The sequence below is a fragment of the Peromyscus leucopus genome, chromosome 9 (assembly GCF_004664715.2).
Source record: "Peromyscus leucopus breed LL Stock chromosome 9, UCI_PerLeu_2.1, whole genome shotgun sequence".
Taxonomy (NCBI): Eukaryota; Metazoa; Chordata; class Mammalia; order Rodentia; family Cricetidae; genus Peromyscus; species Peromyscus leucopus.
In genome coordinates this window covers 71,110,398-71,182,486 of record NC_051070.1, presented here as the reverse complement: position 1 = coordinate 71,182,486, position 72,089 = coordinate 71,110,398, and the positions used below count along the sequence as shown (strand labels likewise).

The 72,089-nt window shown below is 40.5% G+C and overlaps 3 pseudogenes and 4 gene segments (V, D, J or C); all 7 read left to right on the top strand.

The window, feature by feature from the left end:
* Positions 1-4,080: 4,080 nt before the first annotated feature.
* LOC114687473 lies at positions 4,081-4,747 on the top strand (annotated as a pseudogene).
* A 7,390-nt stretch (positions 4,748-12,137) lies between these two features.
* Positions 12,138-12,989, top strand: LOC114687472. The segment is given in 2 exon segments: positions 12,138-12,330; positions 12,507-12,989. Coding segments are annotated over 2 exon segments (405 nt in total).
* Positions 12,990-34,289: 21,300 nt separating this feature from the next.
* Positions 34,290-34,871, top strand: LOC114687470. The segment is given in 2 exon segments: positions 34,290-34,341; positions 34,501-34,871. Coding segments are annotated over 2 exon segments (423 nt in total).
* Positions 34,872-41,883: 7,012 nt separating this feature from the next.
* LOC114687469 lies at positions 41,884-45,248 on the top strand (annotated as a pseudogene).
* Positions 45,249-49,010: 3,762 nt separating this feature from the next.
* On the top strand, positions 49,011-49,715 carry LOC114687468. The segment is given in 2 exon segments: positions 49,011-49,166; positions 49,330-49,715. Coding segments are annotated over 2 exon segments (438 nt in total).
* Positions 49,716-50,787: 1,072 nt separating this feature from the next.
* Positions 50,788-51,547, top strand: LOC114687467 (annotated as a pseudogene).
* A 7,848-nt stretch (positions 51,548-59,395) lies between these two features.
* LOC119088474 lies at positions 59,396-60,150 on the top strand. The segment is given in 2 exon segments: positions 59,396-59,584; positions 59,759-60,150. Coding segments are annotated over 2 exon segments (444 nt in total).
* The last annotated feature ends 11,939 nt before the right edge of the window (positions 60,151-72,089 follow it).

The following is a 72,089-nucleotide window of genomic DNA, read 5'->3' as shown; positions in this document are numbered from 1 at the left end:
AGTCTTGTGTTCTTCTAATTGCAGGAAGTGCTGATTTGTTAGGTGTTATAATGAGTAGGATCTTGAAATGCTATGGTTCAAAAGTAGGCATTTCTATGATTAAATACAGTCTAGTATCTACCCTTGCTTTTATTACATGTCCACACTATAGTTTTCAAACCTTGCTGCTTTCCTTGACAGGTATTTACTCTTCCTGGAATCGCAAATATCCAGTGTTCACCAATGTAAATTAGGCTCTGCCTTTCCCTCTTCACTCTCGGGCCTCTCAAGAGTCTCATGGAATCTGACTCTGCTGTACAGTGCAGGGTATCCCTAGCTGTTCTCTAAACCTCAGTGCAAGCCTTGATGACCCTGGGCTGTTAAGTTCCCCATGTCTTCAAAAGGAGCACTCTGCAGATGATACTGAGTTCTGCTGCCAGCTGCCCATGTAGCCTGGCCCCTTTTATCTCTGCTACAGTGAGTGGCTTCTGAATAACTAAGTGACTAAATTGAGGAAAACACTTCACAGCATGACTCCTTTCCAGAAAATATCAAAAGAGACTATTTTCACATGAAATTTTTTTTCTCTAAGTGAGTCTTCTATATTCATACCATGGGGTATCTTACCTTCCAGGGGCCATTTCTTTCATTTCAGTGAAAAGTGATAGGTCTCTCTATAATAGCACTAATCTCTTTAATAATTACAGTTGAATTTTGCCTTGACCTGTTGTGTGTGACACATTTACATTTTTTAAAAAATAGTTCTTTCTCTTCATTCTCACTAATATGATCAGCTCTGCCTACATCCCTTTGTTTCCCTTGCTGACACAGTCTGAATGCTTTATTCTATCTTATTCCTTCCCTAGAAAGTATCTTAATAATTTGCTCATAAAGTGTCCCTGGTCAAGGATGGAGAGATGGTTCACTGGTTAAGAGCATGTGCTGTTCTTGGAGAAAACAATTAGTCCCCAGCACCCCTGTGTCAGCTCACAACATACAGTATGTTCTGTTCCAGGAGATCCAATGACCTCTTCTGGCATTTGTGAGCACTGCATGCACATGATACACAGCCATGGTCTCAGGAAAAACACCCAAAACGTATAAAATAAAAAGAAATCAATATTTTGTTAAATAATCCCTGATCCTTCTAATTAATAGATATCTTTCCCTTCCTTTGGGAAGCACTGCAACTTAATCACTCTGAGAAATTACTTAATGAGTAAAAAGAACTTTCAATTGTACCACTAAATTGACAATGTACTTTCATGTGTATATCCCACTTATGCCTCATATTGCCTTTGTGAACAAAACAAAGTACTGAGAACTAATCATCTTTAGTAAATAAGAAATGGTTCATTGAATAAGGGAAATTGCTGGAGCAAGTATAAAGCAGCACACACTCTAGTCACATAGGTTCTCTGCAGCCAAATCCCTGTGGATGAGCTGATGCCTGATCATCCCCAAAGGATGCTTGTTTGCAGAAATGAGCTTACCTGCGATGCCTCTCACAATGGCAGTCAAAGCACTTTGGGTGCTCTGAGGACTTGAACTGTATTTTTCAACATTTTCCCTATGCAGTTCAAAGACCAACAAAGCCATGTGCCTGCTCTGGAAACTTGTCAGAAAAGTCAAAGGATTGAAAATAACACTATTTTTATGGAGTAGGAAAAAAAACAGGTCAGAAATGGGTTTTAAGACCAGGGCAGAATTATTTTTCTTCATTACCCTGGATCCTAATAGAAAAAGAAAAAGGGCCTAGAAGCGGGACTGTCAATGGACTTTAAGAATTACATTCCAGCACAATTAAATAAATTTTAAACTGACCAAAGTCAGGAAACCACTTCATAAGCAATTTAACTTGCAAGAAAAAATGGGTGAAAAGTTTGTTTGGAAACTCAGATTAATTAATGCAATTTAACATATATTCATTTGATACATAGGGTTTTTTTTTTTTTGTTCCATTGGTAGACAATACTAAATATTTCTAGGAGACAGATAAATGACACATACCTGAGAGAATGGAGAACACAGAGAGAAATGTCCAAATACTCAGCTTGAAGTGAAGAACTGCCTCCTATCCTAACATCCTTCTCTCCAACTCATTGTGCCTCAAACATGTGAGCCTGTGGATCAAACATCTACAATAACTCCAAGAAAAGGAAACCCATTCCTAGCACTGGGGATTTAATTTGTTATCCTGTGGTGTCTAATAAGAGTCTTGTCATCCTATTATAGGGTAAGTCTATTTTAATATGTGTATGTACTTAAGAAGCTTCTAGAGTAATAGGTAAGTTCCCATAAGACTTTTCATTCTGATTTTCCCTCCTCCACTCTGCTCTGACACAAACATTAAGCCCAGCAAGCAATAAAATGGATCTTATGAAACTCAACACCTTCTGCACAGCTAAGGCCTTTACCATGTGAATGGGAAAAACCTTTTAAGCTATATATATGACAAAAGGTTAGTGTGTAGAATATAAAAACAACTAAAAATCCCTAAATATTAAAAAGCAAATTCAGTTTAAGAATGGAGCACGGAGCTCAACAGAGAGTTATTATTATGTGGTGAGGGGACTTTTTTGGGGGGTCTAGTCTGTTTGGTGTTCTATAGGCTTCTTGTATCTTCATAGGCATTTCCTTCTTTAAGTTGGGAAAGTTTTCTTCTATGATCTTGTTGAATATATTTTCTGTTTTGTTTATTTTCTTCTTTTATTATTCTAGTTTGTCTTCTTCTATGATCTTGTTGAATATATTTTCTGTGCCTTTGAGTTGGTATTCTTCTTCCTCTATCCCTATTATTCATAGGTTTGATCTTTTCATAGTGTCCCAAATTTCTTGGACATTTTGGTTCATGACTTTGTTGGCTCTAGTGTTTTCTTTCACTGATGAATCTAATTCTTCTACTGTATCTTCAATGCCAGAGATCTTCTCTTCCATCTCTTGCATTCTGTTGGTTATACTTGCATCTGAAGTTCCTGTTCGTTTACTCAAATTTTCTATTTCCAGCATTCCCTCTGTTTGTGTCTTCTTCATTTTTTCTATTTCCCTTTTCAGGTCTTGGACTGTTTCCTTCATCTGTTTCATTGTTTTTCCATGATTTTCTTTCAAGAATTTATTGTTTTCTTCTGCTTTATTTGTCCTTTCCTCTACTTTTTTTTATAGCCTTCTTCCCTTTTTTGTTTGAATTTTCTTCAATTTCATTTTTGATTTCTTCTATATAAGCCTCTAGCCTCTTCATGATGTTATTCATAAGGTTGCTTTCTTCTGCTTCTTCCATTTTGTGATGTTCACGTCTAGCTGTTGGAGGAGGGCTAGGTTCTGGTGATGCTGTATTGTTCTTCATTTTGTTGTATGTACTTCTGCCTTGATGTCTGCCCATCTCCTTGTGGATTCTTCTTGGTCTTATCAATGCTCTTGGTCCAGACAGAGCTGACAGATTCAGGAAGCCTCTCTCTGGTCCAGATGGAAGCTCTGGGCCAGATGGGAACTTCGGGGCGGGATGGGAGCTGGGGGCTGGTCTCTAAGTCTCAGGAAGTGGCTGGGGTCTCGGGCAGATGGGCATGGGGCAGGACATGGAGATTGCAGGGGGGTCTGCCTGGGGTCTTGGAGAAGGGGAACCTTCCCGGTGGGGGTGGAGGGAATTGTGCCCGATGGCCAGAACCTGGGACCAAGTTGGGCAGTTCTTCCCCAGAGTGGCTGGTGCCCAGGGATGGGACCTAAGAGCAGGCCTTTCTGAGTATGAGCCCAGGCACTCACCTCTTGTCCAGATGGGAGCTCTGGGGTCTGGTCTGCTGTGTGTATTCTTATATGTTCACTCATCACCCTAAATATCACAGGATACATATATTTCAGTAACGTTGGTAATTTCAGACAGCCAATGTGGACTTGAGACCTGCTTCCTTTGGGTGAGTTCTCAAGTTTATTTACAGTATTTTGTGCAGACACATGTGGTACACATTGAAGGGAAATCAGCAGAGGGCGCTGCCTCTTCACTTGTGGTTAATGTCTGCATCCAGGTGGTGGCTTCACATGACAGACTGTCACTGTGCAGGAGGACCTTGTTTATGAGTGAAGAGTTTGAGTAAGGTCCTGCAGGAGACTTGTCCTGTGAGTTTAGTGCACTCAAGAACCAAGTGTTATTTTCTTCTGTGGACATGCTTCCTGACACCTGCTCAGTTCTGGTGCTCCTCTTCATGCTCAGTAAGTTACATTTCATTAGTGTTCGTGATGTCATTTTCTTACACCTATGAAAGTCTTTACCTTCTTCCTCACATAGCAAAGTAATTTGCCCTTATTTGTTTATACTTTATTGATTTATTTATTTATTTATTTGTTTATTTATTAATTTTTTTTCAGGGAGGAGCAATGGAGACTCGGTGACCCAGACAGAAGTCTTGGTTACTGTCACAGAGGAGTTGCCTGTGATGATAAACTGCACTTATCAGACCACTTACTCAGATACTTTCCTTTTCTGGTATGTGCAATATCTCAACAAAGCCCCTCAGCTGCTCCTGAGGAGTGCCACAGACAACCAGAGGACAGAGCACCAAGGGTTCCAGGCCACTCTCCAGAAGAGCAGCAGCTCCTTCCCCCTGCAGAAGTCCTCAGTGCAGCTGGCAGACTCTGCCCTGTACTACTGTGCTCTGAGTGCCACAGTGAGGGGACTGCAGGGGAAGCTGCACACAAACCCAGGGTGCAGGAGGCTGAGGGAGTGGCCTGGGAGGGAGGGCTAATGCCTTCTCTAAGTGGGGTTTATCCAGCCTCCTGAAAATCAGCAGCACATCTCAGGTCAAAATCCTAGAAACCTAAGAATCTGTGGATACTCTGACAGGATAGATGGAAGTCATTGTTAGAGACAACGAGGCTTTGATCCCTAGAAATACCGTTCTTTCCTTATGTGAAAGACCTCTCACAGAAAACACTTCCAGGAAATCCTGGAAGTGGAATTCATCTTTACTGAGATATCTTACAAAATTTAGTGATTTAAACTCTCCAGAATCTTCTGTTCTTATCCCACAAATTTATGACCAAATGAAGAACATAGATTTCCAGTATTAAAAAATCTGCTTCAGTCTCACTCCACAAGTAATTTAGACTCTTCCTCTCCTTAGTTCATGAGACAAAGAGTTCAGTCGGACTTCTGGCCTCAGTTACTGTTTTATTGCTGTGAAGAGACACCATGACCAAGACAACTTACAGAAGGAAGCAGTTAATTGAGGACTTGATTACAGTTTCAGAGGTTGAGCCATGATGATTGTGGTGGCAAGCGTAGCAGCAGGCAGTAGCCATGTCCCTGGAGCAGTGGCTGAGAGCTTCCATCTGATCACCAACAAGAAGCAGAGAGAGGGAGAGACTTTGAGATCCCAGAGCCCACCCCATTGACACACCTCCTCTGATAAGGCCACGCCTACTGATCCTTCCTAAACAGTCCACCATCTTGGAAACAAACATTCAGATTTTTGAACCTATGGCCATTCTCATTGAAACCTTCACACTCTCCAACAGCATTCAGTTAGTGAAGCTGCTCAGGAAACATAGCTGTTGGAACTCCCAAGATGATGCCTGAGGCGCAGCTCCTTCTCTGTCCTACACACCATGTAGAAGGCAACCTGGTCATTAAGTACCCTTTTGAAAAATTCTTTCCCCTTAACATCCACTCTCATAGGCTATTGCACTTTGCTTAAATCCCGAGGGTGTGGTGTAGTCACTCACCTGGGTTGGAGTTAGGTTTTCAGGTAATTCTTCAGTGTGAGAAGGGAAGTCAAGGTTTTGATCCATCTCAATTCTGGAAACAAAATACTGGTTTGAAGTAAAATGCTCTAGTATTCATATTTCTCTCCCTATAAAGGAAGAAAGATCTGAAATCAAAGGCCATAGTGTCTCTAAAGAAATATTCATGTTTGTGTTCACAAAGAACAACAAAGTAGTATTTGCTGTCTTATCTTTGAGGGAGCAAAATGAGATGTGAAACTCAACTTTTTAAACTTCAAAAATTACTTTGATGGCACACCATAGAATAGAATCTCTCAGAAGATTTCTTGTCAAACCTAGAATGAATGCCAACTCTAATAAAAATAAAATACCAGTGCCAGGCATGGGAAACCTCTCTTCAAGTTGTTAGTTGGGGCTTCCATAGGTTCCTCCAAATGAAACGGGCTATTGCCATTGCCTTTGATTGCCTCATAGAAATTCAAGGTAAGACACTATTTCTAATGGCACCACATACTTTAGACATAGGACTTGGAGGAACTTAGCTAGAAATGACCTGAAGACTCTTCCCTGGGGACAAATTCTCTTAGTAAATGAAGGTGCCAAGTAAGAATCCAAGGGAGAAAAGCAAAAAATAATCCTACCAAGTTGTGTTAAGACTATGAACCAAAACAATAATCATATGGCAAAATGTTCACAAGGGAACAATAATAGCACTATTATCTTTGGGGAAACTAACACTAACATATGCCTTATTGAATTCAAGATTGCTCAGTAGCAATGAATTCAGACCCAATACTGTAAACCTAGTTAACTACCCATGGCTGGAGATGTCATAGACCCTAGAGGAGAACCTTCTACAACCATTTTCTTAAATCAATACAGCTTCTAACTATATTCTAAATACTCATAACTATACACTGCTGGAGTCCAGCTACAGCAGGTCAGGGAAACTGGAGAGGAGATGTGGAGTAGGAGGCTAAACACACACAGAATACTTATCTGCGTCTTTATTTTTCTCTTAACCATTTTATACAACCTAAGACAAAAATCTCTATGCAATAAGGAAATAACCTTACAACTGCATGTTATATATTTTCTAAAACCAGATTAAAATCCTTATACAGGAATAAATCACATTATGATCACAAGTCACATGCTTTATTAGAAGCCCACATGTAATTAAACATTATCCTTTGTATTAATTTACCAACCATAAAATCTTCACCCTAAAGCAATGATTCTTTTATTATTGATTAACTTATATATATATATATTATATATAAATAATATAACTTTTAAGCAAGCCAATATATTTCAGCCAGTTCCTGTGTACTGGCAGGCAGCAGTTTGTGGTTATAGTGTAGCAATTTTTATCCTGATTTTATTTAACACAACCTTAATCAAGTGGTCTAGCTAACCATCAGTTTCTCTTTACACACAGTAAGGTCATTTAACTTCCATTCATAACTTTGTTTTCTCAAAGTGCACACTGAAACTTGAGATTAATTCTGTAAGCTACATGACCAAGGAACTCAGACCTAACTTTGGATGTAGGGACATAATTGCCTTTTTTAATCATCAGCCTGTTTTTCCACAGACAGAATTCATGTGTCTATAATGCATGAAACTTCCTTGTTTTCATCAGCTGGTCTCACATCTCTAAGCTCCATTGCTCCATAGAAACCATCTTTGTTATGATCTACAATTAAATTGTCCAGTGAGGAGTGAGATTTTCCCATAAAACAATCTCACTACAATAGATACAGTGGGATTCTTTCAATCAACAACTATACCATGACAAATCCAGTAAGGACAAGATAGCAGCAAGCAGGACAAGGACCAGCAGAAGTAAGGGGCTTTATGGAGACACCCCCATGGGGCTTTGCCTCTCCAGAGCACACTCATCCTAGCTGTGCTCACTGGTGCGTGTTACTCCATAAGCTTCATTGGTGACTGCAGCTCCTCCTACATAGCCACCACCACTAATACACACAGATAAGTGTAGTTCTAAACCCTAATGAAAGAAGCTTTACTTCGAAGCACAGAGGGGCTACTGTAGTCATAGACAACTGCTCAAAAATCAGAGAATAAATATCGTATGTTCTCTAGTCCCAGTTAATTCATCTACAATGCAATCCCTACACATGAGGCTCAGGGAGCACCACAGAGAAGGAACAGAAGAGATTGTAAGAGCCAGAGGACCAGGACACCAGCTGAGAGGATGATATGAAGGAGAAAACTCATTGTCAATGTGAATATAAATGGTCACAAACAATATGGAAATCAGTATGGAGTTTCCTCCAAATTCTGACCACAGATCTACCACAAGATTTAGCTATGCCAATCTTGGGGATTTAACCATAAGATTCTACATATTTCCGCAGAGATGCTTGCTCCTCCATGTTCACTGTTGCTGTATCCATAATTACTAGGAACTGGAAACACTCTAGATGTCCATCAACTGATGAGTGATTTGTGAAAATGTGGTACATTTACACAGTAGGGTTTTATTCAGCTGATAAGAAAAATGAAATTATGAAATTTTCAGGTAAATGGGTGGAACTGCAAACAGTAATCCAGAGCAAGATAACCCAGACCGAGAAAACAGAGTATTTTCTCAAGTATGTGGATGCTAGCTTTTAATATGTGTGTTTCATTTGAAATATCCATAGATGTTAAGTATCAATAAAAGCCATGAGGGAGGAGGGGATCTTCAGAGGATGGGGAAACAGAAAATGACTTCCATAAAAGGGGAAATGGAACGAGCAGGATTAATAGGAGTGGGAATGAGAGGGCAGGGTAGAGGGAGGAATATGGGAGAGTGATAACTAACACTACAGACATTTTGAACAAAACAGTGTGATAGAAAACTGGTTATAGAAACTCGCTGAAACACATATTCCAACCGAAGTGGAGATTAGCAATAATCCTTGAGTATGAACACACACTTAGAAGGCAGTTTGATGTGACCATTTAGCAAAATAACAATAGTTGTTTCCTCCTAGTATCTAAGTCCTCCTGAACCATGGGATTTTTGACCATGTCACTGTACTAGGCATGAATTCCCTCCTGTTGAATAGGCTTCTAATCCAATCAGAAAGCACTGCTATTCTGTAGCAGTCAGGCCACAATTACATCACTGAGCACATATTACTGGAAGTTCAGTACTGTAGCATGCCGGGTCCAGCTCTGGTTAATACTCTTGGGACCTTTCTTCCCCAGCAGCCTGCATAGGACCTTCCAGCTAAGAAAGCTAAGCAGCAGGGAGGACCTTTTCCCTGTCGGTTCAAGGTTGATTTCTCTACGTCATGCAACTGTAGAATGTGGTGGCTTTAGCCATAGTCTCTCACTATCTAGTTATAGTGGACAGCCAAGAACCATGACAATATTCAGTGTTGTTTTGTATACTTCTGAGGCCTCCCTGGGCAATAACTCCCATGCCTGATACTGAGATTGTTGTTTAATAAGTTCATCTAATTTCTCCAAAGCTAGATTTATGCATGTAAAAGACCATAATATGAGTATTAATGTGATAAATTGTTATATTAAGATTTCTTTGTAGAACACATATGTGATAAATTATCCAGATTGGAAGAATATTTAATGAGGGGATAATGAAGCACGTGCTCCAGAGTCCCTTTCCCAAACTGACTCAAGGTCTAAGGAGAGCCCAGTGATGATCACATGGTCTTCAGTTTTGAGGGGTGTTCAAAAAAGTAAAATATTTTGAAGACTGTTCATCACCAAATACCCCTCAGTTACAATTTTCACTTGCCAGTTGGTGATAAAGTGGCCATAAATATGTCTTGGATCTGTCTAGGATAAATGACTGAGTTGGACTTATTCATGTGACCCACTGTCATTCATTGTACATATAGAAGCTGCCATCAAGATTTCACAGCCTTTAGCTAATGCTGTTTTACATTGTGACTGCTTGATGGTTCCTTAACTCAAAGTCATGTTGGTGTATCACCAGACAGTTTCTGGTGTTGGAATCTGTAGCTCCCCTCCCTATATAGTTGAATATAATACAGCTTCCAATATTCTTTCCTGTTCTCACTGCTTGCTGCTGCCACCTGGGCACACTGATCTGTCTAAAGAGGATTCTGTCCTTTGTGTTTTTCCTTTGTCACAAAATTACCTCATTGAATGTGACCTGTTAAGGATCTCAATGACTTCATTTTGATTGATACCACACACAGAGATTCACAGAGAGAGGGGTGGGGGAGGGACGAAAGAAGAGAGGAGGAGAGGGAGAAGGAGAGGAGGAGGGAGAGGAGGAGAGACAGGGACTTAATCCTACAATTAACACTCAAAATTTGGTAGTCTAATTGGAATGCAATGCTCATAACTCCTGCCCCCTAGTGTCCATGCGTGACATAGTCTTCTCAGTGGGAAAGATGTAGACTGTGCCAGGTGACAATTCTGAATTATGTTGTATTTTATAAGAAAAGTCAAGAGACTACATAGGTTACTAAGTCTCTCATCATGTTGAATTTGAGTTTCAGTTCATCAAAGTGAAGACTGTCTGTAGCAGACTTGCTGTTTTTTTTTAATTGAACTTTTATAAACTATACAAATTTGTACTTCTTAGTTTACTCTTCATGTAATAACAAATCTACAATATTCCTAGCAACATCAATCGCATCTTTTTCTTGGTATTTTGATGGTGTTGTGTAGAAATCTGGTAACTATGCAGTGTTCTGATTTCTATGTCCCTGGTACTTGTTTTGAAATATGTAAAAATGCTGTAATTTTCTCACTCTAAAGTATCTTATTCTCCCATTTCAGTTCACAACTTAGTATTCTTCTTTTCTAAAAACTCATGAGTTTCTACTTAGAAAGCATTGAGCTTCTTTTGTGCATGATGAAAGCCTTGGATTCACACTCAGAAGTCAACAAAGACAGGGGAAGGTCACTGCAGCTGTGAACTTGTTATTTCTCAAATGGGCCTCTAGAGGATGCTCCTTTCTAAAAGGTAAATGATGTTTTCATAGGTTAGAACAAACACACAGAAACCTTCCTTCTCCCCCTACCCTGCCACACCCCTCTCCCCTTAGTGCCTCTCCTGCCCCCTTTGACATTACATTACCTGTGTTCTACTACCTTACCTCTTTCTCCTAAGCTCTTTCTTCTGGCCCTCAGGGTCCTGTTCTGGCTTCCTTGCTTATGCAGGGGAGAGGGATTTAGTGGGTTCTGGGAGGAGTTGTAGGGAGAGCAGGGTGGTAGTGGAGAGTGTGATCTGAATACATTATGTTCACAGATGAAGTTACTGAATAGTTACTTTTTAAAATCTTCTCCACTGCTCTGGTAGGTGTTCTGACAGAACATACTTTATGAAGATGCCAGAGACAGGCCAAGGGAAAGACAGTGTCTCTTCCCCATTGTCTCTCCATTGTCCCAATGAGGAAGGCATCTAAACCTCCTTAAGGTCAGAGCAACCCCTACCTACCTCTCCCAGTCTTCACGCTGTTCATGTTTCATTTTTAGTCTCATTTCTCAAGCAATCGTCTCTATAGTGAAAATTTTGAAATGCATCCTCTACTGTTATGAACTCAAGTGCATTGTTCCCAGCAGTCACATGTGCAGTAGCACACCACCTCTGCTGCCCCTGTCGCTCTGGAACACAGGACTCCTATATTGGTTTTCCCCATTGCACTTCCTTCTTACCATGTCATTGGAGACCATGTCGTAAGTACCCTGTAGATGTAGTCTTGAGCATCTCTAGGAGAGGAGCCGATCCTTGGTGGGCTTCTGAGGGGCAGGATCTGGAATGGGAGGAGTGGAGCCTGAGCAGAGATTCCCAACAGTAATATTTAAAACAATATTTGGAACAAACCTTTACTAGTGCAGGAGTATCCCACTTTTTAAAATGATTCTAAAACTTAAACCATTACATCTATACTTACTCTATCGTCATGATGCTGTTTGTTTTGCTACTGCAGTGATTTTACTTAAATTATTTCATGGGTGTTGATTCTTTTTATTTTTCAATGTGTATGAGAGTGGGTCTGTGTAAAATGTATGGTACCTGTGTACAGGTTCTCAGGAGGACAGAAGTGAGTGTCAGGTCCCAGGAGTTGGAGCTACAGACAGCTGTGAGCCACCTAAAGTAGATGCTGGGGAGCGAACTAAGGCCTCTTGGAAGGACAAGGACCCTTCCTTATCTGCTAAGCCACCTCTCAGGCCTCAGTAAAGGGTCTTTAGTCAGAACATGCATCTGTTTCCTGAGTTAAACCTTTACCTGTTGCTTCTCTGAGTGTGCTTGGCTCTGTGTGTGGCTGAGGCTTTTTCTGCTTGGGAGGGGCTGGTCCTCTCCTTCTTCCTAGATCCCTAACCCCACAGAACCCCAGAGTCATCTCAGAATGCCCTGCCCCCCACTGTGTTCCACCCAGACTCTCAGGCAGGGCTGGTTTGGGAGGAGCTTCAGGCTCAGAAGGCTGAGAGGGAACTCTGCAGTGTCTGGCCTGGCAGGGTTCCTGGGTGGAGCTGACTGGTTGCAGGAGGAGGGACATTCAACAGCCATCCTGACACCACAGTCCAGGGCTTGGTTCCTTGCTTCTGTCTCCAGCAGCCACACAAGCACCATGAAGAGGCTGCTGTGCTCTCTGCTGGGGCTGCTGTGCACCCAGGTTTGCTGTGAGTCTGGCTGTCCACATTCAGGGGACAGAGAGGATTCTGTCAGCACATGGAGGGTGGGGAAGCAGACCAGGAGTCCTGCAGAGCTCCCACCTTCTCAGAGGACATGGGGTGTGTTCAGGGTTCTGTGGATGCTCAATGACCCCATCTGTGTCTCTTTCTCTGTTTCTAACCAGGGGTGAAAGGTCAACAAGTGGAGCAGAGTCCTGTGTCCCTGGTTCTGCAGGAGGGAGAGCGTGCAGAGCTGCAGTGCAACTTTTCCACAGTTTTGACCAGTGTGCAGTGGTTTTACCAAAGTCCTGGGGGACATCTGAAGAGCCTGTTTTACAATCCTTCTGGAACAAAGCAGAGTGGAAGACTGATGTCTACGACAGTCACTCAGGAACGTCGCAGCTCTCTGTACATTTCCTCCTCTCAGACCACAGACTCAGGCACTTATTTCTGTGCTATGAGTGCACAGTGCTCCCCACACACCTGCAGCCAGTACACAAACCTTCAGCTGGGTGGGTGTGGCTCTTCCCTATCATGAGACATCAAATTTTCACCATAGAATATCTGCTTGATTTAATATCCGTTTTCTGTATAGAAAGAGTTTTAACTTCTGGTAAGCTTTTGGCTATGTAGGTTAAAGATTTGGGTCTTTAAATTCTCAATATATTCTCCCTCCTGAATCATAAATATCCATCTTAGAATGAATTGAGGACTTATAAGTAACATTTTACAGATGAGCATACGGTATTTATGTGTTTTGGAATAAATATGATTATACACATATGTGTAACAATGATTAATGAAAGAAAAACCTATAAAGTTGGAAGAGAGCAAGGAGGGAACACAGGAAGTTTTGGAGGGAAGGATTGACATGATTATATTATAATCTCAAAAATAAAAAAATGATAAAAAATGAGTGAAAGAAAACTGATTTAATAATCACCATGTATACAATTAGTCTATATAAGGGGTCAATAAATTTGACATGAAATCCAAACATTTGCTTATTTTATAAGCTTTATTGTAAATAATAATCATTGTCATGTCCTTTTGTCTTATGACTGGCTTCTCTCATTCTCCAGAATGAGGTAGTTTTGGCTCAATAGAAAGATAGGGAACCATGGGGACACATGGAGAAATGTCTGGAAGGGGAAGAGAGAAACTAGGCTATAGCTGACCTCAACAAAGACACATTCACATTCCATGTCAAAAACATTGGCTCCAGAGGAAGATTCAATGCATTTCTTTCTTCAAGGCATGGTCTTCTAAGCTCAGGACACTGTTGAGTGAGGACCTTATTTGTCCACAGAGAGGCAGTGCTGCTTCAGAGCAGGTGAAGGCTGTGGCTCTTCCACACACTGCTCAATAAGCTAGAGATGATTATTTAAAATAACAAAACCATTATCTCCTCCGTCCTTAAGTTTAACTAGAGAAGAAAACATGTATCTGTCTAGCCTTTTATCTATATTATACCTGAATATCCAGGGTCCATAGTGAGGACAAAGAGGAATTTGCAAGTGAACACTATGAAGATATATGCTATCCTTCATGGCTGGGGCCACATCACCTTCTCTAATGTACATTTCTAAGGTTGTCACCCACACTTTGTCTGATCTCCAGTCACCCTGATATGACCTGTGCCTAGAATTATGTTATATATCCTTTCGACTGGGAAATCTACTCATGGTTTGAAGCCAGCTCAATCTTCTCCATCAGGATCTTCTCTGACTGGATCAGGAAGCAGTGTCCACACCCTTCCTTCATCATCTTGTCTAGACTCACAGGTATCTTCGGTAGGCTTCAGTTTTCTGTTCTTGAGTGCTGAGACAGGAATGAAGATAGAACAGTGTGTGTTAGGAAAGACACCTGAGCACTCTTGTACAGTAGGCAGTTAGACACTCAGCAAATACACAGGACTTCTTCCTCATCCTGTTTACCTTTTTCAGTTTCATGTCCCTGTTTTCAATCATTTGATATTTTAATAGCTAGTGAAAACTTCAGAAATAACAAGTCCATTTGTTTTAAATCACCCCTTCTTCCTGGTACTATCAGAAATCCCCCACCACTAATTGTGATCATCTTTGCTCTGCATCTCCCTGCTGTCCATGCCACTGGTCTGTTTTCACTGAGCAGCCATCTGTGTCATCAGAAAGACTGTGCAGGTATCAGGCTGTGTGGTGCTGCCATTTAGATATGCATAAGAAAAGGCACATGTGTTTCATTTCAGTGAAAGAGTTAAAGCTTTTCAGGGATGCATATGTATGTATAGAAGAAAACACAAATTGTGTGTGGCTCGGCAATATTGTGATTTGAGACTTTAGGACATCATGGAATGTGTTCCCCATAGATGATGCAGATAGTGTGTGCTGGATAGATGTCTGGCTGAAAGGAGTAAAGGAAAAAGAAAAGACACAAAAATGATAAAGAAGGAACAAAACACCTCTAGGATGCTGAAGTATAATCTATTTAGATAGAATTTTATTATTTGTCTTTTCTTTCTTCTTTCTTCTTTCTTTCTTTCTTTCTTTCTTCCTTCCTTCCTTCCTTCCTTCCTTCCTTCCTTCCTTCCTTCCTTCCTTTCTTTTTTTCTGTATTTCAGAAAATTCACACTGCTATTCTTGGTGACTATATTAATATACATTTCTGCCAACAGTGTATAATGATAGTATTACAATGACAGGATTTCTGATTCTCAGTGACTGTATTTTCAGCAATAGTAACTTTGAAAAAAATTCGGGAATACTTCCTATGTCAGAAATAGCTTTAGACAAAGTGTTTGTGAGGGGTGGAGCCTGTTGAAAGAACTTAGAGCCTGTGAAGTTAGAGTCTGTGTTCTAGGGGAGATAAAAGGCCTTCTGAGTTCTCCCCAAGCTTCAGTCTAGGAGGAAAGGACAAGATGCTGAAAGCATCATTTTTAGTCCTGGCCCTTCACCTAGCCTGTGAGTCATGAAGGAGAAACTTGAGAATATGGAATTTATGTGGATGCATGAGGGAACTGGGGCACCAGACAAAATCATAAATGTTAAAAGCATCAATACCAAGTACATACCCGGGAACCTAATGACATTTGTTATTTCTCTACACATGGGTGAGTGGCCAAGAGCAGGACAGACGTGACCAGCAGCAGGTGAGACAAAGTCCCCAATCTCTAACAGTCTGGGTAGGAGAGACTTCAGTTCTGAACTGCACTTATGAGGACAGTGCATTTGAGTACTTCCCATGGTACCTGCAGTTCCCTGGTGAAGGTCCTACACTTCTGATAGCCATATGTTCTGGGTTAAATAAAAAGGAAGATGGAAAATTCATAGTCTTCTTCAGGAAAAGTGATAATCAGTTCTCCTTGTACATCACAGACTCAGTCTGGAGACTCAGCCACCTACTTCTGTGCAGCAGGAACACAGTGATCTCCAGGCACCTGCAGCCCACACCCAACCCTGCAGCTGAGGCTCCAGCAAAACCCTGCTGTGGGGCAGAGCCTGGAAGAGGTGCAGAGGGTTTTTATTTGCAGGAGCAGGTGACAGGTGACACAGTGAATGTAAGGATCAAACTCATTCAGGCCAGAGACCGAGCTAGGTGAAGTCACGGCTTGCTTTTCTCCAGTCTCTCTTTGCCTGTGAGGCACCACTAGAGTTATACATGTATTTCCTTAACTATCTTAGTTGAATTGTTTTTCTGAGTAATTGTACAAATAGTTGTCTGTGTGGATGGATTGTAACAAGTGGAAATTATAACATCCCCATCTCCCTACTGTAGCTGGAGCTTTCTCCAGTCCTGCCTGGTCCACAGTCAGGACAAATCTCTCTCACCCTCCAGTCCCACAGCCACTCTGACCCAACAGAGTAAACACGGAGACTTATATTGTTTAAACTGTTTGACCTAATGGCTCAGGCTTCTAGATATCCAGTTTTTACATCTTAAATTAATCCATTTCTATAAATCTATACCTTGCCAAATGGCTAGTGGCTTACTGGCATCTTCACATGCTGCTTGTCATGGTGGTGGCTGGCAGTGTCTCCTCCCACCTTCCTGTTCTCTCAATTCTCCTCTCTGTTAGTCCTGCCTATACTTCCTGCCTGGCCACTGGACAATCAGTGTTTTATTTATTGACCAATCAGAGCATTTGACATAAAGACCTTCTCACAGTACCCTACACTCTTGTCAAGGGTATGGTTAATGGTTATTATAGCCCAATACCAGTCACTTTGACTGTGGCTTGTGTGATAGAAATCACATAGAACTGTCATTTACTTTAATATCCTCTGATGACAAGGAATGTGGTCATTTACATGACCACCAACTCCTAGTTTCTCTTTTTTTTGAATCTTCTACCCCCATCTACATTAAAAAAATTTCAAGTATTAAGCCAGGAGGCACTCACAAGGATGCAGGTTTTTACAATTGACAAATTTTACAGTAGACAAATGATGTCCATGGGGAAAAAATAATTCAATTTACTCATATAATGAAAATATATAACTTTCACTAAAGGAATTATTTCATGTATGTATTCCATAGATGAAAAAACAAATCAAAACTGTAATGTAATTTTTTTTTTTAGCTAACAGAAGCAGCTGCAGTCTTTATGACCTTCACAGTGCACAGAATTGAAAAGAGTGTTTCTCATTGCCTAACACTTTGCAGGGTTTACCCACTTAATCCTACATACATACTAACAAAATTGTCACTAGAAAAAAAATTAGTTAGTTTATAAATTTAAATGTTTTTAAACCATGTAGTTGATGGTTGTGTTAGACCTAACCACCTAAGAAGTAGATATAGGAGAAATGTTTGAGCCTAGGATTGGAAGTCCAGCCTGAGCAACATAGTGAAACTCTGTCTTAGAAAACCCAAACCAACAAAAACAATGTGGAAAATATTTAACTTAAACTTGTAAGCCTGCAAGCTCCTTTCTCATCCACAGTGAGTAGCTTTCAGTATGCAAAAAGGAAAGTTAAGAAGGAAAATAATGTCAGTTGGCTCTTAGCAATAGGCAATAAATCTCACAATACCAGTGGGTGAACTCCCCAAGCCTTTCCAAATGTTATAGCTGTTTCAAGTTTAAACTTGAGTTAGAAATTGGGAATAGTATATGTGTCCGATTGGAATAGGTTTCACTGAATACAAACACCTAGCTCAGAAGTCAGCTAAAGAAAAGAAGCATCCTTGAGGATGGAGAACGGAGAACTTTGAAACTCTGGGTACCTCAGGACAGAACCCAGAGCTTCCTAGGGAATGAGAGGCTGGAAAATATTTAAAGAGATCTGAGAAACAGTGAAGACAGGTGATTTATAATAACACAATCATTACCACTTGGGTGTCTTCATGTGTAGTCAAGGTAGATCTCCGAGTTTGAGGCCAGCCTGCTCTACAGAGTAAGTGCCAGAACAGCCAACTTAGGTGGTGAAGGAGACAATTGAAAACACAAAGATGGTAAAGATGTATATAATCCAACAAGGGGTCTATGTTCCAGTCCCAGTAAACAACAGAACTTGGCAACTTTGGCCACATGGATTCATGCTTTAGAACCAAGGATATAAGAAAGGGTTTGTGTAATCTCCCTTTGCAACTAAGGAAAGGCACTGAGGCCAGGCACACATCAGGGATATACCTGAAGATGTCCAGAAAGGCAGTCGCATGAAGCTGTAAAGGTGAAGTCTGTATTGCTCAGGTCGGACAAGATGTTAGAGATGACAGAGTCTTGGGATACCTACCAAGGAAAGCTGCTAACAGGTAATGGAGCCAGTCCAAGAGAAAGAAAAGTGTGCTGCAGTCAACAAAGCTGAAATGAGTTGGAGATCTGAAGAGTATTTTGACATCAGATATAGAAATGCAGATTTGGGACTTTGCCAAAGACTGGTTGGGTTATGGTGATATTTTATTTGTACTGAAATGTGATTTTAATTTTATGTTAATAAATAAAGTTGCCCTGGGGTCAGAGCTATTAGAGCCATAGCAAGAGCGTGGTGGTTAGAAGAGCTAGGTAGATTTCTGTGTGTTCAGGGATACAGCCAGTATTGGAGACATACGCCTTTAAGACCTGGAGGGTGGTACTTACAGGCAGTGACAAGGAAGTCATGTGGTTGGGTTTACAACCAATGAGAAGGCAGAACAGAAAGGCTATTTAAAGACAAACAGGAAGTAGCTCTCTCTTGGGGAAGTTAGGAGCACTGCAGGAGGTAAGATTTTATCTCTGAGCTCTGACCTCTCGGCTTTCTCTTTTACATTGGCTCTGTGTTTCTTATTTTAATAAGACGATTGGTTACATCTACACTGGTTTTCAGTCTTGCTTTGGTCCAGCATTTCCTTACTGTGCTCCCTTTCCTCCTTTTTGGAATAGTAATGTATATTCTGTGCTGTTGTATATTAGAAGTTGCAAGTTAACTCCCAGGATAATGGGATTAATCCACAGAGTCTATGTAATGAGCAAAGGAATTTATTTGGGGGTTAACTCACAACCAAGGGAGACTTATCATAAGGTCCATGAAAGTTGAGCTATGTCCCACGCTGATTTGCTTGGTCCAAGGTCTCAGCATCCAAATCCACAAGGTAGCAAAGAGAGAGCACATTGATCCATCTCAGGTCTTAATGGTCCCACCACAGCCACTCCCCAGGGGCATGTATGTCAAGGTCATAGGCAGGTGTAACAGCTGTCTGTTACCTCACTAGGGGTGGTACTTCAGGGCATGGTTCAAATAGCCACTCATTACAGTGTACTTTTATAGATGAATGTAACCAAGACAGCAATAATTCAAAGAAGGATGTTTGAGTGAAAAACAAACAAAAAAAAGATTAGGAAAACATGTAAATAATAAGTGCCAGTAAGCACATACTAAATATTAACAGAGAAGCCCTGTCTTTGAATTTTTTCAGGACAGGCCAACTTTAACAACCTGGCACAAACTATAGATCATATCTGGGAAAGCACAATAGCAAAGCAAAGCAGAAGGCCGTATCCAAATTGAGGGAACACTGACCAGATTGGTTTCTATAGCTATGTTCTGACATTCAACAGTAATAAACATGTCTTATAAATTGATGTAAGTGTTTGGCATATGTAGTCAGAACGTTTCTCCAGTCCCTCTGGGCCCCTTGCAGACCCACAGGCACTTATTAAATAATCACTCAGAGGCGTAGTATTATTTATAACTGCTTGGCCATTAGCTCAGGCTTATTACTGACTAGATCTTGCACTTAAATTCACCCATGATTCTTATCTATGTTTAGCCACATGGCTTGGTACCTTTTCTCAGTTCTGCTTTGTCATCTTGCTTCCTCTGTGTCTCACTGGCAGCTTCTGACTCAGCCCTTCCTCTTCCTGTCTCTCTCCTGAATTTCCTGCCTGGCTATAACCTGACTCGACATAGGGCAGAGCAGCGTCTTTATTAACCAATCATAGCAACACATATTCACAGGGTACAGAAAGATATCCCACAGCAGGCACAGGAGGTACAAAATCATGTCCAAGACCAGTCCAGGTAACACAGTGCACTTAAGGTAGAAGGTTCTCTGTCTTGTTTCCTGGAGCTTCTCTTATAGTCCCCCAAGACATTGTTCACCACACATCATTATTTCGACCATTATAGTGGTTTGAAAGAAATGTCCCCCAAAGGGAGTAGCACTATTAGGTGGTGTGGCTTTGTTGGAGGAAGTGTTTAACTGTGTGGGTGGATTTAGGTCTCTGTGGTTCAAGATACTCCCAGTGTCATGGACCATTTTCAGTTTGCCTTCTGATCGAGATGCAGCCAGCGCCATGTCTGCCTACTATTGTGAGATATCCACTGGAGTCTGCTAAAGGAGTATTATGGAGTTTATTAGGATATAAACTGAGGAAATACACTCACAAATACAGAACCGAGTAGACAGCTAAAGTCATGCTCTTTTCTGACCTGGAGTGAATCCACCTTGCAGTTCTATCATACCAGGAAGCAGGAAGCAGGGAGAAGCGACCTCATGACCCCTCTCCTTTTCCTTTTAAGAGGTCATATACAATGGCAGGAAGCATCGCCTTCTTTGGGCCTCATAGCCCAAGGTTATGGGCCGAGCAAATATCACTACAGCCCACATACTGCACTGCTCCCCACAATGATGATAATGGACTTAACCTTTAAAACTGTAAGTGAGCCACACCAATTAAAGGTTTCCTTATACGAGTTGCTGTGGTCATGGTGTAACTTCACAGCAGTAAACCAGTGACAAAAGATCCAATCCTACCAGTATACTTAATCCTCATTTTCCTGAATGAATGATCTCTTTTGTTGATTCCTAAAATATTAGGCTTTATTTTTTAAAGATTTGACTTTTATGTACTTATGTGTGTGCTCGTCCATGTGAGTCTACACAAACTTGTGTGTACACACACCTGTGTGCATACAAAGGCCAGAAGATGGTGTCTAATCAATCAAGGCTGGAGTTGCAAATTTTGCTGGGAGCTCAGTTTCTTAAAACAGGTTCTGAACTTTCATCTTTATGCTTAGCAGCAAGTGCCTTTAACTGACAAGCCACTTATCCACCAACCTTAAGATTTATCTTCACTAGGAAGTATTGTTTGCCAATTAAAATCAAGGAAAGACAAGGCAGCATTTAGCATGAGACTAACTGGCCAGCGCAGCACTCAAACCCAATGTGCTCCAAAGCCTCACCACAGAGGCTGTGGCCATGCAGCATGGAGAGCATCCACCTGCTCTGTGGAGAACTAGAGAAGGGCACAGCCCTGCCATCCTGAGCTCCCCAGGCTGCTGTGGCTCCCATGGTCTCCTGCTCATCCACAGAGACTGCAGTCCAGGGCATGGGCTGCCTGTCAGCACTCAGCAGTGAGGTGGGCAGAGGTGTACATCTCAGATACCAGAAGCTTGTCCCCAGTATACATGTTGATCGGTTATTTAAATTCATAGTGAGACCTGGAGCTCTTTCAGAGACCTTGTTTGTACTTTCTCTTCTGATTGCCCATTGGTTCATTTCATCCATTGGGATAATGAGAGCAAGTGAATAATTAAGAACTACAGACTAGGCTTTTTGGAGCCCACTACCTATGATGGAAAACCTCACATAGTCTTGAGACAGTTTGAGAGTCTTGGACCTGCCTCTAGGAAATGTACCTCCCCATGGGAGGCCTTACATTCTTGTAGGAGGGAATGGGGAAAGGGTTGGGAGGGGGAAGTTGGAGGGGCAGGAGGAGGGAAGAGGATGATCTTTGATTGGTATGTAAAATGAATAAAATATTTTCTTAATAAAAAAAGAGCTGCAGACTAAATGATAATAAATCAGTACCCAAAATCTAAACACCAATTTATGTGGCATTAACATACTCCTAAGTTCCTTCAGGTTATATATATCATGTACACATAATAGGCTGGGTCACAGAGAAACACAGCAAGATTATCATGAGATCATTTTTTTACATGGAAAAAAAAATACCCAGAATTTAACAAGTGAGACTGAATACTTCAGGGCAATAGTATAGAAGCTTCTAGGACTTGTAATAAGCAGAGTTCTTGTTTTGGAGAGAATAGGACATTGTCTGAATAAAACTTGTGATTAGACTTTTACAAACTAATCAAGTTTTGTAAAAGTGAGTTTTCAGATTAGTATGAACCCCCCCACTCTCTGTCTGTCTGTCTGTCTGTCTCTCTCTGTGTGTAATCCACTGGTTAACATTCCTCTATTGCTCTCCACATTTATTTATTCATGAACTTGTATTTATGTATGTATGTATATATGTATGTATGTATGTATGTATGTATGTATGTATGTATGTATTAGAGGTTCTCACTGTCACTGAAGCTCACCAATTGCACTACACTGTCTGACTAGTGAGACCCCAGGATTCCTCTGTCTCTACTTCCCAGAGCTCTGACTGCAGGTGCACCCACATCAACTGGATCCTTAAGTGGCTGCTGGAGATCAACACATGGGTCCTCATGATTTACAGCAGGCAAGGGACACACTGAGCCTCTCTTTAGTCTGTAAGGACTATGAATTTATTCATGTTACAGTTTCACAGACCATAAACAGATATCTTCTAGCATTCTGATGCACTGTCCTTTACCATGTGATTTAATGGTAGCTTTGTTAATTGCTGAACTTATGGACCCTAGTAGTAAAGGAGAAAGATTATTTCAGATGCCAGTGTTTCACAGGGAAATTCACAGACCTGTGAGGATGTTTGTTTTTTTTTTTTTTAAAGTAAGCTTTATTAGAAAATAGATGTAGAGAAGTAAACATAATACAATGGTCTGTAAGTGCATTAAAGACTGCACATGGCTCATGATGAATCTGACTTTGGGGCACCCAAATTATCCCTCTAAATAACAGCCATGAGTTCAAAGCAGCTTTATCCTCAGCAGGGATGGGTTTTCCCATTCTCCCTTTTAAGTGCTGCCTCTTTTACCTTTCAAGAAAGACAGGAAGCAAGTAAAAGTCCACGATGAACTACACTTTTTCTCTCTGTATAAGGAACTTGTGGCCTGCGATCATACAAAGCCCCACTTCCTGCTTGAGGCGATGTAGGAAACACAGTCAGTACACGTGCAGTGTCAGGCACTGAGACACTCAACACTGATCTAAGGCCAAGGAGACACACTCAGAGAGGGACATGTGCCACATGCCTCTCCACAGCCTGCTCTGCGTGCTGGTGGCCTTGGCCTTCTCTGGTATGGATGTCTCACATATAGCTAAGTACATGCAGGAAGCATTGCTCTAGGCATGTAGCAGTTCACATGGACGTGATGGGGAACAGGGATTAGAGAGAAGCAAGCAGAATATGTCTTCAGTTAGGTTTGTCTTGGGCCTTAAGGTACCAAATACCAACAGTGTTTTATTTACACTATGACAGAATAAGCTTTTTTCTTTCTTTTGATTTTTCTGCAGGATTCAATTTGGGCCAGAAAGTGACTCAAGTCCAGTCAACTGCAAGCACACAGGAGGGGGAAGAGGTCACCCTGGACTGTTCATATGAGACAAGTCAAAACTTATACCATCTTTTTTGGTACAAGCAGCTTCTTAGTGGGGAGATGATTTTTCTTATTCGCCAAATTTCTTCTTCTACTCATACTGAGAGGAGCAGCCGCTACTCTGTTGTCTTCCAGAAATCAACCAAGTCCATCAGACTTGTCATTTCAGCCTCACAGCTAGAAGATTCAGTGAAGTATTTCTGTGCACTCTGGGAACAGACTCACAGTGTTTGAAGTGATAGCACAAGCTGAACAAAAACTGGAGCTCCTTAAGCATAGTCTCTCTTGGGGAGCCCAGATGAGAAGCACACCTGCACATCCCAGACAAGAAGTTCCCAACCATGGCTCCTTCATCTGTGGTCTGCATCAGAAGTGTGTTTCTGAGTAAAACCTCATATTATGAAATTTAGAAACAATCATAGTGAGTGTCTTTGTCTTGAAAATATTTAGCTAAAAATAGACCACAGAGAGCATGTGTAGTATTCTCTGTACTTGGGAATCTTACACCACAATAATCGAAAATAATAGATTTTCTTTAAGTTGGTGACAGCACATAGCTCAGACTAGGCATCTGGAAGAGCAAAGAACATAATTTCTTTGTGAATCTGAGAGAGCAGAGCCATGATGAGTGAAGTTGTCAGAGACACATTAGGAGGAGTTCACCTCATGAAACTGCTGCTTCTGGGGAGTCCCTACATCACTGTCTTTGCATTTGGTAGTAAGCCTGAGATACGGAAGGACCACTAGACCTGAATAGGGAAGTACAGCAGCATGAGGGCAGCATCTGATTACACTCATACTTTTGAAAACACTGGCTCATACATCAATCCCTTTCATTTTGAGGGACTTCAAAAGATCCATCCATTGCCAACATGCTACACACAGATTTAACCCAACATAAAGAAAAGCTCTAGAAGTGAGGAGTAGAGAGTGGATGGTAAATTGAGTTGGAATCTTATTGAAATCATATGTGCCTGGGCCTGAATCAACTGAGGTCCATAAAAAATATAAATGTATAGAAAAATATCCCACCTGTTTCTCAACTCCTCTGCAGTTGCTTTTTCCATGTCCAACCTCCAAACAGAACAACATGGGGAAGGAAATTCTGGGAAATGTATTTCCAGATATATTTTCAAAGATTTGTTTATTTATTTTATATTGTTTGTATAACTGTTTTTCCTGCATGTATGTGTGTGTACTGTGTGCAGGTTTGGTGCTCATGGAGGCCAGAGGAGGGCCTCTGCAAGAGACACAAGTGCTCTTAACTACTGAGTCAATGTTCTAGTTCCTGTTTCCAGATAGTTTACTTTGAGACTACAAAACTACTATAGAATTTCTGGGTAAGCTGTGGGATTCAATGTTGGATTTTTGAGATAAGAGGAAATAGAGGCAAGGTAAAACCACAATAGGTCATTTAAGAGAAAGAGATAAAGCAAAGGGAAAGTATCTGAGATCTTACTTTCTCCACAAAGAACCAGTTAAGCAACTGAGCTGTAAGAAGCTTTTCCTGCCAGTTACCACCACCTGCAGCCAACATCGAAGTGTCTGCCTGGATGGTCTCCCTGAGAGCCTCAGAGAGAAAATTCAGCTGTCCTAATGCATTTTCTATGGTCTCTGCTTCAGTTCCTGGCTCTGGATTCCTGCCCTGAGTTCTAACTTGGTTCCCTCAATGATAGACAGTGAGGTAGAAGTATGATCTGAAATATTCTTTTTCTAATCCAGACTGGTTTTGATCTGTGTTTTATCATAGAAAATCCAAACCAAAATGGAACAGGGCCTCATATCATAGAAAAGTGGTCTTTAATCACAGAAATTCTCTTACAGAAGGACCAACTGGTAACTTGTTTGGATTCATGACACTAGCAGCCTTTCCCTTATGTAGAGATATAAAATCAACCCAAGTAGAAGGAGAAAGAAGCTCATCCTGAAGATGATGAATCAATGACTGTGTCCTCGATGCCTTTTATTTTGATGATGCTGGGTATTTTAATGTTTTAAATTTATTATTATTGCGCACTTTTACTTATTTGCTTTGATTGTAATCCCTAATTATCCTCTCTGACTATCCTCCCTCTCTCCTCAAACTTCCTTCCAAAAAGTCTCATTTTTAACTTATATTTATATCTTTTTCTTGTGGCCCACTGTACCTTAGTAGGGTTTCTTCCATGAGCATGGATGTGGGCAGTGGAGTTACTTGAATAAAGACAAGTGCTTATCGGTATATGCCACTGAGGAATATGACTTCCCCTCCCCAAGCAAGCACCAACAGACAATAGAATGTAGCTCTTCAGATTGTGTTGAACCTCTTGACAATGACAATGTTTAAAGATCCAATCTTGTGCTGGTAGACACTGCTTTTGTGAGTTCATAAGTGCAATACTCATGTCATTTCCAAAAGATTGTATTTATTCATATTTATGTTTATAACTTGTTAGGCTGCTGTCTAACCTAATAATTTAATCTTGTTTCAAAACTTTTATGACTCAAGTCTTTCAACAATTTCTCTATTGTCCAAAACTGTGACTCACATGCTTCCTCTCTCATTTTAATTTTAGTCCTTCTTTCCTCCTTTTCCTTTCCTTATTCATTTTATGATATAATGTTACCTCAAAAGAAGCACATTGTCACCCAAACACTGTCTTTGAACTCTATTGGGGATTTGGAAAAGTGCCCTAGTGTTTTCTACTGTAAGTCAGCACTGAGACTTCTGCTGAGTCATTATGTCTGGTAGTTCAGGCACATTCCCTGCTAAATAGCAATAGGTAACATAAGTCCAAGTAAAGACAAATCACCAGAGAAGTCACATGAGACAAACAGGATAAAACAGAGGAGAAAGTTAGAAGGAACATCCATCAGATGCACAAAGGACAATGAATAAACACAAAATATATGAGAAAACCATCCACTATGACATCCACCTAAACTCACAACTCCTCAGTAGTGGACGCCAAAGAGAATGGGACAGCTAAAATACAAGGTAAAGACTAAGTTTTCTCCTTTGAAAGAATATAAATGACCATCTATGGGAGTCAATTAAGCATAAGAACAATGTAAGAGACTCAAACTCAGTGACTAAATAAGAAAGTTATCAAAGTAAGCAAAATAATCAGGCTGGCTCTCAGAAAGTATCTTTTTTACTTGTTTGGGCCATCTGGCCCTCAAGCCCGTTAGGGATGAGCCATCCCACAACGTAAAATTCAAATTCTCTACTCTGAGCCTTTGCCTTGCCTGCCCATAGCACTGTCCCATAAAATCCCAGCATGGCGATGTTCTGCACTTCCTGTAAGTCTTGACTCAAATGCAACTGCCTGTGAAGACTTTCCTTTTTCCTCCTTGAAAATCAGGCTCTAGCCTACTCCAAATGTGGAAAAGGGAAGTATTTATTTTCAAAAATTTTATTTATAACTTAAATCATTTTATCAGTCTTAAAAAGTAGTACTGAATATAATTAACCTCTAGAAGAGTTAGAGTCATACTTGTGGATAGGAAAGCATAAGCAGCTCCCTGAGATGGAAGTTTCTAGTTCCTGTATGACAATTGAATGGGAGTGGTTGGAAGTTAAGGGTTTTGCTATCTGAGCAGGACCAACAGAAGAAAGAGGAGGACCCAGAGAGCTACAAAAGACTCAGCTCAGAATCAGTTTAGTGAACTCCCAGCCTTAGAGTATCCCCCATCCCTAAAGGATAAAGATTTACTTCCTCCTCCTCTGAGGCTCATCTTCTGTCTTTTCCTGACATCCAGTCCTTTATCTGTTCCTGGGAACATACTCTGTAAAACCCTAGATGACCACCAGCATTACTGCTATGTCTGCTTCCCTTGTCCCCTCCTGCTGGCTCCTTGGCTCTCCCTTTGATGCCCCTTCTGGTTTCATGCCATGTTTATTCTGTTACTGTATAATTTTGTTTCGTTTCCTTTTTCAGCCCTCTGCTAGGCTCTATTTTCTTCTATCTCATTTCCTTTTCTATTTCTATGACCAGTGGTATTCCTCCACAAATCTATGTATGTATAATCATTAATATCTAGAGCCTGTATATGAGAAAAACATGCAATATTTGTCTTTTTTAAACTCAAAAGGAAGTCGTTTTTACTGAACCTCTGCCACCAGAGAGCTGAAGAATTTTGATATTCGAGCTGAGCTCCCGGCTGCCCTCTGGTGCTTGTGAGTTAAATTGTGAGAACACGTAGTGGTGGCAGCAGCTGTCTTTTCTGATCTGAAGTTACAACTTTGTGATAATCATGGCAGGAGGATTCAGAAAGAAGGTTGTGGTGTTTGATCCACTGCTGTCGGATGTGACTGTGATTCATATAGGAGTGCCAAATGTGATTCCTGGGTGTTCTGGGTTGGAGAGCAGAAAATTGCTTAAGATATGGGTGTCAGCCTTTGTTGCCCAAGGTATGGTGTTTTTCTTTGCTAAGTGTATTTGTGTTCATATGCTGCCCCTTTTGGTACTCCAGATATATCCTGGGAGGTCAGAACAAATCAGTGATGGAGAAGAAGCCACTGTAGGAAACATGGTACAGTGAGCTCTTGTCATGTTCCGCTCTGCCTCCACACTTCCAAGGTAATACAAGGTTTTCCGATGGGCCCTAAGACATGTGATGGAGCACAGACACCTGGGAGAAGCTGGAAAAGCTGTCCTTAGGATGCACTGCCAAGAAGATCTCAGAAAACTCCCCATGGGCTTTGTCTTGTGGGCAGACACTGCAACCTCAGTGAGTGCCTGCTGGTCTTCAGTGGAGGACACGGTAAGCAGACCCAGCAAGTGTCTGAGGTACTGGAGCCACTGTGCTGTGTGATTTCCATGTGTCTTCCTGTTTAGTGATCACTGGACATGCCAAAGTTCTTAAAGCTTCCCTCCTTAAATGGCATAGTGACTTTCTAGAAACAAAGATTTGGGTTGAAGTTCTGAACCTGCTACTTATATGTTGAGGGGATTTTGGAAGATTGCTTTATAATTTTTTAGTTGAGGGGAATTTGGAAGACTGCTTTATAATTCTCATGCTTGATTTCCTCATTCCTGATGTAATTGTTGGTAATATCTACTGCAAATTTCTTTATGATGGATAAATGTAATGATGGCTGCCAATGCTTAGTAGCCTGTGCCAAAAAAGTAAATAAAGTTATTTACAGAAAGAGAAATTGGATCAATCTGAGGTATATGTAGCCTACTGAGTCTGTTTGTTTTGTTCATATGTACATGTGTTCAGACATAACATAGCAGGATTGGTAAACCACAGTGAAAGCTTGTCTCTGGGGAAACTATTAAACTATTCTACTTCTCTCATCAGCTTTGACAATCTGTAGGTCTTCATTTAGGAGTAGAACCATGTGGACTCTCTTCATCCATGTTGCCATGCAGACTGGTGTTATCATGATATTGGCTTTGCTCAGGAAACCCCTCTTTTTGTATTCATGGGGCCATTTCCCTTAGAATGCTTATGGGAAACTGTGTTAGACACAGGTATCTTGTCCCTGGCTCTTTCAATCTTTCTACCACCTCTTCTGTGATTCTCTTGAGTCTTAGGTGTAGGGGTTGCATTGCAGATGTATCAGTTGGATTCAGTACCAGAAAGAAATCAGGAAATTCACAGGTAAATGGAGAGAGCTAGAAAAAGTCATACTAAGTGACATAACCCAGACCTAGAAAGACAAATATGGTAGTTTTTCATTTATATAGATGTTAGCTGTTGAGTCAAAGAATAAGTAGGCTACAATCTGTATAACCACACGTTAGGTATAGAGTAAGGGACTGGGGGAGGGTCAGATCTCCATGAAGGGGGAATAGAATAGATTGTTATAGATGGATGAGGAAGGAGTCTGGAACAGGATGGTCAGATGAGGAGGGAGAAGGAATGGAGGGGCAGGTGAAGAAATATAGGGTGGGATATTTAAAATTAAGGGCCATTTGAGGGACCCTATGGAAACCTAATGAGTAGAACCATAGTGGCTACACTAGTTTATACTATCACCAACAGTGAGCAACTATCCCCCTGTCTCCACACCCATGTCATCGTTTGTTGTCATTTTCTCCAGCCATTCTGACTGGAATAAAATTAACTCTTAAAATAATATTAATTTTCATTGTATATATGCATAACTATTTAATTTTAATTTTCCCTGATGGATAAGGATGTTGACCATTTAAAATTTTTCTCACTGGGCCATGGTGGTGCATACCTTTAATCCCAGCACTCAGGAAGCAGAGGCAGGTGGTGGATCTTTGTGAGTTTGAGGCCAGCCTGGACTACAGAATGAGTTCCAGGACAAGATCCAAAGATACACAGAGAAACCTTGTCTCAAAAAACCAAAAAAAAAAAAAAATTTCCTCAAATTTGTATTTCTTTTTTGAAAACTCTCTGCATATTTCAAATCTCCAATTTTTTAATCAGTTTTTTCTTGGTATTTAGTTCTTTATATACACCTATTTTCTGTCATGTATGCCTGGTAAAGATGTTTCCCATTCTCTAGGCTGACTTTTCATTCAAGTGATGGTGTTCTTTGCTGTACAGAAGCTTTTTAGTCTGATGGAGTACTGATTTTTTTATTGTTGGTCTTCATGTTCATGCTACTACAGAATGACTTTTTTAAAATTGTGCTTTGAAGCTGAAGCAAATTTCCTACTTTCTCTTCTAACAGTTCAGGACACCAGGTCTTATGCTGAGGCTCTTGATATATTTGAAGCTTAATTTTTCTCAGGGTGAAACGTATCTAGTTATGTTTATTAGGATGAATCCTACTTGATCACAGTTGATGCAATCTTTTTGAAGTGCTCTTGAGTTCAGTTTGCAAGTGCTATATTGAGAATTATTGCATCTCTGTGCATTACGGGAATCAGTCTATAACTTTCTTTTTTTGTTAGTTCTTTTTCTGGTTTTGATATCAGGGCAATATTGGATTTATAAAATGAATTTGAAAAAGTTCCTTCTCTTTTGATTTATGAAATAATCTGAGGAATATCTGTGTTAGTTATTTGAAGTTCTGGTAAAACCCTCTGCTAAATTCGTCTGACCCTCAGCTTTTCCTAGTTGAAAGACTTTAATTTTCTTCTTTCTTTTTTTAAGACAGAGTCTATTACATAGCTATGGCTTTCCTGGAACCTACTGTGTATACCAGACTGACCTCAGACTCACAGATATCCACCTGCCCCTGCTTTACAAGTTCTGCAACTATAGGCATATTCCACTGTTCCCTAATAGTTGTGGGATTTTCAATTACTGCTTCCAGTAATTGAATTTGTTGCAATACATGTGTTTCAATGTTTTTACTTCATCTTCATTTAACTTGGGGAAGTTATATGCATCTAGAAATTCACCTATTTTTTTTTTTAGATTTTCCAGTTTAGTGGACTATAAATGCTTATATTAGATTCTTCTGATTCTCTGAATTTCCTTTGTGTCTGTGATGTTTCCCTTTTCATCTCTAATTTTATTATTTTTAGTATTATGACTTTTTTGGTTAACTTAGGTAAAGGCTTGTTAGTATTTCCAAAGACCAAGCTTAGGTTTAATTAACAAATTGTAGTGCTTGCTTTGAATTAACTTCATCCCTGATTTGGTGATCTCTTCCCATCTATTACTTTAAGGGTGTTATTTGTTCATGTTTTTCTAAGGCTTTCAAGTGTTTCTTTAGCTATCGATTGAAGATTTCTCATTTTTTCCATGTAGGTGGACACTGTTATAAATTTTTCTCTTGCAGGATGTGGCTAACATGTCTTTAATTCTAGCTCCCAGTAGGCATATACAATTGCATCTTTGTGATTTTGAGGTCAACCTGGTAAGAACTCACAACTACATACATACTGAGTTCCATGATAGCCATGACTACACATAGAGAGACCCTGTCTCAAAAATTCAAAACTGAATAAATGAAATTCTTCTTATGGATGCTTCTATTGTGCCCCATGGAATTTGCTGTGTTTTCATTTTCATTCAATTTCAGGAATTTAAAATTTTCCTTTTTGATTTCTTTGTTGACTTCATCTACATTACCATTCAGTAGTAGCATATATAGTCTCCATGACCTTGTGTACTTTCTGTAATTCCCACTGCTGTGAATAGTTAGTTTTAATACATTGTGATAGATAGATTTTGTGATATTATTTCAATTGTCCTACATTTGTTGAGAATTGCTTTACGTCCTAATACATGGTCAATTTGTAAGACTTTGCATGGGCTACTGAGAAGTAAGTGTATTCTTTAGTGCTTGGGTTGAAAATTTTGTAAATGTTGTTATAACCATTTGATTTATGATATCATTTAATTCCAATACTTCTCTGTGTAGTTTTTGCCTGGATGACCTAACTATTTGTAAGAGTATAGTGTTGAAGTCACCCCTTATCATTGTATTGGGGTTAATTTTTGGTTTTAGTTTTTTAGAAATTCGGTGAGCTGTGTTTGGTGTATGTGTTTAGAACTATAATATCCTCTTTGGAGAATGTTTCTTTAGTTACTATGAATTGTTACCTCTTTATTTATTTTGAATTGCTTTGATTTGAAGTCTCTTTTCCCATATATTACAGTACTTATGCCTGCTTTACCTTAGTTTTCTTTGAATACTTTTTTTCCATGTTTCTTTACCCTGTCTTTGATGTTAAGGTATGTTTCTTGGAAGCAGCAAAAAGATGCTACAATCTTCTAGCATATATTTTTATGTGTGGTATTGACTCTTGTATTTCATTCATCTGTTTGTTCTTGTTCTACTGAAGTATATTCATTCCTTCTTTGTGTTGTGTAAGCATACTTATCATCATTCTTTTGAATTCTTTGTCTGGACATTTTTCTGTGTCATTTGTATGTACCATTAATATGGGATTAGTAATGTGGAAGAGATACATTGTCTTGGTTTTTTTATCTTGTTTCTGTGTTAGGAATTGCACATGTGAAGTACATTGTCGGCTGAGATTTTTCTTTCCTTTTCCTGTTCCTTCCTTTGAACTGCTCCTCTCTCCCCCAACCCTGCTTTTTGTTCAAGCTGCATTTCTACTTTCAGTGGAAGCGTGTATAATGTTCAGGAAAGGACTAAGAGGAGATAATAATGTTGAGATACCCAATATTGTCCATGGGCTGGTGCAGAACGTTCCATAGCAGTGCATGTTGGATTAAGCAGGAGGAGTCAGGTAGCGTACTTGCTTCAAGAGGCTGTGTGGACTTGGTCCACAGAACAAAATTCCTACGAGTTTTAGATGGGTCCAGTACAGTAGGATGGCCAGGGTCTGGAGGATAGTTTCTGAATGGCGTACACTGCCTTTGCACAGAAGAAGACGTGTTCTCTATTTGTTGTAGGAGGCCAGTTGGATGCTTCTTGTGCACTAAGTTCCTGGATGGTGTAGGCATGTCTACCTTACTTGTAGGAGGCTGTGTGGGATAGACTCCTGGAGCTAAATTCTTGTAAGCTTTGGTGGGCCTGGTTCATGAGGCCATGGACAATGCCTGAAGCCTAGTTCCCAGGGGGTAAAGGTGGTCTCAGCAGGAGAAGAGGGGTCTTCTCTGCTATCCCAATGAAAGTATTTATAATTATAAACCTTTAAAAGCTGCTTTAAAATTTTTAACATTTAAAGTTATATTCAGTGTGTGTGTGTGTGTGTGTGTGTGTGTGTGTGTGTGTGTGTACATGCTAGGAGAGAGAACATGTGTGTGTGAGGGCATATGTATGTATGTATGTATGTATGTATGTATGTATGTATGTACAAGGAAAACTTTCAGGAGTTGTTTATTTCCTTCTTCCAACAATGTTTCAGGGATTGAATTCAAGGTGTCTGGCTTCAAGGCAAGTGTTTTCACTCATTAACCCATCTTGATGCCTAGAGAACTGCTTTTGATATATCCAAAACATTCTTATATTTTTTGCTTTTGTTTTTCATTTGATTCTAAAAAAATTAAAATTCTTCCATGTTTCTTTTTCAATAAATCATGAGCCTTTTTTTTCTTTCTATTATGTAGTTGTGTAGTTTCTCTTGCTATTTACTTCTAATATTATGGTACTTCACTCTTATAAAAATAAGAAATAATTTTAATTCTTCTGTATTTTTAAGACTTAAATTATGATCAACAATGTAATCTGATTTATAGAAAGTTCCATATCTTTTGAGAAGAATGTATACTCTGGAGCTTTATTGGAATGTTGTGTAAATGTTTGTAAAGCCATTTGATTGTGTTGCCTTTCAATTCTGAAATTTTTTTCCTGATTGTTGGGTGTTGGTGTTGTAAAGTTGACCATAGCTAAGTTCCAATGATGAGTGGCTATTATAGTCACTAAGTGTTAAGCACCAGGACACATCCTTGTGTGTGTGTTGGGGGTAGTGGGGGGAGTATTTCTGTTTTCTTTGTGGGGAGGCAAGTGCCAGTTGCTCAAGAGTGCTGCAATCACTTAAGGTGATTCCCCTTTCTATGTATGAGGCTTGTTTCTGATCCCTGTCAGTTTTACAACCTATTCATTAGGCAGGTTTTCACTGGCTCCAGAATATGTCCAATTTGTAAACATTAGGGTGTCTAATGTCTAAACCAGGTGTTGTCTCCTGAACGTGTTGGGAGTTGGGGAGGCAGAAGACCACTGGAATCTGTTAGTGGAGGAACCAATTCAATGTTTTCTAATTCTACTCAGTAATAAATATCTTTTGTGATAGATGAGGCTGTTGGGGGTTGTCTCAGAAATATTTATTCTAAGATTATACCAACCTATGAAACTGTGTGCTATAGGTAGACAATATTAAATCAGTTATCAGCTCTGCATTCTATTTTCTTAAGAACAAATATTGACTAAAAGCAGAAAATAAACACATGAATAAAATGTAATAGTATAAAGGAGGATTGCAGCTGGTAGGAACTGTCCACCAGGTGGCAGAGCATCTCTGTTGCTGCACTTAAGGACTCTTTGGTTGACTTCTGAAAGAGCCTCTGCAGTCAACAGCCATCTGTGCAGACAACTGAAGAAGTTGCAGTGAGTGCTGTGGAGGACAGAGGAGGAGAGCTGATCACAGAAGCATCTTGCCTGACTGAAGGCCACAGTCCCCAGGGAGAGCTATGAAGACACTGACTGGACCTTTTGTCCTGTACTTGTGGCTGCAGCTGAACTGTGAGTGAGAGTTTTTGGGAAACAAGACGTTTGGCAATGTTCATTATCAGTCTGAGGGGTGGACTGGTTCCTCCAGATTGCCCATAGTTACCACGGGAAGAAAAGCAAAGTCTGGGGAACGGTGGCCTGACGGTCTTCCTGTTGTTTCCTTTTGCACAGGTGTGAGCAGAGGAGAACAGCTGGAGCAGCAGCCTTCTCTCCTGAGTGTCCAGGAGGGAGACAGCGCTGTTATCAACTGTACCTACACAGACATTAATTATTACTTCTACTGGTACAGGCAGGAGCCTGGGGCAGGTCTCCAGCTCCTTATAAATGTTCCTTCAAGTGTGGACAGAAAAGAAGAACAAGGACTCGTTGTCCTACTAAATAAGAAGAACAAACAACTCTCCCTGAACTTCACAGTTGCCCATCCTGAGGACTCAGCCACGTACTTCTGTGCAGCAAGTGCACAGTGCTCCCCAGGCATCCGCTGCCTGTACATAAAACTAGACCAGGGCTGGAGACAGACATATTTTCCATTGTTGAGATGAGGAATTCTCTGCATTTTATCTGTTTCTGGACATACAACAAGTGCTAGAGCATCTTGAAGGATTTCTTAATGAGAATAACTGATTATTTATCAACGTGTAGACTTGACTGTCGGGTGCCAACTAGAGTGCCCACTCCAAATACATCTCTGTGTCACTTGTAGAGAATATTCATCATGATGGAAAGGCTCTTATCTTTTAATAAATGTACTTACTGTGTGTACTAGAAGATTATAAGCACACAGTGTAGGACAACTATTAAATTGTAAAGCAAAATTTTCCATAAAGTTTCACTACAATTAGCACCATACAGAGCAGTTTTGACTTCCACATGTACCCTGGCATGACTATTTCCCAATGCCAACCATAAGCCTATTTTTTATGTTGTTATGATGTATTTTACACAGCACTCTATTATTCCTATTGTAGTCACCTTTACTTTGAGCTGAATGGTGGTGCTTGAAGTGCAATGTTGCCTTTTGCAAAGATAAATTGGTTCTTGAAGTCATTTAAGTGTCTCTAGAATAAGAGTTTTCTCAGCCTCTCCCCTGTTTCTATTGAGCTCTCATTCATTTGTGCCACCAAACCCTCTCAATTTCCCCGAAGTTTTCCACTTCCACAACATTTTAAAAGAAAATTTGTTTCTAATACAGTAATTAAGGTTTCCTTTTATTGAGGGGTTGTTACAGACATTCCATGCACAGACTAGAAGGCCAGAGTGGACTTTGGAATTAATAATCATGACAGAGTCAAGCATGTCTGTCCTTGGCAGGAATGGTCACTCAGCCATGTCTGTACCATAGAAGGGTCCTCTCTGTATAGTCTCCCAGGGTGGTCTACTGTACACCTGTGTGGTTTGGACACTTATATTTCCTGTGTGATGCTATCATTACTGTGAGAGGAGTACTAAGCACTTCAGATCCTTTGTTTAGATCATTAGTAGTGACAGTGCTGCTGCTGGAGTTCACTAAGTGGAAATGAGTCAGATCATATTTTTCATCAGGACAGACATAGTTAAGAACAAGCTCAAATGTTTATTTTCTGAAATGCCTTATGGTTAACAGTTGACGTTAGACACACTGATACTTTTGCTTGCTGTCACTATCCTTTTTATATCTATATGTAATCTCTAATTCCTTTATCAAAATGACCATTTATCTTAGTCAGGGTAGCTATTGATATGCTGAAACACCATGGACAAAGGCAACTTGGAGAGGAAACGGTTTATTTCAGCTTACAATTCCACTTAACAGTCCATCATTGAGGGAAGTCAGGACAGGAATTCAAACAGAGCAGGATCATTGAGGCAGGAGCTGATACAAAGGCCTTGGAAGGGTACTGCTTACAGGCTTGTTCTCCATGACTTGCTAATGGGTGCATCTTCTTTCTCAAATACAGAGGACACAGTCCCATATTGGTTGTTCTGGTCTTGTGGCTTTTACAAATTTCCTTTCCCCTCCATCCTCCCTGCTCCCTGAGACTTAGGTGTAGAAGTTGTGTTGTAGATGCATCACCTGGGTTTGGACAAACTATGTTTAGTTGTCTCTGAATTTTGACCTGTTGGGGATCTTTGTAGTATCCTCTACCTGCTGCAAAAAGAAGATGTGAATGCTGTGCTTATCTGTGGGCATAAGGTTAAGTATTTATAATGTAGTTAGACATTATACGGGTTGAGGAAAGCAGCAGTAGTAGGCTTTCCTTTAGGTTCCATGGCCTCATCAATCCCAGAAGTTGGTTGAGTTTACAGTGCCAGACAAAAATTCCTTCTTAACTTGTGGGGCTTGAGTACAATTAGATGGCTGTTCATTACCATCAAGATGTGACTGCCACTATTGCATCTTTGGGAATATCTTGTTGCACTGGTCATTGCTATTGTTCAAAAGCTTTACAGAAGGGTATCACTATTAATTGCTTTTGGTTCTTCACAGCTTGCAGAGTACTTTCCACTGTATTTAACAATAGGGACATAGCTTCAAATTCTGGGAAGCAGCTATAGGCAACTGTAATACCCTATACTGTTTGGAGGAACTCTTGGACTCCCCTAATGAACAACTTGAATAGAGGGTTTTCATCCATGGCACTGGGTTTTTGTTAGATAGTGTCTTGGGAGTGCATTAGCACCTCAAGTAGCACACCTAACGTGTGTGTGTATGTGTGTGTGTGTGAGTGTGAGTGTGTGTGTGTGTGATGTGTAATATATTTATATATACTATACATTACTTTAATTAAACACTGTAGGTGGAAGTTTTCATGTGTCCTGCCTGGTCCACAGCCACTTAGACCCAAGGAAACACACAGAGGCTTATATTAATTAAAACTCCTTGGCCATTAGCTTAGGCTAACTACTGACTAGATCTTACACTTAAACTCAGCACATTAATGTTAATTTATATGTCACCACGTGTTCCATGGATTAATCTATGCGCCATTACATGCTGCTCCCTGGACGGCAGGCTGGTGTCTCCTGACTCAGCCTTCCTCTTCCCAAAATTCTCCTTGTCTGCTTATCCCATCTATCCTTCCTCCCTGGCTACTGGCCAATCAGCATTTATTAAACCAGTATACAAAAGCATTATTCCACAGCAGAACGCAAAATATGATCACCTATGGCTATTTATTTATTCATTTATTTTGAAACAAAGTCTCACTGTGTAGCTCTGGATGTCCTAGAACTCACTCTGTAGACCACGCTGGCCTCAAACCCACAGAGATCCACACACCTCTGCCTCCCAAGTGCTGAGATTAAAAGAGTGTGCCACTACACCCGGCTTCCCTATGGCTTTTAAAAAATACCTGGTGTTATTTATTCCTTCTTCTTTCCTTCTCTCTATTGCTGTCCTCCCAGCAACACCAGTTAAAGGTCCCCCCTTGTTTTCATTGTTTCTATTTTATTAATTTCTGTTCTGATTTTTATTATTTCTTGTCTACTGAATTTGGTTGATTTCCAAATCATGACTTGCATCATTAAATCATTTCTTTGTGCTCTTTCTGGTATTTTTTTTTTATTTGTTTTTTGTGTCTTTCACATCATGCATCTTGATCCCATTTATTTCTCGTTCCCTTGTATTCACCCTCTGCCCTTGCGACTTCCCCCCAATTAACATAAAATAGAACTTAAGAGGGAAAAAAATGTCATCACGGAAGCTGTAGTGTGATTAGTGAGTCATGCAGTAATCTTTTTATCTATATATTTTATGCATATATATTCATTTTAAAGAGTCTTTGTTCTTGTTTGAGGTCTCTGTTTCTGCTACTCAATCGATGTTGGGTTCTCACTGGGACTCCTCTTGGATATCCTGTTGTTGTCCTGGGCTGGTGAGTGCTGCAGCTGGTGAGGGGCAGGGACAGTTTTCCTACCCTTATTATTTTAGGGCCAGCTCTGCCACCTGTCATAGGCATCAAGGGGTGGGGACCAGGAGTGGGGGTGTCTCTCCCTCACCTGCACCACCATATGGCAGGTGATGGGCAGGACCAGATCTCCCATGCTTACATTCTTGCGGCTGCTCACCTGTGCCCCCATCAACAGGATCAGCTCTGCTGTGCTGTTCAAAGAAAGTTCAGGGCCTGCTTTCTCAAGTGTTGCAGCTCATAAAGAGGAGGGTCAGTCAGCTCTCTCATCAGCTACAAGTGGGTAGGGCAAGGTTTGGCATCTTTCTCTCACTCCAACCACTGCACCACATACAAAGGAGCAGAGCCAGTACCAGCTATGCCCCTTTCATGCCCTCAGAACTGACTCCTCTGTGATTGGTTATGGTTTTCTGTAACATGTCTGTGTCTTTTGTAAAGAAGAGATTATTTGATAAGGGCTGAGGTCTACACTTAAGTGTGGGTACAGAGATAGATATTTAGAATGTAGTTAGGGATTATGCTGGTGTAGTAAGTTAGCAGTTGTCCGTTGTCCTGGGAAGTTGGCTAGGTTTCCAGTACCACGTATAGTATTTCTCGTTATTTCTTATGTCCAATTAGAGAGCGGTTGATTGCCACCTATTTATGAGGGCTGCTATTGCATCTATAGGTTTTCACGCCATATTGGTCCTTGTAGTTTATGGCATCAGAGCTGGGTAGAGTAATTGATTGCTTCTAACTTTTGGAAGCTTGCATGTCAACCTCTGGCACTATGAAAGTTAGTCATCAGGAGAAGGACTTCAAGTCTGATCAAGCTGGGATCCTCTGGATCTTGTGTTTCAAATGCATGGTATTGTCAACAACAGGGACTCGCTGGCAGCTTCTGGGATGAAACCAAGGTCAACAATATAATAGTCTATAACGTTTTAGGAGTCTCTTGAAATTCTGGGATGAATAACTTGAATGAGGGATTCATGTGACTGGTATTGAGCTTCTTTTTAAAAGTATCTATGGCTCTTGGGGAAAGAATTGTCAGCCCAGATGAAAACAGTTAATGTAAATTGTGTGTGTGTGTGTATGCACAGATTTTATAATTATGTGTATTTTATGTAGTTTTAGTAAATAGATACTAATATGTTTTCTTATAACTATTTTAGACATTTTTACTGTTATTCCACCCTCCATGCTCTCTCTCCTTCTGTGTTGACCTCCCTTCCCCTTCCAAATACCCCGCCCTCATTTTTCCTGTTTCTCCCATTAAATTATATTTGTCCTCCTATTCCTTTCTCTAGTGCTTCTCCCCATGTTCCATTTTGTACCTTTCTGGCTTCTGTGGTTTCTCCAAGTTATACATTTCCCTCTGAAGATTTGGAGTTAGGAGCCTATATAATTCCCATTGGAGTTACGAGTTCAGTAGCAGAACATGTGGCATTGGTCTTTTTGGGTCTCAGTCAACTCATTCAAAATAATCTTTTCTAGTTCCATCTATCTACCTGCAAAGTTTATGATGCAATTTTCCTCTACATTTAAGAATATTTCATAAAGCATAGGGGCCACCTTTTCCTTATTTCATCAATTGAAGGACATTTAGTTGTTTTCATTACCTAGTAACTGTGAACAGAGCAGCAATGAATATAGCTAGCCAAGTATCTGTGGAGCAGGATGTAGAGTTCTTTAGACATATACCAAGAAGTGGCATTGCTGGGTTATGTGGGAGATTTTGTCTTTAGTGTCTTGAAGATTCTCCACACTGGTTTCCAGAGTACCTGCACCAATTTTTGTTCCCCCCAACAGTGAATGAGGGTTCCTTTCCCCCCACAATCTCCCCCAGACTTTGTTGTCAGTTGTATTTATTGATTTGAGATACTCTAACTGGGGTGGGATGAAATCTCAAAGTTGTTTTAATTTGCATTTTTCTAATTGCTAATGATGATGAACAATTTTGAGATCTTTCTTGGCCATTTTTATTCCTTCTTTTGAGAACTCCATCTAGACAATCTTGTCCTCTGGCCATCTGCATCTTCTTCACCAGGAAGTGATGGAGTGAAAAGGCTGGTTTATTGAGACTTGTGGAGAGGCCTGAAGTCACTTTTGTTGTTGGTCTCAGTCCACTAGGGGGCACTGCAGGGTTCCTAGAAACTTCTTTTTCTTAAGGTGCCCAGAGGTTTGAAGAACTGAGAAGAGACATAATGTAATCCACTCACAAAGCAAGGAGTAGGGGTGACTGCCTGGAGTTCACCAGATATTTAGCTCCTAATCATTCTATATAAAACCACAGATATCTAGAGCCTGTTCACTGGATCCCATGTGCCTATAAATCTATTTTAAGAACAATTCTCTCAACAAAATTGAATCTCACTGGGCATTATAATGATGAACAATCAAGAGAGAACAACTTCACTGTTTCATTTTTAAAAGTTTCATTTTGAAAATCCCCCAAATTCAAAGAACTAGAAATTATTCCAGTACACTTTATAACACACACACACACACACACATACACACACACACAGAGAGAGAGAGAGAGAGAGAGAGAGAGAGAGAGAGAGAGAGACAGAAAGAGTGAGAGAGACAGAGAGACAGAGACAGAGACAGAGAGACAGAGACAGAGAGACAGAGACAGAGACAGAGACAGAGACAGAGAGACAGAGACAGAACATATACTCTAAACTAAAAAGAAAAAGAACAACTACTTGAAAAAAACTGGAAAATCTTAGGTATGAAAAATAAAAGGAATAGGGCCTCACTGAACTTGAGCTAGCATTCACAGCCTGATTAGAATCAGCTGTATTTTCCTGTACAGCAGTTCAAAACAGCTAGGCAGAAGGCAAGTGATGGAAAAAAATCAGGGTGGAAACATGGCCAGCCTTGTTTTTTTTTAGTCAACAAAACTGTCATTGGGAACATTTTTTTATGCTAATGATGATGATGATTTGCTAATATCAAGAGGATCATTGCATGCTGATTTTTTATATTGTGTAATTTAAGAATCCTACTAGCACTTTCTCACTCAGTGTATTAACCACACTTATGGGAGGGCCTGTTCCCAGCAGTAGGTGGCCAACACAGAATGAACCCAATGATGTTTTATATCACATTGCATAGTTTGTGTGTTCTTTTTGGTCCTATTGAATTTTTATCCATATTATATGGTTTTCTATCTTATGTTTTTATGGGTGTGTGTGTGTGTTCTTCATTATTGTTTTTAAATTCTGGTGTGGGGATTTTTTGTTTGTTTGCCTGCTTGTTTTCTTTCTAAAGAGAGGCAAAAAGAAAGGTCATGCAGTTGGTTGGGTGAGAATGTGGGAGAGGTCTGAGAGGAATTGGAGGAGAGGGGACTAGGATCATAATATATTGTATAAAATTCTTTTAGAAGATTAAAAAAAATAGTGCTAAGATCTTTCAAGGCTCTGCTTAAGCCACAGGAGCTCTTAGGTTTCATACCAGTATTTTGCATTTATGTATTCCCCTTCCTCACACAATGTTTTCCCAAGTCCTCTTCTAATAAGTGTTACATCAGAAATATACTGTCCTGGGACCTGCATACTGGCCTACACAGTTGTGGAGCATTTTCCGTGCAGAGTCATGTGGTGGAGGTAGGTGGGGTTTCTTGTTCAGATGAAAGAGGAAGGCAGGTGATTTGGAGAGAACCTGTTGTGTGTAAGCACAAGTGTGTCTGCCCACAAGACTCGACACCCTCATATCTGGAGAGAAGACACTCCAGAAATTGGACAGGGGCCATGGAGAGGAACCTGGGAGCTGTGCTGGGGATTCTGTGGGTGTGGATTTGCTGTGAGTTGTGCTCACCTAAGCTGCTTTAGGGATTCTCCAGAAATGTCAGTGGTGGAGGGGATGAGCCAACCCAAAGCTCCTGTGCAGTCATCCTCATGGTGTCTCCTGGGACATTAGACAGGTGTGGGTGAAAACTTCTCACTGATTCTGGTTTGCTTTTGTTTCCCAACAGGGGTGAGAGGAGTTGAGGTGGAGCAGAGTCCTTCAGCCCTGAGTCTCCAGGAGGGAACCAGTTCTGCTCTGAGATGAAATTTTTCTATCACCGTGACATATATGCAGTGGTTCCGACAGAATCCCGGGGGCAGCCTCATCAATCTTTTTTACCTGGCTCCAGGAACAAAGGAGAATGGGAGGTTAAAGTCAACATTCAACTCCAAGGAGCGCTACAGCACACTGCACATCAGGGCTGCCCAGCTGGAGGACTCAGGCACCTACCTCTGTGCTGCAGAAGCACAGTGCTTCCAGCAAGCCTGAAGCCTGACACCAAACTGCAGCTGTGTGTGCAGCTACAGCCCTGACACAGGCAGACTCTGCAGCAGCTTTTACACAGTTCTGGCTTCATTATATCTCTACCAGTTACAAAGAAAATGTGAGGAAATAGAACAATATTGTTGTAGAAGTTCACACTTAAATTCAGTTGATATGATACTGACTTGTACAAGGATAAATGTTCGAAAAAAATGAAAAAAAGAATTCTATAACACATGATGAATATCAAAAAAGGACAAATGTTCATAAACATCAGCCTACATAACTAAAATCTACGCTTTATCAAATGCTTGTGCTAATGTCATAAAATATAACCCCCCCTTACACATTCCACAATCAATTCTGTCTTTTCTCAACATTGGAAACTCTGAGCAACTGTGTTTAAAGAGCATGAGACAACACTTCCAGCTATTCTGTTCAATATGAAGTTGATAAAAGAATTAAATTTGAAGATCTAATAGATTAATTTGTAGAATGGCAAGGCAAATAAATCTTATTAACCCAGACACAATTTCAACAGTTTTTTGATATTTTAAAATATATAATACATTATGCAACATAAAACATATATTTCACATCAAAAATTATGAGAGCCAAAAGATAAATGACCAACTAGAGAGACGTATTTGCAATTTGCATTACAATAATACTTGCAGCAATTGATTCTACAAAATATTTATATATTTGCAATGTAATATATAAAAGCAAAATTTCTCACTAAAACACTGCTTTCAAAAGAAAAACTTGAAACCTTCTAAGGTCACTCAATAGGGGAATAATTAGTTATACAGTAATTAAAAGTGATCCAAACACTGTAGTTTCCCAAGTGTTGGCGGATTATATTCCACAGTTGAAAAACTCTGATCTGCAATTTGTCTCTGTAAGGAACTGGAAAGCAGCCATGTTCCTTCATTCCTGAATTGTCTGTCCATCGTGTTTTCACTTTGAAACAGCACTGAGTGGTTACAACAGTGACTGGATTGGCTAAAACATTTACTTTCTAGAGCTTCACAAATTCACTGATCCTTTTGTGATTCATTCAGCTTCATCCCCATTGCAAGTACATCTGTTTCAAATATAGATTATCTGAGCTTCCAGGATAATAAACATTTCCTAATTGTCAATAACATTTATGTGAGTATGGCTAGAAGTAACAGATTCTACAGTAGGAATTACTAATTTAGTCATCTCAGAGAATTCACAAATAGCAACCACCATAATCCTAGATTCTTGATAGTGTGTGGTATGGAATTAGGTGAGATTGGAATATATTAATTAGGCACAGAATATATTAATTAGACAACACATTAAAAAGGTTGTCTGATAGATGTTGATAGATGTTTTTCCTAATCTCATTCCTGATTAATCTGGACTTGAAAGTTTTATCTAATGAACAAAGGAGCTTAAGGACTACATAGAGCAGTTTTAAAAGCTTTCTAGACAAATGTACAATAAACTTTAAAAAACAGTATAAATATTACTTTCTTCTATAAATCCTTAAAATCAAAATCAAAATTCAAATTAAATCAAAATATAAGACACAAAAGAATTGTATCAATTGAGAAAAAACACCTTCCATTCTTCTACATTTGTCTCGACAGTCATCGTGACTGGTTCATCCTCTCCATCCCACCCTTTCAGAAGGCCTGTGAGCTCTCACACCTGAAGTTGACAATGCCCATTCTCTTTTTAAATCCGGTCCACAATAGTATCTTCCCATTGTACAATAGCTTTTGTCCTGTTACAGTCATCAGTCATCATCTCCATTTCCTGTACTGACTCTTTTAGATTTCTTTCTCATTTCTCAGTTCTAAACTTCAAGTTTCTCACTAGCTCCCATTAAGGTCTGAATTTCGTCAGGATGTTGAACAAGTTCACAGATCTTTTTAGATAATTGAGATCAGTTGTCACCGTCTCTCCCTCTTCCTGATGAAGTGATTCCTTTTGTGAATCTTAAGCTGTTCAATAATTTCCTAATTTGCTGTTTCTGCCTCTTCATTGAAAAAGCCAGTTGATCATTGACTTTCTACTCTTTATGTGACTCTTTTCCCACTTTCTTTAACTTCCTGTCTTTTTATTCCAACTGGTTTTCTGTAGCTGGAGGGCTTCTCTCCAGGTTCCACCAAGCCCCGCAGTCCCACAATACATGTATAAAATAATCACTCAGACGCTTATATTACTTACAAACTGTATGGCCGTGGCAGGCTTCTTACTAACTGTTCTTTTATCTTAAATTAACCCATTTTTATAAATCTATACCTTGCCACGTGGCTGGTGGCTTACCGGCGTCTTACATGTTGCTTGTCCTGGTGGTGGCTGCAGTGTCTCTCCCTCCTTCTTCCTGTTTCCCCAATTCTCCTCTCTCCTTGTCCTGCCTATACTTCCTGTCTGGTCACTGGCCATCAGTGTTTTATTTATATAGAGTGATATCCACAGCAGTTTTCATGTCGGGGAATTTCATTATGTAAAAACCAAGTATCACATCCACCTCTTGAGCCACCTCCAGCTCATTTTCCAGTCTCATTTCTTTTGTGTTTAGTTGATTTTCATGTTTGCTCCTCCTTTTCCAGCCTGTTCAACTTCTTCAAAGGCAGCTCTGCTTCTGATACTGTCACCTTCATCAGTGACCGAGTAATTCTGAAGAGAGGTACCATGTTTTCATCTTCATCTTTTACTTTATCTGCTTCCACCTTCACTGAGGCAATCGAAGAATTATCTGCCAACTCTTCTCCAGTGGCAGGCCATATGGATTAGATTTGACTATTTCTTTCCAGTGTATATTAGGTGACATCTTGAATTCTTTCACTGTCTTTCCTTTCTAAACCAAGCTTTGCAACCGGGGCCAGTCACTCATCTATAGCAACCACCACTCCTGGTTCAGCCCCAGCCCAGTTTCTCTTTTCCTAGAGCCACCCTCACGCACTTGGACTCCCACCAACTCTTCCTGAACAAGTCAAAGCACAGTGATTGCTAGGTGACACCATGCCTTGCCTTGATATTTTCCATATAAGTTACAACACTTTTCAGTTGCTAAGCTAATTTTAACTCAGTGCAAACTCTGTTGTGTTTTATAATAATCTAGGCCACTTTTTCTGTATTTCTGGATTACATTATCAATTTATATATGTTGAACAATCCTTGGATCTCTGGGATGAAGCCTACTTCATTACAGTAGATGATTCTTTTTTTAATGTATCTTGTATTCAGTGTACAAGCATTTTTGAGAATTTTTCATCTATGTTAATAACAGATATTGATCTGTAATTTTCTGTCTTTTTTGCATCTTTGTGTGTTTAAATGTCAGGGTAATTAGGTTCACATAAAGAGAATTAGATAGTAGTCTTATGCTTCTACTTTTTGGTATAATTTGGAGTTGGGGCTAGTAATGAGTTGTTCAGTTTCCACGAATTTGTGCATTTTCTGTTGTTTCTGATATGCACGAATCCTATTTTTAATCTAATCTGTTGGTCTCTTTCTTTTTATCAGGAAATTGAAACCATTAATATTCAGAGTTATCCATGAGCAGTGTTCATTGGTCCCTGTTATTTATTTCTGTGGTATGTATTTCCATCATCTTTTGATTTGCTGCTCTGGGATTATTTATTCTTTGTGCTTTTCTTGGGTGTGGTTAATCTCTTAATATTTCTTTCTGTCATCTTCTGTAGCACTGGATTGGTAAGTAGATACTACTTAAATTTGGATTCATCTTGGAATGTTTTTGTTTCTTCATCAATTATGATTGATGGTTTTCCTGGTTTTAGTAGTATGGGCTGGCATCTGTCTCTCAAAGTTTATGTTACATCTGTCCAGGCTCTTCTGGCCTTTATAGTCTCAAGTGAAGTGTCAGTTATTATTATACTGTGTTTGCCTTCATATGTTACTTAGTCTTTTTCCTTTCAGTTTTTAATATACTTTCTTTGTTCTGTAAAGTCAATGTTTTGATTATAATGAGTCAACAGAGAATTTCTTTTCTGGTCCAGTCTATTTGGTGTTCTGTATGCTTTTTGTACCTTGATAGGTACCTTCTTATTTATGTTAGAGAAATTTTCTTCTATGATTTGTTGAAAATATTTATGTACCAATGACTTAGGTTTCTTCTCTTTCCTCTATCTATGCCATTTGTGGATTCAGTCTTTTCATGGTGTCCCTGATTTCCTGGATATTACATCCTAGGATTTTTGTAAATTTAAGATTTTGTTTGACTGAGGTGTCCATTTCTTTTACCTTGTCTTCAATGCCTGAGAGTCTCTCTTCTATGTCTTCTGCTCTGTTGGTGAACCTCTGAGGCTTTGGTTTGATGTCCTAAATTTTTCATTTCCACTTTTATCTCATTTAGTGTTTTCTTTAGTGATTATATTTCTACTTGCATATCTTGAACTGTTTTCTTCATTTTATTCCACTGTTTGTGGTTTCAAAGATTTTACTAAGGGATTTATTCATATCCTCTTTATGGTCCTTGGGCAAATTCATTATATGTATTTTCAATTACCTTGTCTTGTGGTTCAGCTCTATTGCATTTCCAGGATCAATTGTACACTAGGGTTACTGGATTCTGGTGGAGATATATTATCTTTTCTATTAATGTGTTTTGTGCAGGTGTTTGGTGTTGGGATAATGTTGTTTCTATGTTTTGATATCTGCTGTTGCCTTTGTTTAGTGGGTGTTTCCTTTCTCAGGTTCTGCTGAAACTTCTTGGTCTTAGTGAATTATTGTTATTATTGGTTGCCTAGTAGGGGGTGTTTCTGTGGGCCAACATGTGACAGAAAGGAATAGATGTGGCCTAGGATAAAATACTGAGAGAGACTCAAGTAACAAGCTAAGGAGATCCTGTTCATACCTAGAGGTGATATCCACAGGGAGTTTGGATGAAGTAGGTTGCAGTAAGGCAACGAATTATGTGGAGAGATGGAGTTGAAAATACTAGGGACCTTAGGTCTGAACCAAGAGATGCAGTGTCCAGTGAATGAAGTTCAGTAAAGGACCTGTGAGCAGGTTGTTACCAGGCTGATGATGAGAAGAGAGACAGTAATGCAGGACAGGAAGGATAGAGTGAATCACCTATATAACTGGCCGTGAGTCCCCGCCAGTGTGGTCACTAAGGTAGAAACTGTTTTATATGTTGGAGGGTGGCGTGAAGGAAAGGGGATGGACTAGAGGGGATACTGAGAGGATCCACAGGAAGGAGGGAAGCTGAGTCCTCCAAAGGGTCAGGTGGGGAATGGAAGCAGAGAGGAATGACAGGACCCTACTATAGTCTGCAACAGGGTTGGGATGACACTGGGAAAACTGCAATGTAGGACATCAAGGAAAGTGAAGATGGACTACCTTCTACCCAGGCAGGTGTGGCTATCAGGCTCCCAGATGGAGTGTCTCTACTGTCATGTGACACAAAGCAATGGTGGTGAGGGAGGAAAGGAAATGCAGCAAGGGTCTGCTGAGTCCTCGGTGAATGGAGGAAGAGTGAGCAGACAGGTAAATGGTCAGTTACAGGACTGGGGATGGCACCGGGGGAACTGAAACGGAGGACAGGAAGGACAGTGAAGATGGTCTTCAGCTTCCCAAGCCTGTGTGTACACTGGGTTCCCAGTTACACAGTGTTTGTAGCTGTTCACAGTTGACAGGAAGGAAAGGCAATGGGCTAGAGCAGTGGGTGCTGAGAGGGTCCACAGGAAGAAGAAGAGATGTGTTAGTGCAAGGTTTGGCAGATTCTCCAAGATATTCAGCACTGCTCTTCTATCAGTGATTCAGTGTAGACGCTGTGGGGATGAGTAACATGGATGGTGCCATCCTCAAATGAAATGATTTCTGAGAACGTTCCTAAGAGTAGCTGTGTGTAGTTGTGATTCCAGGCCAACTTCTATAGAAGGTAAGATGCATGCATGAAAACATATCTGTATTCTCAACAAGAACTCATTGAAATAGAAAAAACATTGTCCTCTTGCAACTGAAAGCCCATGAGAGACCTGAAAAAGACTTTTCTCACACACTGTAATTTTCACAGACAAATATTGGCCTAAGTATCTGTCCCTAAGAAAAGGGGGAGTTCATAATGAATGATCCGAACATTCTGTGATATGTAAGTGGATTAATAAATATAGTTCTAGACAGAATGTGTTTCACACACACACATACACACACACATGCTTATATATAAGCACATCATATATATTCCATTTATATATGAAAATACCACATATATACATGTATATATGAAGCATTTTACATGTGTTACATTAGATTCAAATATAAAAAATAGTCTCACTAGTGTGTACAAATACCATTATTGATCTCTCAGCACTAGAACACACTTGATATACCATATTGCTGTTTTATGTGTCTGAGTCCTTCACAGGTTAGAGAACACTTATGCAGAGGCCTCAGTGATTAAAGGTACAACCACAAGGTGGTAGCAGATCTCAGCTGCTGGGGAGTATGCAGAGGATTCACTTCTTGAATGCTGATTGTGCAGGCTTAGGGCAGAAGCCCAGCCTTTCTCTCAGGGGCTGAGTAGATGACTCAAGAGCAGAATTGTTACTGAGAAAGAACAACACCCTGGTTGCTGTAGCTGACCTGCTAGTCATCCCAATTGTACCCTGGATCTTAATTTAATTGGAAGAACAATGAAGACATTTGTTCCTACTTTATTCATGTTCTTGTGGCTGCAGCTGGATGGTAAGTTAAAATTTTAGAGGCACAAAATATTCCTTGGGCATTTCTGAGACATCGAGGAGGAACTCTATTTTATTCAGATTTTCTCTAGTTAGAGTAGAAAAAGAGAATCCTGGATAGTGATGACCTGAGAACTTTTCTCTTTTCATTCCAACTTTCTATATAGGGGTGAGCCAAGGTGAGCAGGTGGAGCAGCATCCGTCCACCCTGAGAGTCCAGGAGGGAGCCAACGCTGTCATCAACTGCACTTACACAGACAGTGTCTTGTCCTACTTCCCTTGGTATAAGCAAGGACCTGGAGAGCATCCTCAGCTCGTTATTGACATTCGTTCAACTGTGGAAAGAAAGCAGGAGCAAAGACTGATAGTTTTACTGGATAAGAAAGCCAAACACTTCTCCCTGCACATCACAGACACCCGGCCTGGAGACTCTGCCATGTACTTCTGTGCTGCAAGTGCACACTGCTCCACAGGCACCTGCAGCCTGTCCTCAAACCTGCCATGGGGCCTGGAGCCCCATCCACATCCTGTGTCTCAGGCACAGCATTTGTAAGTTGATAGTTGGTAAGTGACAACTATAGTGTAGACATTAAAAACACAAAGTTTCAAGTCACTCAAAACAATTTAGGACAATTTTTCCTATTTTTAAAAATTGAAATACAGTTTAATCATCCCCTTTCCCTGGCTGCAGCACATTGTGAAGGTCATAGAGAACCAGAACTCCTGTGCTTCAGAGAAGAAGAGGCTGGGGCATGCTCAGCCCCAGGTGGGACATGTACATCACACACCTTCATCCCCAGGTCAGAGGTCACTGAGGAAGGGGGAATGGAAAGACTGTAAGAGCCATAGGTGGGGAATGACTACAAGGGACATTGTTTTCTGGACACAGCAGGGCAGCTGCACACATGGACTCACAGAGGTTGACAGCACACATAAGACTTGCAAAGGATCAGGCCAGATGCAATTAATTGCAGTAGGGCAGAGGGAATGTTGGCGTCCTACCCTTAGCTAAGGAGCTAGGGACAGTTGGTAGCTGCTGGAATAGAGAATAGATTTCTTTAAACATAGAGCCCTTGGTACACAGACCGCCATCAACTGAAGGCCACACATCCAATAGTAGACGGGCAGGACAACCTGCAACTCAATCATTGAGGTGTTTGCTTTAAAAGGAGGGGGACTGGGTTGGTAGGGAAGAGTGGATGGATCTAGCAGGAGTATAGGGAGCAGGTGAATGCAAACAAAATTCATTGCATAACATTGCGCAAGAACTAATAAATTGAGAAAATGTAGATAAATTTTATCAGTGGGTAGGTGTGCATGTGCGTATATATGTATGTGTATTATTTTATACATATTCAGCACACAAAATACCATAGCATACACATAGTTCAGTAACACTGGTAATTTCAGGCATCAGTTGGGGACTTGAGACCTGCCTCCTTTGGGTGAGGTTTCCAGTTTATTCAGTGTATTGCAGACATCTGTGGCACAGTTTGAAAGGAAATCAGCAGAGGGCGCTGTCTCTTCAGATGTGGTTGATGTCTGCATTCAGGTGGTGGCTTCACATGACAGACTGTCACAGTGAAGAAGGAGATCCTTGTTTATGAGTGAGAAGTTTCAATAAGGTCCTGCAGGAGACTTGCCCTGTGAGTTTGGTGCACTCAAGAACCAAGTGTCATTTTCTTCTGTGAACATGCTTCCTGACACCTGCTCAGTTCTGGTGCTCCTCTTCATGCTCAGTAAGTTACATTTACCCTATGTGTTGATGGTGTCATTTCCTTACAACTGAGGAAGTCTTTACCTTCTTCCTCACACAGAAAAGTGACTCCTTGTTTATTTATTTATTCATTCATTCAATTCATTCATTCATTTGTTTGTTTGTTTATTTATTTTCAGGGAGGAGCAAAGGAGACTCAGTGACCCAGACAGAAGGCCTGGTCACTGTCACAGAGGGGTTGCCTGTGATCATGAACTGCACCTATCAGACCACTTACTCAGCTCCATTCCTTTGGTGGTATGTGCAATATCCCAACAAAGCCCCTCGGCTACTCCTGAGGAGCACCACAGACAACCAGAGGACAGAGCACCAAGGGTTCCAGGCCACTCTCCAGAAGAGCAGCAGCTCCTTCCCCCTGCAGAAGTCCTCAGTGCAGCTGGCAGACTCTGCCCTGTACTACTGTGCTCTGAGTGCCACAGTGAGGGGACTGCAGGGGAAGCTGCACACAAACCCGGGGTGCAGGAGGCTGAGGGAGTGGCCTGGGAGGGAGGGCTGTGTGCCTTCTCTGAGTGGGGTTTATCCAGACTCCTGAAAATCAGCAGCACATCTCAGGTCAAATTCCTAGAAACCTAGGATTCTCTGTGGATACTGTGGCAGGATAGATTGGAAGTCATTGCTAGAGACAACTCAGGCTTTGATCCACAGAAATACTGTTCTCTCCCTACATGAGGACTTCTCAGAAAAAAAAAAAAAAAAAAAAACATCTCCAGGAAAACCTGGACATAGGATTTATCTCTACCAAGAAGTCTTACAAAATTTAATGATTTAATTGTCCAGCAATCTTCTGTTCCTACCCCATAAATTTATGACCAAATGAAGAATATAGGCTTTAGTATTTAAAAATCTACTTCAGTCTCCCTCGGCAAGCTATTTAGATTCTTCCTCTCCTTGGTCCAAGGTACAGAGAGTTCAGTCCGACTTGTGGTCTCAGTTACTGTTTTATTGCTGTGAAGAGACACCATGACCAAGACAACTTACAGAAGGAAGCAGTTAATTGAGGACTTGATTACAGTTTCAGAAGTGAGCCATGATGATTGTGGTGGCAAGCGTAGCAGCAGGCAGTAGCCATGTTCCTGGAGCAGTAGCTGAGAGCTTCCATCTGATCACCAGCAAGAGGCAGAGAGAGGGAGAGACTGGGCCTGGCTTGGGCTTTGAGATCCCAAAGCCCACCCCAGTGACACACCTCCTCTGATAAGGCCACACCTACTGATCCTTCCCAAACAGTCCACCATCTTGGAACCAACATTCAGATTTTTGAGCCTGTGGGGCCATTCTCATTGAAATCTTCACACTCTCCAACAGCATTCAGTTAGTGAAGCTGCTCAGGAAACACAGCTGTTGGAACTCTCAAGGTGATGCAGAGAGGCAGCTCCTTCTCTGTCCTACACACCATGTAGGGGTCAGGCTGCCCACTCTCATAGGTCATTGCACTTTGCCTAAATCCCGAGGATGTGGTGTAGTCAGTCACTTAGGATTAGAGCTAGATTCTCAGATAACTCTTCTGAAATATGAGGAAGGAACAAAAGTTTTGTTCCATTTCAATTCTGGAAACAAAATACTTATTTAAAGTAAAATGCTCTAGTACTCATATTTATCTCTCTGTAATGGAAGGAAGACCTGAAAACAATGACTATCGTGTCCCTCAAGAAAGACTCACAATTGTGTACAAAAAAGAGCAGAAAAAAAGTACATGCTATCTTACTGGTTATGGAGCAAAATAGAATGTCAAATTGCATTTCTAAACTCCAAAAACTACTTAAATGGCACAGAATAGAATAGAATCTCTTATAAGAGAGCTTGTCAACCTAAAATGAATGCTAAATCTAAAAAAAAAAAAAAAAAAAAAAAAAAAAAAAAAAAAAAAAAAACACCTCAATGCCAGGCATGGGAATCTGTGGGTGCCCACAACTGACTCAGTGTCCCAGTTTGAATCTGAAGTCTATTCTGATTCAATAGAGTTCAAGCTTGTTTGCTTCAAAGATGTGAGAAAGTTCTGATTAGCCTGCAGAGTCTCCTTGAAGGGCTGTGAGAAAGTCCTGATTAGCCCACAAGAGGGAAGACACTATTAAGCTAGATGCAGGCTGCTGATGCCAGACAGAGGTACATCAAGATAGAAAATGTCCTTGATGCAAGGCAGGGTAGATAGTGGTTGAATGCCTTTGCAGTGCATTGCTATACCTCCATCCTTCAAAACTGTATATAAGTTGACTGTGAAATATACTTGGGGCTGTCCTGCACTGACTGGCAGACCTCTCAACTCTTTTCTGTCTTCCTCATTGTCTCTTCAATCCACACTCCTCTACCCAGCTACCCAGCTGACTGTTGGCAGGCCCCAACAGCAATCCTGCCTTCAAGTTGTTCACTAGCGCTTCAAGTGTCTCTTCCAAAAGAGATGGGCTATTGCTATTGACTTTGATTGCTCTGAGATTGTACATAACAACCCTTTGCTAATGATACCACATAACTGAGACTTAGGACTTGGAGGAATTTATTTAGAATTGATCTGAAGACTCCTTCCTGATAATGAGTTTTCAAGTATATGCAAGATTCCAAGGGAGAAAAGCAATACATATTCCTAACAAGCTGTATAAATGCTACGAACAACAACAACAACAAAAAAAATGACCATCATGGTAAGAACACGCACAAGGGTGTAATGGTAGAACTTTTATCTTGGTGGAAACTAAAAATGTATCTTTCATTGGATTTAAGACATGTTCAAAGGAAGGAATTTGGGCCCGATACTGTAATCCTAGTTAACCACCCATGTCTTGAATGGTCATAGACCCGAGAGGAGAATCTACTACAGCCACCCTCTTAATTCAATACAGCTTCTAACAGTACTCTAAATATTGATAACTACACACAGAGATAAGTGTAGTTCTCACACCTCATCACAGAAGGTTCATTTTGAAGCATATAGAGGCCACGGTAGTGTTTGACAACTAGTCACAATGCAGAGAATAAGTGCTGTGACATCTCTAGTTCCAGTTAAGACATCTACAGTGCAATTCCTACAACCAAGGCTCATGGAACACCACAGAAATGTAGCAGTAGGGATTTTAAGAACCAAAGGACCATGACACCAGCCAAGAATGTGACATGAGGGAGAAGACTTAGTCATTGCTGATGTGAATGCAAACAGGTATAAACAATGTGGAAACTAGTATGGAGGTTCCTCCAAATGCTGAGCATAAATCTACCACACTAGCTATACCACTCCCAAGGAATTAACCAAAAGAATCTACATCTTTCTAAAGAGATGCTTGCTCCCATCTGTTACTGGTGCTGCCTCAACTTGATATGCCCAACTTTGTCCACTCCTCTGGGAGGCCTTTCCCTCTCTGAGGCGTGGATGGAGGGGGAAGGTGGGGAATAATCCAGAAGAGGGGAGGGAGGGGGAACTGTGGTTGATATGTAAAATGAAAAAAAAAGCCTTTTAAATAAAAAGAAAGGGGAAAAAGGAGATACTTGCTCTTCCAAGTTCATTGCAGCTCTATTCATAATCACTAGGAGTTAGAAACACTCTAGATGTCCATCAGCTGATGAGAGGAATCTGAAAATGTGGCACATTTACACAATGGGGTATTATTCAGATGAAAATAAGAAAAATAAAATTATGAAATTTTCAGGTAGGTGGTTGGAACTAGAATCAGTCATGCTGAGCAAGATAACCCAGATCCATTAAATAAAGAAGCATAGTGTTTTCTCAAATATGTGGATGCTAACTTTTATTATGTGTGCTTTATTTGGAATATCCATACGTGTTAGGTGTCAATAAGAGGCCATGAGGGAGAAGGGGATATTCAGAGGAAGAGGAAACAGAAAAAACTGCCATAAATGGGGAAATGGAACAGGCAGGATTAACAGAGCTGGGGATGAGAGGACAGGGTAGAGGAAGGGATGTGGGGAGGGATAACTAGCACTAAAGGCAATCTGAACAAATCAGTATGGAAAAATCTGTGATAGAAACTTCCTGAAACACATGCTCCAGAGTTGAGCCTAGTTATAATATGTGAGGATAGACACACACTTAGAAGGCTGTTGGACATGATTATTAGCAAAGTAACAATAGTAGTTCCCCTAGTGCCTAAGGCCTCTTGAACCATGGGATTTTGGGCCATGTTACAGTACTCTAACCTACTCTGGTGATGGGATGGCCAAACACCCTAATAGTCATGCTAGAGACCCCATCCAACGACTGAGGGATCTGGATGCAGAGATCCATAGCTAGGCCCTGGGTGGAGCTCCGGGAGTCTAATTATTGAGAAAGAGGAGGGTTTATATGAGTGAGAATTGTTGAAACCAAGGTTGGTTAAAGCACAGGACAAATAGCCAAACGAATGGAAACACATAAACTATGAACCAAAGGCTGAGGGGCCCCTCAACTGGATCAGGCCCTCTGAATAGGTGAGACAGTTGATTGGCTTGATCTGTTTGGGAGGAATCTAGGCAGTGGTACCAGGTCCTGTGCTCATTGCATGAGTTGGCTGTTTGAACCCTGGGGCTTATGCAGGGACGCTTGGCTCAGTCTGGGAGGAGGGGACTGGACCTGCCTGGACTGAGTCTACCAGGTCGATCTCAGTCCTCAGGGGAGGCTTTGCCCTGGAGGAGGTGGGAATGGGGGCTGGGGGTAAGGGGAAGGGGGCAGGAGGGGGGAGAACAAGGGAATCTGTGGTGGATATGTAGAACTGAATGGTATTGTAAAATAAAATAAAAGGAAAAAAAAAAAGATTTCACAGCCTTTATCTAATGGTGTTGTCCATTATGTCTATTTTCCATTATTTCTATTGCTTCTTGGTTTTTTTTTTTAACTCAAAGTAATATTGATTTATATCCAGTTATTTTTCAGTGTTGGAATCTGTAACTCCCCTCCCTATATTACTGAATATAATCGGCTCCCAATGTTCCTGCTCTCACTGCTCACTGCTACCACACTGTGCACTCTGATCTGTCCGAAGAGGATTCTGTCCTTTGTGTTCATCCTTTGCCACAAAATTGTTTCATTGAATGCTAACTGTTCAGGAAATCAATGACTTCATTTTGATTCACAACATACACACACAAACACACACAAACACACACACACACACACAGAGAGAGAGAGAGAGAGAGAGAAAGAGAGAGAGAGAGAGAGAGAGAGAGAGAGAGAGAGAGAGAGAGAGAGAGAGAGAGAGAGAGAGAGAGAGAGAGAGAATTGTGGTAGTGGAATTGCAATTGCAATGCAATGATCATAATTCCTGCCCCCTGGTGGCCATGCATGGCATAGTCTCCTCAGTGGGCAGGACCTAGAATATGGCAGGTGACACTTTTAAATTATGTTGTATTTTATAAGAAAAGCCAAGAAACTGAACAGGAACTGAGTCTCTTATCAGTTCGATGTATGTTGAATTTGACTTTGAGTTCATCAAAGTGAAGATTATCTGTAGCAGATTTGCTGGCTTTTTTTAAATGTACGTTTACAATGCTTATTTGATTTTGTACTTCTTAATTTACTCATGTGGTAACACATCTGCAATATTCCTAGCAACATCTACCACATCTTTTTCTTGGGCATTTTGATGGCATTGTGTAGAAATATGGTAACTATGCAATGTTCTGATTCCTATGTCCCTGGTACTTGTTTTGAAATGTGTAAAATGCTGTAATTTTCTCACTCTAAAATATCTTATTCTCCCATTTTGGTTCATAACTTTATATTCTTCTTTTCTAAAAACTCACGAGTTTCTACTTAGAAAGCATCGAGCTTCCTTTGTGCATGATGAAAGCCTTGGATTCACACTCAGAAGTCAGCAAAGACAGGGGGAAGTCTACTGCAGCTGTGAACTTGTTATTTCTCAAATGGGCCTCTAGAGGATGCTCCTTTCTAAAAGGTAAATGGTGTTTTCACAGATTAGAATAAACTCACAGAAACCTTCCTTCTCCCCCTACCCTGCCTCGCCCCTCTCTGCTTAGAGCCCCTCCTGTCCCCTTTGACATTACATTACCTGTGTTCTACTACCCTACCGCTTTCTCTTAAGCTCTCTCTTATGGCCCTTGTGGCCATGTTCTAGTTTCCTGGCCTCTGCAAGGGGAGGGGAATTTAGTGGGTTCTGGGAGGAGTTGTAGGGGGAACAGGATGGTGGTGGACACTATCGAAATACATTATGTTCATGTATGAAGTTACTAGATATTTGTTTTTAAACCTCCTCCAGTAATTCAGTAGGTGTTCTGACAGAACATATTTTGTGCAGATGTTAGAGACAGGCCAAGGGAAAGACAGTGTCTCTTCTGGATTGTCTCCCCAGTGTCCCTAGGTTGAAGGTATCTAAACCTGCTAGAGCTTGGAGCAAATTCTCTGTCTACCTCTCCAACTCTTCAGGCTGTATTTGCTTGCTGGGGATCTTCAGGAAACAGTGAGCTTCTTCCTGCTCACCTTGTTGACCTCCCTGGGGATCCTGAGGCTCAGAGTAGCCATACTGTCCACTGTCACTCTGCTTTAGGGTCTCATCCATAGAAAGAGCACTGTGCTGTTTCACTGTGAACAGAGACCCTCCTTTAGGCTGAGATCCCTACACAGCACTGATGCTGCAGGAGAAAGCAGAGCCCAGACAGGGCCCCCACCTGATGGCTGCATCTGTGCAGCTACAGTAGCTGCTCAGGCCCTGAGGAGCAGCTACTCATTCCTTGTCCCCCAGTGTCCTTTCTTGCATACTTAATACCCTCACCTTGGACTCCAGCACCTCCTGAAGCTCACACCAGGAAGCAGCCTGTCCCAGGCTTGGAGGGATTTCAGACTGAGTGCAGGAAGGATGGAATCTCCTTCCACCTGAGAATCCTCTGACAGGGGGACTGAGGGAGTTGGGTGCTCCTGTGCTCTGAGTCACAAGTATAGAGCTGAACACAAACAACTTGAGACCTGCAGAGTAAAAAACCAGGGTACCAGCCTCAGACACTTTTAGGCAGTTGTCATGTTCCATAAATGCAACAGTAAAGAGAAAGTGGAATCTTGAGAAATGCTTCATTCCTATGGGGTAGATCTTAGTTGCCAATTTTTTGTTTCTCATTTTGCAAAGAAATGTCTGGTTTCTCCTTTAGTAGAATTTTGACTCAGGTTAAAAAAAAATGTCCTTCACAGCATTTTTCACCTGAGTCAAAATTTCTATAAAATTATCCTACAGTATTTGAAGTCATTAGCTGGTCTAATACTGTTCGAGAGAATGATGGGCTGAAATGGAGTAAGGTTAGGTGTGTGTTGTGGAATATTTGATCATTCTGTGTGAAGATGTGTCTCTGTCCTCCCTGCCTGTCTAAGGCATCTTCTGATTGGTTTAATAAAGAGCTGAATGGCCAATAGCTAGGGGAGGATAGGCAGGACTTCCAGGCAGAGATAAGAACTCTGGGAAGAATATGATGCAGGGGATTAGAAGTGAGACACAAAGAAAGTCACACATACAGTATGGAGGAGAGGTAATGAGCCACATGACAGAACATAGCTTAATATAAATGGGTTGATTTAAGTTTTAGGAGATAGTTGGGAATAAGCCTAACATTAGGCCATGCTTTCATACTTAAGATAGTCTCTGTCATTATTCAGAAGCTGGCGGTACAAAGAAAGCAAGGCTATTGCTGTGAGTGATTACTGAGGCAATTGTGTATTTCTTATGACTAGTCTAATTTCTCCAGCAGTCATCTTTATGGGGAAAACTTCAAAATACATTCCTGTATTGTTATGAACACAAGTGCATTGTCCCCTTCATTCACCACGTGCAATAGCACACCAGGGCTGCTGCCCTGTCACTCTGGATGCAGGACTCCCACATTAGCTTCCCAGTCCACTTCCTTCTTACGTGGTCATATTTTTAAACAACATTTAGAACAAACCCTGACTGTTGCAGGAGTGTTCCAATTTTTAAAATGCATTATAAATCTATGAAACTATTATCTTACTCTATTGTTATGTTCCGATTTTTTCTTTTACTGGCGTGATTTCACTTCAATATTTCACAGATGAAGATTCTTTTTAAAAATGTGTATGAGAGTGGGTCTGGCCCATGTGTGCAGGATTTGAGGAGAACATAGAGAACGTCATGTCCCCTGGAGCTTGAGATACAGACTCTGTGAGCCACCTCATGTGGACGCTGGGGATGGAACTAAGGCCTCTTGTAAAGTCAAGGACCCTTATCTGCTGAGCCATCCCTCAGGCCCCAGTAAAGTGTCCTTAGTTAGAACATGCATCTGTTTCCTGAGTTAAACTTCTAGTGTTGTGTCTTTGAGTGTGCCAGTCTGTATGGGGCTGAGGCTTGTTCTCTTTGGAGGGACTGGTCCTCTCCTGCTTCCTGGATCCCTAACTCCCTACAACCTCAGGGTCTCATCAAAATGTTCCTCCCCTACACTGCCACCCCTACTGTGCTGTGCCCAGATTCTCAGGCAGGTCTGGTTTGGGAGGAGCTTCAGGCTCAGAAGGCTGGGAGGGAACTCTGCAGTGTCTGGCCTGGCAGGGTTCCTGGGTGGAGCTGACTGGTTGCAGGAGGAGGGACATTCAACAGCCATCCTGACACCACAGCCCAGGCCTTGGTTCCTTGCTTCTGTCTCCAGCAGCCAGACAAGCACCATGGAGAGGCTGCTGTGCTCTCTGCTGGGGCTGCTGTGCACCCAGGTTTGCTGTGAGTCTGGCTGTCCACATTCAGGGACAGAGAGGATTCTGTCAGCACATGGAGGGTGGGAAGCAGCTCAGGAGTCCTGCAGAGCTCCCACCTTCTCAGAGGACATGGGGTGTGTTCAGGGTTCTGTGGATGCTCAGTGACCCCATCTGTGTCTCTTTCTCTGTTTCTAACCAGGGGTGAAAGGTGAACAAGTGAAGCAGAGTCCTTTGTCCTTGGTTCTGCAGGAGGGAGAGCGTGCAGAGCTGCAGTGCAACTTTTCAAACACTGCAACCCAAATGCAGTGGTTTCACCAAAGTCCTGGGGGACGCCTCGTCAGCCTGTTTTACAATCCTTCTGGAACAAAGCAGAGTGGAAGACTGACATCTATAACAGTAGCTAGAGAATATCGAAGTTCTCTGTACATTTCTTTCTCTCAGACCACAGACTCAGGCACTTATTTCTGTGCTATGAGTGCACAGTGCTCCCCACACACCTGCAGCCAGTACACAAACCTTCAGCTGGGTGGGCGTGGCCTTTCCCAGTTACAAGACATCTGGAAACCACAACAGAACATCTGCTTGATTTAATATCCCTATTCTATATAGGCAGAGTTTTAACCTGGGATAAGCTTTTGACCATGAGGTTAAGGATTTGAATGTGTAAATTCTCAATATATATTCCCTCCTGAATCATAAACGTCCATCTTAGAACTAACAGAGAAGCTGATGGGAGGACAGAATCAATGTGATCATTTAAGCCTCAGTGTGCTGAACTCACAAAGGATGAGGAGAAAGGGAATGAAAGGCAAAGGCTTCCAGGTGACCCTGCTGTGGACAGGGTCAGGGTCAGTGAGGAGAAAACAAACTGTAGCAACAGCAAGAACATCAAGTCATGGAAGACACAGAGTGTGCAGACAGCTGGTGCTCCAGTTCCCTTTCTGTAGCTGTGGTGAAACTCTGAGAAAAAGCTACTGAGAAAGTGAAAAGATCTATTTAGCCTTCCGTTCCAGGTCATAGTCCATCATTGGTGGTAATTAAGGCAGGAAGTCATACAGGAGATTACAACAGAAAACATGGACAAACTCTGCAGCTGGGTCACTCAGAAACAAACTTATGGGACCCAGGATGTTTTGAATTACAAATCTGTGGAAATGAAACTTTTGCTTTATTGAACAATTGATCCTGATTAGTTGGTGCTGAAGAATCAGCTTTAATGAATAAGGGGTAGCTGAACTGAAGCAAGTCTTAAGGGAATTATCTTCTAATATTCAGCACACAGAAACTATGGTCTAGGGAGGTCAGGGATTCACTTCAACCTGGAAACTGATCTTGGCAATGTGATGCTGGTTTTAGCAGAGAGGAAGCTGCAGGACTGAAGGGAACATAGGAAGAAGCTGAGGCTAGGCACTGTGAATTTGCTTTGTCTGATTTAAGTGTGTCCTGGTTCTTATCTGTTGGAATAAGAAGTTTGGGTATGGTGGTGCACATCTTTGTTCCCAGCAATTGGGAGGTAGAGGCAGGAGGATCTCTGTGAGTTTGAGGCCAGCTGGGTCTACAGAGCTAGTGCCAGGACAGCCAGGGCTACACTGAGATACTCTATCTCAAAAAAATAAAAAAATAAATAAAAATAAAAGCATAAAATAAAAAAATAAAATAAATAGAAGTTTGTAACTATTTTGGATTTTATAGAAACCCACAGAAGACATTACTTATGTTAAAAAGACTTTGAACATTTTTTGTTATTTATTTCTTTATGTGTTTATTTGTTTATTTATTTATTTGTTAGTTTTTACGCTCTACCCTCAGTGTCCCCTCCTGCTTCTCCTTTACTCCCTCCCTTCCCCCTCCCCACATCTACTCTTCCTCCTCTATTTCTCTTCAGAAATGGCAGGTCTCCCACCAATATCAAGCAGCCATGGCATACCAAGTTGCAGAGAAACTAGACACCTTCTCTCCTGTGAAGGTTGGAGGAAGCAACCCAGTCTGAGGAGTATGGGCCCAAAAGCAGGCAGCAGAGTCAGAGACAGCCCCTGCTCCTCCTGTTAGGAGTTCCACAAGAAGACCAAGCTACACAACTGTAACCTAGATGCAAAGGGCCCAGGTCAGTCCATGCAGGCACCTTGGTTGTTGGTTCAGTCTCTGTGAGCCCCTATCATCCCAGGCTTGTAAGAGGAATTGCTAAACAGTTTTATTAATAAAAAACCCAGAGCCAGATATTAGGGTGGAAACTGAGAGATCAGAGGAATAGGACAAGCCACAGCCAACCTCACCTTACCAACTCCTCAGCCCCAGAGAGACCTACTTCCTGTATACCCATGCCTATATCCTTTCTCTGTTTGCCACCTCACTTCCTTTCTCCACCCAGCTACATCACTTTTCTCTTTCCGCTCAGCTCTATCACTTCCTTGCCACTGCCTGTCTATACCGACTTCCAGGTCTCTATGGTTGGTACTGGGATTAAAGGCGTGTGTCACCATTCTTGGCTGTGTCTTTGAACACACAGACTCTGCCTGCCATGTGATCAGATTAAGGGTGTGTGCCACCACCACCTGACTTCTGTTGGTGGCTCACTATGACCTCTGATCTCCAGGCAAACTTTATTTATTAGCACACAAATAAAACATCACATTTCAGCACAAATAAAATATCACCACAAATGTTTTTGGTTTATAAGAGTTGACTTTGACATGGTGTCTCTTCACAGCAATAAAATGCCTAACAAAGACACTAGGTAAATGAACAGGAACTACAGAAGCAAGCATCACCAACAGAAAATAAGAGATGGAAGAGAGACACTCAGCCATAGAAGATATAACAGAAGAAATTGATACAATCAGTCAAAGAGAATGTTAAATCTAAGAGTTCCTGTCAAAGAACATTCAGGAAACCTGGGATACTATGAAAAGACCAAGCCTGAGAATAATATAAATAGAAGAAAGAGAAGAATCTCAGCTCAAAGTCCCAGAAAATATATATATATATATATATTTTGGTTTTTTGAGACAGGGTTTCTCTGTGTGGCTTTGCCCCAGAAAATATTTTTAACTAAATCATAGAACAATGTCTTGACTTGAAGAAGATGTTTATAAAGGTACAAGAAGCTTACAGAACACCAAAAAGACTGGACCAGAAATTTAATTCCCCCTGCCACTTAATAATCAAAACACTATATATACAGAGCAACAACAACAAAGGAATATTAAAAGCTGCAAGGGAAAAAGGCCAACAACATATAAAGGCAGAGCTATTAGAATTACACCCAGCTTCTCAGTAGAGACTTTCAAAACCAAAAGGACCTGGACAGATGTCCTGTAGGCTCTAAGAGGCCACAGATGCCAGCCCAGTCTACTATATCTAGCAAAACTTTTAGTAACCATAGATGGCGAAAACAAGATATTTCATGACAAAGTCAAACTTAGACATCAGCTACACACAAATCCACCAATACAGAAGGTACTAGAAGGAAAACTGCACCTCAAGGAATGTTAATTACACCCACTAAAATATAGTAAATAAATAATTTCATACCAGCAAAATCACAAGAAAGGAAGCGCACTCTCTCTCTCTCTCTCTCTCTCTCTCTCTCTCTCTCACACACACACACACACACACACACACACACACACACACACAAACAATACCAATACCACTAAAATAACAGTAATTTAACAGTAATTAAAATAGCAGTAAATAAGAATAAACAATTAATTGGTAATTAATACCTCTCAATATCACTGGACTCAATTCCCTGATAAAAAGATATCAGCTGACAGAATGAATGTAAAAACAGGATTCATCCCTCTGTTTCATACAAGAAACACACCTCATATCAAAGGCAGACATTAACTCAGATTAAAGGGTTCGAAAAAGATTTTCCAAGCAAATCAACCCATGAAGCAAGCTAGTGTGGCCATTCTAATATTTTCACAAACTAGACTTCCAACTAGAATTAATCAACAGAGGTGGGGAAGGACACTTCATACTCATTAAAGGAAAAATCCACCAAGATGACATCTCAATGCTTATCATGCCATTCCCATTTCTAATTCTTCTCCCTAACTACATGTTCCCTTTTGGATTTTTCTGGCATCTGTGGTTACCCCAAGCTATATATTTCCATTTGAAGATTTGGGGTTAGGAACCTATATGATCCCCATTGGAGTTAGGAGTTCAGTGGCAGAACATGTGGCATTTGTTTTTTTGGGTTTCTGTCAACTCATTATAAATAATCTTTTCTAGTTCCATCCATCTACCTGCAAAGTTTATAGTGCCATTTTTCTCTACATTGAAGAATATTCAATAATATATAGGTGCGACATTTTTATTTTCTATTCATCAGCTAAAAGGACACTTAAGTTTTTTCCATTTCATAGTTACTGTAAATAGAGCACTAATGTGGGGATTTAACAATGCAATTCCACATAGTTAAAAGGAGGTTTATTTTGGGGTAACTTAAAGCCAGTAAAGGGGTTAGATCCAGGATCCAAGAGAGGTGAGGTGCAGTCCAGCAGGGTTCTCTGGAGAACTCTGACTTGGTCTGCCATCCAGCATCCAGGATCCAAGGAACCAAGAGGGCTGGCCAGGATGGACTTTGGGTCTTAAGGGTTCCCATCTCAGCCACACCCCAGGGCAGGTCACAGGCAGATGTAGCAGTTACTGGCTGCCTTGCTGAGGCAGTGTTTCAAGGTCAAAGCTGGAACAGCTACCCACTACAGAGCAGCGATATGCATAGCTAAGCAACTATCTGTGGCGTAGGATGTAGAGTTCTTTGGACATATAACAAGAAGTGGCATAACTGGGTTGTATGGTAAATTTATCTTTAGTTGGTCGAAGACTCCCCATACCCATCTCCAAAGTAACTGTACCAATTTTCATTCCCTTCAACAGGGAATGCAGGCTCCTCCCCTCCCAACACCCCCATCCCCAGCATTTATTGTCAGTTGTTTTATCGATTTTAGATACTCTAACTGGGGTGAGATGAAATCTCAAAGTTGTTTCAATTTGTATTTCCCTAATTGCTAAGGATGATGAATAATTTTGAGATATTTCTTGATCACTTTTATTTCTTCTTTTGAGAACTCCATCTAGACTGTCTTGTCTTCTGACCATTTGCATTTCCTTACCATGAAGTGATAGAGTGAAAAGGTTGGTTTAGTGAGTCTTTTTGGAGATGGCCTGAAGTCACTTTTGGTGGTGGTGTCAGTCCACTAGGGGGCACTGCAAGGTTTCTAGAAATTTCTGTTTCTTAAGTTGCCTAGAGGTTTGAATTGCTGAGAAGAGACATGAGGCAATCAACCCACAAAGCAAGGAGTAGGGGTCACTGTGTGGAGTTCACCGGATCTTTAGCTCTCGATCATTCTATATAAAACCATAGATATCTAGAGCCTGTTCACTAGATCCCCCATGTCAATAAATCTATTTTAAGAACAATTCTCGGAACAGATGTAAGCAAAATAGAATCTCATTGGGCATTATGCAGATGGACACTCAAGAGAAATCATTTCCACAGCCCTTTTTTTAGTTTTATGTTTAAAACTTCCCAAATTCAAAGAAATAGAAATTATTACAATAACCTTTAAATCATATATAATATATATGTATAATACATACACATACATATGTACTCTAAACTATTAAGAAGATGAATAATTACTTGAGAAGAAAAAAACCTGTGAAATATAGGTATGAAAGAATAGAAGTCAGGGGGCATCACAGAACTTGAGCAGGTATTCACAGCCTGATCTGCATCTGCTGCGTTTTCTTGCACATCACAGCGGAATATCTGAGCAGATGCCAAAAGATGGAAAATAAATAAGAATGGAAGCATGGGGGGTCATGTCATATTTTTCTTATACCCAACAAAACTCTGTTGGGAACTTTCTACATACATGGTGATCCTAAGTACAAGAAATTCTGTAGAGTGCCTTGCATGCTGATTTGTCAAATACTCTAATTTAAGAGTTCTGCCAGAACTTTCATGTTGGGTTTATTGATCACACGGAAGGGTGGACACATGCCCAACAGTAGATCGCCAGCACAGAATGAATCCAATGATGTTATTGTCTCACATTGCTAAGTTTGAGCATGTTCTTTTTGTCTTATTGGTCTTTTGTCTGTGTTTGTATGTATTTTATGTTTTTATGAGATTTGTGTGTGTGTGTCTGTTTCTTTTCTTTTTTTTTTAAATTCTGCTTTGTTTGGATTTTGTTTGCTTTTTGATTTCTAAAGAGAGAGAAAAAGAAAGAGCACGGAGTTGGGTGGGTGAGAAGGTGTTTAGAAGTTCTTGGAGGTGATAGAGGAGAGGAGGCAATGATCAGAACATATTGTATATGAAAAAAATTTAAGACAAAAAAAGGTCAAAAAATTCTTGCTAGGATTCTGCAAGGCTCTTCTAACCCACTGGAGCCATCAGTTTTCACACCAGTATTCTGCATTTATGAATTCCCCTCCATCGCACATTTTCCCCAAACTCCCTTTATATGAAGTGTTATATTAGAAATACAGTGTCCTGGGCTCTACATCATTGTCCTCCACAGTTGTGGAGCAATTGCCTGCAGAGTCATGAGGTAGAGGTGGGTGGGGTTTCTTGTTCCAATGAAAGAGGAAACAGTGATTTGAAGAGAACCTGCCGTGTGTAAGCACAAGTGTATCTGGGCACAAAACTTAACACCTTCATAACTGGAGAGAAGACATCCCAGCAACTGGACAGACATCATGGAGAGGAACCTGGGAGCTGTGCTGGGGATTCTGTGGTTGTGGATTTGCTGTGAGTTGTGCTCATCTAAGTTGCCTTAGGGATTCTCCAGAAATGTCAGTGGTAGAAGGGGAATGAGCCAACCCAAAGCTCCTGTGCAGTCACCTCATGGTGTCTCCTGGGATATTAGACAGGTGTGGATGATTCTGGTTTGCTTTTGTTTCCAAACAGGGGTGAGAGGAGTTGAGGTGGAGCAGAGTCCTTCAGTCCTGAGTCTCCAGGAGGGAACCAGTTCTGCTCTGAGATGCAATTTTTCTTCCACCATGAGAAGTGTGCAGTGGTTCCGGCAGAATCCCAGTGGCAGCCTCATCAATCTTTTTTACCTGGCTTCAGGAACAAAGGAGAATGGGAGGTTAAAGTCAACATTCAACTCCAAGGAGAGCTACAGCATCCTGCACATCAGGGCTGCCCAGCTGGAGGACTCAGGCACCTACCTCTGTGCTGCAGAAGCACAGTGCTTTCAGCAAGCCTGAAGCCTGACACCAAACTGCAGCTGTGTGTGCAGCTACAGCCCTGACACAGGCAGACTTGCAGCAGCTTTTGTACAGTTTTGGCTTCATCATATCTCTACCAATTACAAAGAAAATGTGAGGAAACAAAACAATACTGTTGTAGAAGTTCACACTTAAATTCAGTTGATATGATACTGACTTGTACAAGGATAAATGTTCGAGAAAAATGAAAAAAAGAATTCTATAACAACATGATGAATATCAAAAAAGGACAAATGTTCATAAACATCAGCCTACATGACTAAAATCTACGCTTTATCAAATGCTTGTGCTAATGTCATAAAATATAAACCCCCCTTACACACTCCACAATCAATTCTGTCTTTTCTCAACATTGGAAACTCTGAGCAACTGTTTCCATCCTGTGTTTAAAGAGCATGAGACAATACTTCCAGCTATTCTGCTCAATGTGAAGTTGATAAAAGAATTAAATTTGAAGATCTAATAGATTAATTTGTAGAATGGCAAGGCAAATAAATCTTATTAACCTAGACACGATTTCAACAATTTTTTGATATTTTAAAATATATAATACATTATGCAACATAAAACAAATATTTCACATCAAAAACTATGAGAGCCAAAAGATAAATGACCAACTAGAGAGACATATTTGCAATTTGTATTACAATAATACTTGCAGCAATTGATTCTACAAAATATTTATATATTTGCAATGTAATATACAAAAGCAAAATTTCTTACTAAAAACACTGCTTTCAAAAGAAAAACTTGAAACCTCCTAAGGTCACTCAATAGGGGAATAATTAGTTATACAGTAATTAAAAGTGATCCAAACACTGTAGTTTCCCAAGTGTCGGCGGATAATATTCCACAGTTGAAAAACTCTGATCTCCAATTTGTCTCTGTAAGGAACTGGAAAGCAGCCATGTTCCTTCATTCCTGAATTGTCTGTCCATCGTGTTTTCACTTTGAAACAGCACTGAGTGGTTACAACAGTGACTGGACTGGCTAAAACATTTACTTTCTAGAGCTTCACAAATTCACTGATCCTTTTGTGATTCATTCAGCTTCATCCCCATTGTAACTACATCTGTTTCAAATATAGATTATCTGAGCTTCCAGGATAATAAACATTTCCTAATTGTCAATAACATTTATGTGAACATGGCTAGAAGTGTTGACACTAGAAATGACAGATTCTACAGTAGGAATTACTAATTCAGTCATCTCAGAGAATTCACAAATAGCAACCACCATAATCCTAGATTCTTGATAGTGTGTGGTATGGAATTAGGTGAGATTGGAATATATTAATTAGGCACAGAATATATTAATTAGACAACACATTAAAAAGGTTGTCTGATAGATGTTGATAGATGTTTTTCCTAATCTCATTCCTGATTAATCTGGACTTGAAAGTTTTATCTAATGAACAAAGGAGCTTAAGGACTACAGAGAGCAGTTTTAAAAGCTTTCTAGACAAATGTACAATAAACTTTAAAAAACAGTATAAATATTATTTTCTTCTATAAATCCTTAAAATCAAAATCAAAATTCAAGTTAAATCAAAATATAAGACACAAAAGAATTGTATCAATTGAGAAAAAGCACCTTCCATTCTTCTACATTTGTCTCGACAGTCATCATGACTGGATCATCCTCTCCATCCCACCCTTTCTGAAGGCCTGTGAGCTCTCACACCTGAAGTTGACAATGCCCATTCTCTTTTTAAATCTGGTCCACAATAGTATCTTCCCATTGTACAATAGCTTTTGTCCCATTACAGTCATCAGTCATCATCTCCATTTCCCGTACTGAGTCTTTTAGATTTCTTTCTCATTTCTCAGTTCTAAACTTCAAGTTTCTCACTAGCTCCCATTAAGGTCTGAATTTCGTCAGGATGTTAAACAAGTTCACAGATCTTTTTAGATAATTGAGATCAGTTGTCACTGTCTCCTCCTCTTCCTGATGAAGTGATTCCTTTTGTGAATCTTAAGCTGTTCAATAACTTCCTAATTTGCTGTTTCTGCCTCTTCATTGAAAAAGCCAGTTGATCATTGACTTTCTTCTCTTTATGTGACTCTTTTCCCACATTCTTTAACTTCCTGTCTTTTTATTCCAACTGGTTTTCTGTAGCTGGAGGGCTTCTCTCCAGGTTCCATCAAGCCCCGCAGTCCCACAATACATGTATAAAATAATCACTCAGACGCTTATATTACTTACAAACTGTATGGCCGTGGCAGGTTTCTTGCTAACTGTTCTTTTATCTTAAATTAACCCATTTTTATAAATCTATACCTTGCCACGTGGCTGGTGGCTTACCGGAGTCTTACATGTTGCTTGTCCTGGCGGTGGCTGCAGTGTCTCTACCTCCTTCTTCCTGTTTCCCCAATTCTCCTCTCTCCTTGTCCCGCCTATACTTCCTGTCTGGTCACTGGCCATCAGTGTTTTATTTATATAGAGTGATATCCACAGCAGTTTTCATGTCGGAGAATTTCATAATGTAAAAACCAAGTATCACATCCACCTCTTGAGCCACCTCCAGCTCATTTTCCAGTCTCATTTCTTTTGTGTTTAGTTGATTTTCATGTTTGCTCCTCCTTCTCCAGCCTGTTCAACTTCTTCAAAGCCAGCTCTGCTTCTGATACTGTCACCTTCATCAGTGACCGAGTAATTCTGAAGAGAGGTACCATGTTTTCATCTTCATCTTTTACTTTATCTGCTTCCACCTTCACTGAGGCAATCGAAGAATTATCTGCCAACTCTTCTCCAGTGGCAGGCCATATGGATTGGATTTGACTATTTCTTTCCAGTGTATATTAGGTGACATCTTGAATTCTTTCACTGTCTTTCCCTTCTAAACCAAGCTTTGCAACTGGGGCCAGTCACTCATCTATAGCAACCACCACTCCTGGTTCAGTCCCAGGCCAGCTTCTCTTTTCTTAGAGCCACCCTCACGCACTTGGACTCCCACCAACTCTTCCTGAACAAGCCAAAGCACAGTGATTGCTAGGTGACACCATGCCTTGCCTTGATATTTTCCATATAAGTTACAACACTTTTCAGTTGCTAAGCTAATTTTAATGCAGTGCAAACTCTGTTGTGTTTTATAATAATCTAGGCCACTTTTTCTGTATTTCTGGATTACATTATCGATTTATATATGTTGAACAATCCTTGGACCTCTGGGATGAAGCCTACTTTATTACAGTAGATGATTCTTTTTTAATGTATCTTGTATTTAGTGTACAAGCATTTTTGAGAATTTTTAATCTATGTTCATAACAGATATTTATCTGTAATTTTCTGTCTTTTTTGCATCTTTGTGTGTTTAAATGTCAGGGTAATTAGGCTCACATAAAGAGAATTAGATAGTAGTCTTCTGCTTCTACTTTTTGGTATAATTTGGAGTTGGGGCTAGTAATGAGTTGTTCAGTTTCCACGAATCTGTGCATTTTCTGTTGTTTCTGATATGCACGAATCCTATTTTTAATCTAATCTGTTGGTCTCTTTCTTTTTATTAAGGAATTGAAACTATTAATATTCAGAGTTATCCAAGAGCAGTGTTCATTGGTCCCTGTTATTTATTGCTGTGGTGTGTATTTCCATCCTCTTTTGATTTGCTGCTCTGGGATTATTTATTTTTTGTGCTTTTCTTGGGCGTGGTTAATCTCTTAATAGTTCTTTCTGTCATCTTCTGTAGCGCTGGATTGGTAAGTAGATACTACTTAAATTTGGATTCATCTTGGAATGTTTTTGTTTCTTCATTAATTATGATTGATAGTTTTCCTGGTTTTAGTAGTATGGGCTGGCATCTGTATCTCAAAGTTTGTGTTACATCTGTCCAGGCTCTTCTGGCCTTTATAGTCTCAAGTGAAGTGTCAGTTATTATTATACTGTGTTTGCCTTCATATGTTACTTAGTCTTTTTCCTTTCAGTTTTTTAATATACTTTCTTTGTTCTGTAAAGTCAATGTTTTGATTATAATGAGTCAACAGAGAATTTTTTTTTCTGGTCTAGTCTATTTGGTGTTCTGTATGCTTTTTGTACTTTGATAGGTACCTTCTTATTTATGTTAGAGAAATTTTCTTCTATGATTTTGTTGAAAATATTTATGTACCAATGACTTAGGTTTCTTCTCTTTCCTCTATCTATGCTATTTGTAGATTCAGTCTTTTCATGGTGTCCCTGATTTCCTGGATATTTCATTCTAGGATTTTTGTAAATTTAAGATTTTGTTTGACTGAGGTGTCCATTTCTTTTACCTTGTCTTCAATGCCTGAGAATCTCTCTTCTATGTCTTCTGCTCTGTTGGTGAACCTCTGAGGCTTTGGTTTGATGTCCTAAATTTTTCATTTCTACTTTTATCTCACTTAGTGTTTTCTTCAGTGATTATGTTTCTACTTGCATATCTTGAACTGTTTTCTATATTTTATTCCACTGTTTGTGGTTTCAAAGATTTTACTAAGGGATTTATTCATATCCTCTTAATGGTCCTTGGGCAAATTCATTATATGTATTTTCGATTACCTTGTCTTGTGGTTTAGCTCTATTGCATTTCCAGGATCAATTGTACACTAGGGTTACTGGATTCTGGTGGAGATATATTGTCTTTTCTATTAATGATTGTGTTTTGTGCAGGTGTTTGGTGTTGGGATGATTTGTTTCTATGTTTTGATATCTGGTATTGCCTTTGTTTAGTGAGTGTTTCCTTTCTCAGTTTCTGCTGAAACTTCTTGGTCTTAGTGAATTATTGTTATTATTGGTTGCCTAGTAGGGGGTGTTTCTGTGGGCCAACATGTGACAGAAAGGAATAGATGTGGCCTAGGATAAAATGCTGAGAGAGACTCCAGTAACAAGCTAAGGAGATCCTGTTCATACCTAGAGGTGAGATCCACAGGGAGTTTGGATGAAGTAGGTTGCAGTAAGGCAATGAATGATGTGGAGATATGGAGTTGAAAATACTAGGGACCTTGGGTCTGACCCAAGAGATGCAGTGTCCAGTGAATGAAGTTCAGTAAGGGACCTGTGAGCAGGTTGTTACCAGGCTGATTATGAGAATGGAGAGACTGTAATAAAGGACAGGAAGGATAGAGTGAATAACCTATATAACTGGCCGTGAGTCCCCGCCAGTGTGGTCACTAAGGTAGAAACTGTTTTATATATTGGAGGGTGACATGAAGGAAAGGGGATGGACTAGAGGGGATGCTGAGGGGATCCACAGGAAGGAAGGAAGCTGAGTCCTCCAAAGGTTCAGGTGGGGAATGGAAGCAGAGAGGAAGGACAGGACCCTACTA